Below are 70,398 nucleotides of genomic sequence, written 5' to 3'. Positions count from 1 at the left end.
GAGGGCCAGAGAGAGGGAGACACAGAATCTGAAACAGGCTCCAGGCTCTGAGCTGTCAGCACAGAGCCCGATGTGGGGCTTGAACTCACAGACCGCAAGATCATGACCTGAGCCGAAGTCGGACGCTTAACCGACTGAGCCACCCAGGCACCCCTTTAAAGTTTATTTTTGAGAGAGAGAGAGACGGAGACAGAGGGAGAGGGAGAGAGAGAGAGAGAGAAAGAACACGTGCACGTGGGGGTGGGGCAGAGAGCAAGGGAGAGAGAGAATCTCAAGCAGGGTCCGTGCTGCCAGCACAGAGCCCCACTTGGGGCTCCCTCTCATGCACTGTGACGTCATGACCTGAGCTGAAATCAAGAGTTGGACGCTTAACCAAGTGAGTCACCCAGGGGCCCCGCCTTTGCTGTTTTTGTTTTTTTTTTTTTAATTTTTAAGTAATCTCTACACCCAATGTGGGGCTCAAACTTACAACCTGGAGGTCCAGAGTCACATACTCGAGCACCTAGATGGCTCAGTCGGTTGAGTACCCGACTTTGGCTCAGGTGATGGTCTTGTGGCCCATGAGTTTGAGCCCTACATCGGGCTTGTTGTCCTCAGCCTGTCAATGCAGAGCCCAGTTCAAATCCTCTGTTCCTCTTCCCCTGCCCCTTCCCTGCTGTACTCTCACTCCAAAAAAAAAAAAAAAAAAAAGAAAGAAAAGAAAAAGAAAAAAAAGAGTCACCTCCTCTGCTGATTGAGCCAGCCAGGCGTCCCTCATTTGTGTGTGTGTGTTGTTTTTAATAATTAAATGAGTTAAAGCCTTTAAAGCCTCTAGTAAAGTGCTTAGCGTGTGGTAAATGGGAGGAAGGAACAGAGATTGCCTTTTAAGAAATACCAAACTAAAGTCATATTTTTTTCCTCCAAAAAATTCGCTGTTGTGTAGGTGCCCATTTGTTGACTGACAAATGAGCAGATGCCAACATCACTGTAATGTACAGCATAATAAATTTCATTTTTCGTTTTTTTAAATTTCATTTTTCTAAAACACGTTGCTTTTTAGGCAATCAGAACACTTGCCTGTCCCTAGTCAGGCTTTCTAGCTTCTTAGTGGGGGATCGGTAAATCATTTTCTTTTTGCCATAGTGTCCCTACAAAGGCTGTAGGGATTAGTCAAGACTCTCCTTTGAGATCCTGAAAGAAGGAAAGTGGCTCTATGACTGTGGTCATAGGAACAGTCAGCTACTTCTGAGTCTCCCTACCTCTTCAATTCTTAGGACACGTACTTAGGGCACACACAATTTTTTTTACTTAGGAGTTTGTGGCTTTTTTTTTTTCTAGATTCGTAGCTTCATTTTAGAAAGTTTGTCAAATAGTTAAAAAATACAAAGAATCACTGTTAATATTTTGTTGTCTATCATTTGGGGTTTTTTTCCCTATATGTATAAAATTGTAAAAATAAATTAATCTTATACTGTATTACACTTGCTTAAGACATTATATCATAAATATTTCCCCATGTTCTTAATAGTTTTCCCAAACAAAATTTTGTGTCTGTATAATATATCATCATACAGCTAGCTATACCATAATGCATTAACATTTTTTTTAATGTTTTATTTTATTTTTGAGAGAGAGAGAGGGAGAGAGAGAGAGAGAGAGAGAGAGAGAACACAAGTGGGGGATGGGCAGAGAGGGAGACAGAGAATCTGAAGGAGGCTCCAGGCTCTGAGCTGTCAGCACAGAGCCTGACGTGGGGCTGGAACCCAGGAACCTCGAGATCATGACCTGAGCCGAAGTCTGATGCATAACTGACTGGGCTACCCAGGCGCCCCCATATTGCATTTTTTGCATCACCGGTGTATATTTAAGTTTGACCAATTTCCCACCAATAAAATAATGCTGTGGGGTATAGTTGTACATAATTTCTTATTCTTATTCCTAATTTTCTCTTTAACATAAGTTCAGTGGTATTCTGGAGCCTATTTGTACTGGCTCCTGAGAGCCAGCTGTGGGCATTGCTTCACAACTACACATTTATGCTAGTAGCTTCAAATTGGCCATTGTGGGAACATTTATATCACAAAATCAGTAAAGGCTACAAATCAAGGGCTGCTCTCCCTGCCCTTGTCAGTTGTTATTTTCCAGTATCCTAGTGTATAAATTCCTCAAAGTAGTATTTCAGAAGCAAAGAATGTGCGCATTTCATACACATTTTAAACATTTTGTTATTACCTTATTGCCCTCCAGAAAGGTGAGGCATTTCTACTGGCAACTTATGAGAATGAAGCAGAGTTGGTGTTTTAGTCAGCTTCCAGTGGAAGTGCAGATTTTAAGAGCAGAAATCAATGAAACAGACAATAGAAAAACAATATAAATCGTTGATTAAGCCAAAACCTACTTCGAGAGTATCGGCAAAATTGATAAATCTCTAGCCAGACTGATCAGGAAAAAAAAAAAAAGAGAGAAAAGACATAAACTACTAATATCTGGACTGAGACATTTCAGGGACTTGACTCTAGATACCACAGGCATTAAAGTAACAATAAGGGAGGGGCGCCTGGGTGGCTCAGTCAAGCGGTTAAGTGGTTAAGCGTCAGACTCTTAGGTCATGATCTCGCGGTTCCTGAGTTTGAACCCTGCATTGGGCTCTGCACTGACAGTGTGAAGCCTGCTTGGGGTTTTCTCTCCCTCACTCTGCTCTTTCCCCGCTCGTTCTCTCTCTCAAAATACATAAATAAACTTAAAAAAATAATAAGGGTATAGTATGAACAACTTTATGCCAGTAAATTAGATGCCAACAACCTAGATGAAACGGACAAATTCCTTGAAAGACACAAACGACCAAAGTTCATTCAAGAAGAAATAGATAACCGGAATAGCTGTGTATCTCAGTAATGCAATGTTGGTTTAACATCAATCACTACATCAAAAGACCAAAACAACAAAAACAACAAAAAACATATGATCATCTCAATAGCTACAGAAAAGGCATTTGACAAAATCCAAAATACATTCATGATCAAAACTCTCAGCAAACTAGGAAGAGAAGGGACTTTAGCCTGATAAAGGACATCTAGGAAAATCCCACAGATAACATCATATATAATGAGGAAAAATTGAATGCTTCCCCCTAAGATTGAGAATAAGGCAAAAATGTTTTAAAATTTAATATTGTTCCAGAGATTCTAGCCAATGCAATAAGCAAGAAAAACAAATGAGACACATACAGATCAGAAAGGAATAGATAAACCTATCTTTATTTGCAGAGGACAAGATTGTCTATGTGGAAAATTCTAAGGAATCTACAAAAACAGCTATTAGAACTAGTAAGTAAATTAAGCAAAATAGCAGAGTACATGGTCAATATATAAAAATCAATTGTATTCTTAAAAAAAAGCAACACACAATTGGTCATTGAAATTTAAGAAACAATGCCATTGACAACATTATTCAAAATATTAAATTCTTAAGGATGAAGTCAACAAAAGATATGCAACACTGACGTCTACAGAATTAAATAAAACCGCAACAGATGAAGATACACTGTGTTCATGAATTGGAAATATCAATATTGTTAAAATATTAATGCTCCTCAAATTAAGTTATAGATCTAATGCAATCTCAATAAAAACCTGACAGATCTTTAAAATTTCCAGAATAACCATCACCTGGGTTTGAAATTATGGAAGTCATAAAGTAGTAAATGTTAGGAGCAGAGAATTCCAAGATAGATGGACCTGAATTGAATCCTAACTCTGTCTCTTCCTAACTGTGGGCCCTTGAGTAAATTATTTAATTTCTCACTGTTTAGGTTTTCTCATGTTGTTAGGTACAATTTTCATTAAAATTATGGGTTTCCCTGGGGCATCTGGGTGGCTCAGGCGGTTAAGCGTCCGACTTCGGCTTAGGTCATGATCTCATGGTTCATGGGTTCAAGCCCCACATCGGGCTCTGTGCTGACAGCTCAGAGTCTGGAGCCTGTTTCAGATTCTGTGTGTGTGTCTCTCTCTCTCTGTCCCTGCCCTGCTCGCACCCTGTCTCTCTCTCTCAAAAATAAATAAAACATTAAAAAAAAACTTAAAAAAAATTATGGGTCTCCCTTAAAAGACAACTTTGTGACCACTAGACAGGTAAAACAACAACAACAAAACTTTTTGGATAGGAAAACATGAAACAAAATTAAAATTTGAGAAATGAATTGTAATTTCACCAAAATTAAAAACTTCTGCTCTTCAAATAAAATGTCAAGTCTCAGATTGGAATAGTCCCAATACGTGTATCTGACAAAGGTCTTGTACCAGAATATACAACAAATCCTTTACAATCGACAACTTAATTTTTAAAATAGGGCAGAAGATTTGAACAGATGAAAGAAAATATCAGAATAACTGCGAAGCCCGTGAAAAGATATTCAGCATCACTAGTCATTAGAGAAATGCAAATTAAAACCACAAAAGGAAACCTCTTCCCACTCACTAGAATGACTAAAGCCAAAAAGACTAATAATACCTAAGATACCTGGAACTTTCATACATTGCTGGTCATAGTGTAAAATGTATTTTGAGAAGCAGTAATTTTTTGTTTTAATTAAAGGTTCTGTTTTGTTTTGTTCTTTGAGAGAGGGAGAGAAAACACAAGCAGGCTCTCGTCTAGAGCCTGCTGCAGGGCTTGAACCCACAAACCGTGCGATCATGACCTGAGCCTAAGTCAAGAGTCAGATGGTTAACCGACTGAGCCACCTGGGCACCCCTGGAAAAAAAATTTTTTTTTATGCAGTTAAATGTACACCCACTCTGTGACACAGCAATGCCACTTCTATATATTAACCCAAGACAAAAATTTTTCCACACAAAGATCCTACATGAATATTCCTCTTAGCCCAAGACTGGGTGGAAGAGTGCCCATCAACACATGAATGGATTAAATCAATTGTGATATATTCACTCAATGGAGTACTTACTCTGCAGCAAGAGGGAATGAACCACTGATAACACGCAACAGCATGGGTGGATCTGCACAGACATGATGCTGCACAAAAAGAAGTCAGACACAAAAGAGCACTGGCCGTTCCGATTCCATGTGTACAAGTTCTAGTACAGGCAACACTACTTCGCGGTGACAAAAATCAGAATAGTGGCTGTCTCTGACATTGAGGGAGATTGAGAAAAGGAACACGAGGGAATTCTCTGGGTTATGCAAATGTTCTAGATCTCGAGAGTGTTATGGACTTCACCAGTGTGTTTGTCAAAAGTCATTCAACTGTCCAAAGTGTGTGCCTTTTACTGTAAATCAAACCTCAGTATGGTTGATATAAATACACGTGGAATTTCCTCTTGGTCTGTCAGCCTGCGGTGGAGTTTAGGAAGGGAACCCCCCCCCCAGACAGCTCACAATAGGGCTGTTTACAGTCAATGACCTGCCAGCCACAGGCAGCTCCTGAGCAACCCCCCACCCCCACCCCCACCCAGGTGTGCCCCTAGCCTCAATCTGGCTCCTTCCTGGTGTCTCCAGGGCTTTTCCTGCTGGTCTCAGGACCAGAGGGAACTCTGGCACGCAACAGACATGGAGGGCCCTCTACGGAGACACACAGGGGCTGGCTTTGCAGTCAGAGATTTGGGGTTCCAATCCTAACAGCGGGGTCCAATCCTGACAGTGGGCTTCCTTCAGAAGTGGGTGACCTTGGCTAACCGACTTAACCTCTTTGACGCGCAGTGCTCCAGAAAGGCAAGTGGATTTATCTTTGTATCGTCAGTGCCCAGAACATTCATGTCTTTTGCATGAACTCATGCCCAGTGCTGGGACAGAAAGTCTGTCCTGAGTACTTGTAAAGTAAAAGTGCTAGTTATGTGCTCTCCTGGAGGCAATAGTTGTTAACATTTTAGGGGGTCACAAACACCTTTCAAAATCTGCTGAAAACCCTGTACCCTCTCCTTCCAGAAAAATACCAATATATATGCTGTTTTACATATGCATATAATTTCCATATTCCTGGGAAGCTTTATGGACCCCGAGTTAAGATCCTCTGGTTCTGGAGGGTCTCACCTAGCTCTGCAGGTTCTATCAAGCATTCTTGCAAGTTGGCTACCCTTTGCTCTACACCTAATCTCTGTCAGAGCCTCGATTCATATAACCCTTTGAGGATGGTTTGCAGATGAGGAAAATGAGACTCAGTGGCCAAATGACTTGCCCAAGACCACAGAGCTAGTCATGGCTGGTGTTAGGTTTTTACTTCAGTCTCGTGCCTTCTGATTCCAACCCTCTACTCATGCCTCCAGGTGAGAATTTAATCCCCTTCGAGGGCTCTCTGAAGCCCATGGAAATAGTCTGATTACTGTAAAGCTGGTCATGATGGTAGGAATGAGTGACTCCAGGCCCATCACAAGTACAGCCCTCAGGCCCAGTTCAAGTATGTGTCATCTGCCCCTCAATTTCTCAATTTGGCCCACAGCCTGGGCAGTGGGTGTGGAGCAGAAGAAGGAAAGAGAAACAGGAAATTATTTAGAATAAGAAGTTTCAGACTGAGTCACACACATGAAGTATAACTCAGAGAGAGGCGCTGGGGTGGGAGGGGAAAAAAGAGAGGGCTCTATCCTCTCCCTGGGGGGCAAAGATGCTTGGATGGATGGACCTCTCTCCAGGCTTTGGGCGTGGCTCCCTCTACTTAAAAGGGTGGTGGGGACAGGGAGAAAGAGAGACAACTGAGGGGCTCTGGGAGGAGGGAATGGACAGTAGTCAATAAGCGTTAAGTACTTTAAGTAATTCGTATGTGTCAGGCCCTGGGCTATATGCTTCCGATGCATTACCTCATTTTACCTTCACCAAGGAGAAGACACCACTGTCGATCCCCACTTTAAAGATGAGAAAAATCAAAGCAGAGAAGTTAAAGGACTTGCCCAAAGTCACACAGATAAGCGGTCAAAATTGGATTCTAACCCAGTACTGCCTGTATGTCAAGCAAACAGTTAAACAACAAAAACCAGGATAGCCTAACCCCAGAGTCTGCACTTAACCAGAACTCTAGACGTTTTGGTTGCTGTTTGCTTGTAACTGAGAAGCTTGTAACTGGGAAGACACTTTACACACCATCTTTTAATGCTCACAATAGCCCTTGGACAGTTGACAGTTGAGGGAACCTCAGAGCAGTGCAGTGACTTGCCCAAGGTCACACGGCAGGTCGGTGTTGGGGCTAGAGTATGATTACAGGTCTGGCTCCACAACCAGTGCTGTTCCCGCTACTAACTCGCTGTTGCTTTCACAGATGAGTTGGGCAGGAGTCAAGGCAGGAGGGAACAGGTGGGGACCCACTGCATGGGCCTGGGGGCTGGGGGTGGAGGGATGGCCCACGAGGCCCTCTTGCTCACCTCACAGGGTCTTTCTCTCATGGAGACACAGCCTTAGCGCCAACCTTTTGCCTGCTTCTGTAGCTACCTGCCCTGGGGGTGAGCAGGGGTGCTCATTTAGACTTCTCTCCTATTACTGTTGAGTCATTTCTCCCCTGAGTCCCTTGGAGGTAGTGGGAACCCCCTCAAGACATAGAAGCTACTCAGAAGACCTCAGTCAAAGTGGAAGAACTTTCCAACTGTGCGGGGACTGCCTTGTGATGTGGTGGGGTCTCCGTCACTGGGGGTATTTGAGCAGAACAGGATAACCATCTATGGGAGATTCCTGTAGTGGGCAGAGCTTGGGTCTAGGTCTTCGAGAGCCCTTTTGACTGTGAGATTCTGTGAGTCACTGTGGGATGAAGTTCAGCCTGTGCATCAGGGTGGTATACTATGAGATCTGGGGCCAAATAGACCTGGGTTCAAAACCTGACTCAGTCATCTCCTTGCTGGGGGACTGTGGGCAAGTTTTCTCTCTTAGCCTCATAAGACGGAAATTTCAATACCTACCTCATGAGATTGCTTTGAGTACAGGTTTCCTCCACTATCCGAAAGTACGAATGTTTCTATGAAAGCTTCTGTAAGCCAAAGTGACATGTAAAGTGAAGAAACAATTAACGTTAATGTATATGGAATTTTTTTTTTTTTAGCTTTCCCAGACCCCAAAAATAACCTCTTAGGCTTCTCTGATACTGTAGGACCCATCTTGCTAACGGATACACAGAACAAACCGAAATCAAGCATAGATATTCACAGACCCAGTTCAAAGCTATGGTAGCTTGTGGGAGCCTGGCTAGCTCAGTTGGTAGAGCACGCAATCTTGATCTTGGAGTCCTGAGTTCAAGGCCCAGCTGGGTGTAGAGCTTATGTAAAAAAAAAAGAAAAAACAAACCTATTGTGGGTTGATGTTGAGTGTAGCTCCCCTGGGAGGAGTTTGGTGGGGCTGCTTTGGGGTGAGCACTGCCTCTATAAGAGCTCACTGCAAACAAACACTCAGTACTATTTATTTTCACTTTCCGCCTTTTTCGAATCGGTGAAAATCCTCTTTTGAAAAATGGGGGTAGCTGCCTGTGTATGTCGTGCTCCGTGTAAAGAAGGAACTCAATAAATCGTTCCTACTATTACGGCCATTAAATGAACGGCCAAATCACAGATTGGCAGGTCCTTTGGCAATCTTTTATGAGGGCTGGGTCAGAGAAATCCAAGCGTTAACCAAAGTACCAAATGTTTGGATACCTAACATATGTAGGAAACCACCCTTTTTTCTGAGGCTGCCTGTCTTAGAAACAATCATGGAGAACATGGTACATAAAGGGGGTAAAATGCAAGAAACGCCCAGGGACTTTGATGTCTGTGCCAACAGTTGAGAATGTGGGTCCCTGACTCAAGAGGAGACACATAGGCTATCTAAACAGTCCCCGGCTGGGAACAAAAATCTCCTGTAAGACCCTGACAAATCTCATTAGTTCTCTGTGTGAAGCCCAGGCAATGGGGAACTCACTACCTTCTGAGACCATCTGTAGGAAACTCCCCACATTTCCCAGCGTGTTCTCCGTTGTTTTGCCAGCTGGGAACTGGAACTAACAACTACATCCTCTAATTGAGAGCCGACCCCATATCATAGGAACGTTTATGATCACATGGCTGGCTGAGGGGAAGAGTGATGACCCGGCAGATCTGTGGAACATTTAGACTTTGAACATTCTCAGAAGCACAGAGGTGGGACAGCACACTCTGTTGAGAGAGTTTCAGAATCACACAGACTCCGATTTGAGTTCTGCTCTGCCACTCACCCATGTCCTTGGGCAAACTACTTAACCTCCAAGCCCCGATTTTCCCGTGTATGAATCAGAACTGATCATATCTCTTTCACATGAGGAGGGAAGAGTGACTTTGGAATTTAGGGACATATGGATTCACAGTTTGTTCCCCCCAAGCCAGGTTATTTCTATCAGTGGGCTTTGCCCAGGGAGTCAGCACCTCAGAGAAGGAAATTCCTGGCTGAGATGCTGCTGGTGGGGAACTGTGTTTCTGGAATCCACTGAGGTCCTGGGGAGCTGTCTTGACTTTGGGAACATTAGAACAAGCTTAATGGTACAAGCTACACTTTTAATTTCCTAAACGTATGCATATTCATTTGCTCATTGATCTTCAGGTGACACGGTGAGATGGACATGAATTATATCCCATTTAGCAAGTGGGGAAACTGAGGCTCAGAGAGGCGAGTTATTTTGTGCTTTAGAGTTTAGCTGCTAAGTAAACACCTATGGGCTCCCATCCCACCCATCACCAATTCCTGGTTCTTGATTCTTCCCTTTGGTGCCTGGGGCCAATATGGACTGTTTTGGGCCTCAGAGCACCAGCTTCTCTTCCTCCTCCCCAGATGCAGTTCCAGTCTCCTGCAACTCTGAGGGCATAGTTTCTTTCTTTCTTTTTTTTTTTAAGTTTGTTTATTTATTTGGAGAGAGAGAGCGAGCAGGGGAGGGGCAAAGAGGGAGAGAGAGAGAGAGAGAAAATCCCAAGCAGGCTCTGCACCAACAGCACGGAGCCCGACATGGGGCTCTAACCCATGAAGTGTGAGAGCATGACCTGAGCTGAAACCAAGAGTCAGGCATTTAACCAACCGGCCACGCCACTCAGGTGCCCCAAGGACATAGGTTCTATGCTACCCCCAGTCCCACCATCAAGTCCCTATTCCTGTTTTGTCTTGTGCTCACCCATTCAACAAATGCTAGCTAAGGACCAAAATATTGTGGGCCAGCCCTGATGCTTGGTGCTTGGGGTACAGAAATGAACAAAACACGTCCACATCCTCAAGTTCACAGTCTGATGTGTGTGTCTGGCGGGGGGAAGACATCATCAGCTTTTTCCAAACAGTGTGATGTACAAAGAAATGGAGCATGATGAGCGTGTCTGGGGATCCCAAAGGAGGATTACCGGAGTCTGTGGGGTTCTTGGAAGTGTCATTCAAATTTTCCTAAAGAATGAGTAGGAGTCAACCAGAACATGTCGCAGCGGAATCCAGGGGAGGCAGGAGCATGGCAAGTTCAGGTTCTGTGAGCAGCCGAAGGGCAGGTTCTGAGAGCTGATGCTCAGCAGGGGCCAGATCCCACAGGACACTGTCAGCCTGAGCTCCATCTTGTGGACGATGAGGAGCCAATCCAGGCAGTTGCTGGGTCAGATTTGTCATTCTAATTGTTATTTTTTAAATGTTTGTTTATTTTTGAGAGAGAGAGAGAGAATGAGCAAGGGAGGGGCAGAGAGAGAGAGGGAGACAGAGGATCTGAAGCAGGCTCTGTGCCGCGGTGCTCAAACCCACAAACCAGGAGATCACGACTTGAGCCAAAGTTGGATGGTTAACCGACTGAGCCACCCAGGTGCCCCCAGATTTGTAATTCTAAATGGAGGGTGTTGGGGACACAAAAGACTGGAGGGAATTAGCAGGTTGTGGCAAAGAACAAAAATATGAGGACGGGGAGGATGGAGAGGGGGAGATAAATCCCCCCCAATATTTAGGAGACAGAATTGATGGGGTCAGGATGCAGATTGGATGGGAAGTGGGGGAAGGAGTCAGGGATGATGCCCAGGATTCCAGGTGGGGCGAGGGGGTCCAGGGTGAACAACCCTGGGTGGTGGGCAGGACAGGGAATGTTGGTTTCACTGCACAGTTGGGGAAACTGAGTCTTAGGGGAGTGGAACGTACCCAGGTCAGGGGCTCAGCACTGTGTGCGTCAGTGGGTGCTCAGGAGGGTTCCTCAGCCCCTGGGACTCCACTACTGCCTTCCCTGCTCCTATGGGGAGGTGGCTAGCTCAGAATCCGCATGCTTAGGCCAATTCTGAAGCTGGGCTGCTAGGGTCAGAAACTCCTTCTATCCTAACAGGATTTATTCACTTCTATGGCCCTGGTTTTCTAACCTGCAGAGTGGGAAGGCTGAGACATAACAGGAGCAAAAGCCCTGGTTCATAAGGCTTCGAATCTTGCCAGACTGGCAGGTCTCACTCGCTGGCTGTCTCCTCTGCTGGCTCTCCCTTCTCTGTGCCGCCCCGAAGTGCTAGCATGCTCCAGGGCTCAGTGGCGGTCCCTTTTCTTCTCTGCTCTCAGTCCCCAGAACAGCACTTCTCAAACTTCGGTGTGCACACAAACCATATGCGGATCTTGTTAAAATGTACAATCTGACTCAGTAGGTGTGGGGATGGGCCTGGGATCCTGCCTTTCTAACAAGTTCCCAGACGCCGCCACTGCTGGTCCGTGAGCCACTCTTGGAAAAGCCCGGCCTCTTGGCTCTACAAATTTCTTCCACGCTAATGACTCCCAGATTTATAATTCCAATCCAGACCTCTCTCCAGAACTCCGACTTCTGGTTACGACTCTTAGGTGACATTTCTATTTGGAGATTTTAAAGATATCTCCCACAGGCGTCTCAAGCCTATTCCTCCACAACTTTCCCCTCAGTATTCAACTGCTCCAGTCAGAAATCTGGAAGATCTCACGAATCTCCGTTTTCTTTTAGCCTCTCTACCCAAACTGCCAGCAAATGCTGTCTACTTTACCTACAAAGCATATTCTACCTGCCCACCTCCTCCCCATCGCCTCTCTCACTGTCCTAGTCCAGGCCACCTCATCTCTTATCGGAGCCACTGTAGTAGCCTATAACCTGCTTCCTCTTGGAACTAAACCCTAACTCCTTACCCTGGGCCACAAAGCCCAGCATGACCAGCCCCACCTTCCTTTCCAGCCTCAACTCATGCAAACCTCCGGCCCTGATAGCACAGCCATATCGCCTTTTCTTTGGTCCTTCCCTGAACATGCTCGGGCTGTTTTCCCCTTGGGGTGTTTGTCCCGACTACCCTGTCTCCCGGTCTTGGACAGCCCCTTATCATTCAATCTCAGCTTCTGGGTCACCTCAGAAGACCCCAGGGAGGTCTTCCTGATCATGCCATCTCGCATCCCAATTTAATTCTGCATACGTCTTATCCATAGCTGACCTCAGTTTGCCCATTTCCCCTGTTAGGAGAGAAGACCCATGAAAACAACGAATGACCTTATTTTCTACCTGGTTCACCAGTGTCTGGAGCAGGGCCAGGGCAGGTGCTCAGAAAATACTTATTGTGGAGAAAATGTCATTCTCCTCTCTCGGCCCGTCTCCCCATCTATAAATGGAGATAATGAAAGAAGAGAATTTACCTCACAACATTAAGATCAAATGAAATATACACGTGAGACCCAGGCACAGTGCCTGACACTTGGTCACTGGTGGCTAATAACACCGTCACTATCGCCAATACCATAATGGGAACCCCCGGTGGGAGTCCCACCTGCTCCCCAAGTGACCTGGGCTCTGAGCAGCTGGGCTCGCTGGCCCTGGCCCATTGTGGCTGCAAAGTCCTCAACACCCAACAGCAGAGAGGGCAAATTCAGGGATGAGAAGAGAGGCCAGTGTGCTTCAACTCAACTGAAAGTTTATTAGAAAGGCCATGGACAGGTGAACCCTGAGATACCAGCTGAGGAAGAAATGAAAAAGAGCCCCTGCCTCTCTTGGCCAGCCCCACAGGCCTCCTGCGAACTCTGTCTTGTAGCAGACTCCAACACAAGTCAGCCAAAAAGTGCTTTCTCGATCCTCCTCCTGGGGCTGCCCAATCTCACTGCAGGGAACCCACTGGCAGGGCCGGTGTAGATGCTGGTGCCTGGAGCTGGGAGCCACGGAGTCTTGGTCCTCTCTTCTAGCAGGAAGAGGTTTAGACCCTTCCCCTGCCCCAGCAGAACAGAACGGAAAAGGAGCTGACTGCGGATAGAGCAAATTCTGCTAAACAGCCAAGGGCTTTGGAAGGTGGTGCTGGACTGCCTTGGAGGTATGTGCAGATGGCTACAGATGGCCAATCGTGGGGTTCCCCGGGGGAGGATGCCAAAGCTGTAAGGAGTCTCAGCCACAGAGAGCCCTAGTATGACTCAGTGCCCCTCCTGGGGCCTCACTGGCTATTTCTGCTCCCAGAAAGGCAAATGGATCTTGTAAAAATCCATGGCAGTTTGATGCCATTTTTCCCTTAAAAAAAAGGTAAGAGTCTGTACAGTGAATTGATTTCAACCAGCAGAGCATGAGCCGAGAAGAGTCCATCCCGGGGAAGGAGAAGGCACTTCTCACACCCTCATTGGGGGTGATCCGGGCTGGCTGCTTCCTGGGTCCCTCGGGGGCTCCGCTTCCTCTGGCCCCGTGACTCAGGCCTGCTCCCTCTGGGAAGTATGCTGCCTCCAACGAGCTAGCACCGCCCTGCGGCCTGGACGCCCTGGCCTCTCACAGGGTGGTGGACGGAAGCTTCCTCACCCGCCGCTGGGCCAGAATAGAGGACTCGATGGGCTTCAGCTGGGGGGTGGGCTTGTTGCTGTTGAGAGCAGAGTACGTAGCTGCCATGGCTCCCTGGGAGAGAGGGTGGGAGGTCAGATCACAACGGTGGGAGGTATAGGCGGGAGGGGGGACGTGTGTTCCCCAGCCTCTCTGTGTTCCCCACCCGCCCAGCCATCTCTTAATTCAGCCTTGGCGTCCCTTCATGGTCATTAGTCCTGTCTCCTCCACCATACTGGAGGCTTCAGAGTCAGAGCCTATGTCCCCCAGAGGACAGTTGACACTCTTGCATGTTAGACTGGGGCTCCCTGAGGACAGACAGATATGACACCTCCTGGCTGTGCCACCCAAGTTCTTACCCATGGAACCCTGGCCTGGACCACCAGATGCCCAGCAGCCCGGAGTGGCCATACCTTCACGAGCTGCAGGTCTTGGTGGGACAGCTGGCTCTGGGGGAGCTTGTCTTTCTGGGTGATCCATGGGTGCTGCAGCACCTGCTTAGCTGTGAGGCGCTGGTGGGGGTCCACATGCAGCATCTTGGACACCAGGTCCTGGGGGGTCACAGCAAACAAGAGGGCTGGAGGGAGGAGCTGGCAGGGGAGCCCAGGCTGTGTCCCACTGGTGAGAAATGGACAAGGCGGCCATCTCCCACCATCTCCTGCCTGAACCCTTGCAGGAGCCCCTGCGATCCATGTTCCAGATCATTCCAAGGCCTCCCCAAGCACATGCCCTTCTTTGGGACTTCCTGGAACATCCTTTCCTTTCTCTTTCACCTTCTAGAAGCCACGCAGGAAGGTGGGGAGAACCTAAGACTGGGATCAGGTAGGCTCAGGTTCAAAACTTGATTCTTCTGCTGATCAACTGAGTATCCTGGGCAAATTACTTCAACCCTCCGAGCCTCAGTTTCCCCTCTGAGAAAGAGGGATAACAAATATCTGCCTCATAAGTTTGATGTGAGGTACCATTGAGTAAGGGCTTAACCCATTGCCTGGCACAGAGGCTCCCTTAACTGGAAACTTGCTAATACTGAGAGCTCAAATGTTCCCTCCTCTGAGAAGGCCTCTGTGCTTCACATGGTCAGTAACTCTGCTCCATGCCTTTAATGCCTGCACCCCTGGAGGAGGGCCTGCCTTTCTCTGCTGCCAGACATCTCTGCTCCTTGTGTGCAAGCCCGTATCTCTCCGTACACCAGGGTCCCACAAGGCAGGGGCTGCGATTATGCAGCCTTCTGTCCCCCACAGGGCTCAGAACATGGGAAGGGCCAGTGATGATCACCGAGGTGTCCAAACAAGGCAGGAGGGCAGTCCTCCTGGGAGTCTTCCACTTGGAGAAATATAGCAACAGGGATTTATGGAACATTCCACTTGGAAAAACCAGGCTGCAGGCCATCTGTTCATGAACTGCTAAAACACCCTAGGATGGGACCCTGCCTCCCCATCCCAGATGAGCTGGGCCTCACAGACTTACCTTGGCTGTCTCTGAAACTGTGTTCCAGTTTCCCCCACTCAGGGTGAACCTCCCACTGCCGATCCGGGACAGGATTTCCTCTGGTGTGTCACTGGGTCCATTGGCAAATGGAGTGTATCTGGAGAAAGGTCCACCCAGTTTGGGTCTAGCCTCTGGCCCCCATCCTGGGGCTAAGGGTGGATGGGGGGGCTGTGTCTCCCCCCCAGGCTGAGTATTCCCCAGGGCGGTATCTTCCCCCTCCAGGTGAGGCTCCCGAAGGCAGGGCTACATCTGTATCTTCAGACCTTCCTGAGCAGAGCTGAGTCTCTCCCATCAGACCACCCCAGCCTGTGCACTAGGGCTGGAGGAATGGGCTGGGGGGAAGGGGACACTCACCCCGCCAGCATGGTGTACAGCAGAATGCCCAGGCTCCAGATGTCACAGCCTTCATCGTAGCCCTGGCGTTTCAGCACCTGGCAGGAAGGTAGGGGAGGGTGGTTAGTCAGACGTGCAGCACCACGTGGCCCCGAACACTTGCATGGTCCCCACAGAGGGTAAGACAAGGATCCCAACCATGGGCTGGATCCTCTCTCTCTCTCTCTCTCTCTCTTATTTTTTTAAAGTTTTATTTATTTATTTTTGAGAGACAGAGAGAGTGAATGGGGGAGGGGCAGAGAGAGAGAGGGAGAGAGAGAGAATCCCTAGCAAGCTCTGCGCTGTCAGCACGGAGCCCGATGCGGGGCTCGAACTCACACGCCTCGATATCATGACCTGAGCCGAAACCAAGAGTCGGACTCTTAACCAACTAAGCCACCCAGGCGCCCCAAGGCTGGATCCTCTCTTGGTACCTAAGCCAAGACCATACAGACTAGAATCCTGGATAGCGTGGGGCCTCTGTAAAGGGCACGAGGCTTCCTGTGCCAGGGCCCCTCACTCTCGCAGGTGAGGAGGCTGGAGCGCTCACCTCGGGTGCCACAAAGTTGGCAGTGTAGCAAGGTGTCATGAGGAGTCCGTTCTCAGCCCGCAGCTGCTTGGCAAAGCCAAAGTCACAGATGCGCAGGCACTCGGGGTTCCCAGACTCGTCCACGTACAGGATGTTGCTGGGCTTGAGGTCCCTATGAACAACCTAGGGGCAGAGGGTCCGGTCAGTTCTCCATGTGGGCAGGCTGCCAGGGGCCCAGGTCAACTGCCAGAGGTGAGAGAGTTGAGAGTTACGAAGACGGGCCCAGAAAGGGATAGAAGGACCCAGAATCTGGAAGGAAGGGGCTGGAATGGGGCCCTTAGTGCTGCTGGTACTGCCGACTTGAATTTCACGTCAGTGTCCGCGAGGCAGTCCTCATTTCACCTGTCCACCCCCGGAACTCTCCTTATTTCTCCCTTCAGATCCGCTCATCACAGTTTATCCTAGAGACAGCTCCATTGATACTTCCCATTGCTTGGGTCGAAATCCTAAGAGTCATTCCCAATTCCTCTTTTTTTCTTATATTCCTCAATCAAGGCATCAGCAAATTCTGCTGTCTCTACCATTAAAATATATCCAGAGCTGAACCACTTCTCAACCCCTCTACTGGCAGCAGTGATCCCAACCAGGGACCCTATCGTCCCTCCCTTGTATGACAGCAAACACCTCCTCACTGGTCTCCCTGCTTCTGTCCTGCCTCCTACAGTCTGTTCTAAATACAGCAGCCACAGTGAGCCTGTTGAATATAAGTCATATCACGTCACTCTGGCTGCAACCCCTCCAAGGTTTATCGTCTTAAGAGGCAAAGTCCTTACAATGGCCTAAGTGGCCCCACCTGATCTCCCGTGCCCCTCACCCACGTCTCTTGCACTCTGTTGTCCCCTAAGCACCCTCCTCCTTGCTCAATCAGCTTCAGCCACACCAGCCTCTTTGCACATCCTTCAACATGCCAAGCACACTCCTGTCTCAGGGCCCTTGCACGTACCGTTCCAGCTTTTAGGAACATTCTTTCCTCAGGCATCTGTCTCGCTTATTCTCTTGTTTCTTTCAGGTCTCAGCTCAAATGTCACCTTATCAGTGAGGCCTTCCTTGGACCATTCCATATAAAATAGGAATCACCAACCAGTACTCCTTAGTCTCCTCACCCTACTTTCTTTTTATAAATAGCATTTACCACCATTTGACATATTTATTTAATTGTTTTTCTGAATCTACCCTCTGGAATATAAATTCCATAAGTGTTTTTGCTCACTGCTATATCTCAACATTTAGAATAGTTCCTAGCACACAGTTGGTATTCAATGAGTATCTGTTGAGTGGATGAATGACACTTTTTTTTTTTTACTTTTTTTAAAATGTTTATTTATTTTTGAGAGAGAGAGAGAGAGAGAGAGAGAGCATTAGCAGGGGAGGAGTAGAGAGAGGGAGACACAGAACCTGAAGCAGGGTCCAGGCTCTGAGCTGTCAGCACAGAGCCCGACATGGGGCTTGAACCCACAAACCACGAGATCATGACCTGAGCTGAAGTCAGACGCTCAACCGACTGAGCCACCCAGGCGCCCTGAATGACACTTACTTCTGAGACCTGAAGCAAATGAGTCCTCCGGCTCCCACCTGCTCTTCTGTAATCTGAGGGGGCTGAACCACACTCCACTTTTCATCCTCCCCCCTCCCTTGGTATGGTTCTATGTATAGCCACTCTCTCAGATCGCTGACCCTAGCCCAGAACTTTCCTGAGTCCAGGCTCATATAACTGCTTATCAGATAGAAACCACTGAATGTTCCACAGACCTTCAAACCCAACACATCCCAGACTAAACTTGGTCTTACTCTCGCGCTCCTCCTCCCATAAGCTAACAGGGCATTGTCAAAAACCTTCAATGGCTCCCTACGACCTGCAAGATAAACCCCAAAGTCCCCTTCCTGGTGTGGGAGGCTCAGCTATCCCTTTCAGCCTCATCGTCCACGACATCTCCTCAAGTGTTCTGAGCTCAGGCCAGCAGAGGATCCTTCAACCACAAATAACTGCATCTATCTATGGAACCCCTGCTCACCTCCAGCACCCAGCACGGAGCGAGTGTTAAGTGAACTTTGTGCAATGAATAAACAAATCACACCTCTGAAACACACAGAGATCTCGCAGGTTACATTAGTTGACTCTCACAGATTAGTTGGCTTTATGAGACGATGCTTCCGTAGTCCCACTTGAGTCCCAAGCCCTCTAGCAGGTGCCTGTGGGGCGGGTAGGTTGGAGGGTAGACATGGCCCCGGATAGTCTACTTCCCCAGAGGGAACAGCACCAGATGAGGAGGAGAGCGCTGTGCTGGTAGGGTGGTCCCAGCTACGTGCTGCAAAGTGTATCCAAACCCATGGGAAGCCCCTTCCTGGGCAGTGCCTGACTAGCTCCTAGGGCTCTCCTTCCTAGTACAAGTCTGTGACCCCAAAGACAGGGCCCAGCCTCAAGGATGTAGACTCTCTTCCCTGTGGAGGGCCCAGCCAAGCTTCCCAGAGGTCAGGGAGGCTCAGCTTGGCTGAGGACACGGACTATCCTGTACAAGTGATCTTCCTGGTTCACAAAGCACTTTCCTGACCATGATCTCACGGGGGCTGCTGGTTACACCTACGTAAGTGGGCAGGGCGGGGACTGCTGGCTTCTGTTTTACAGAGAAGGAAACCGGGGCTATGAGAAGAAACTTGACTTGCTCATGTACGTAAGAAGCAGAGGTGAGACTTGAACCCGGTTCTGACCTTCATTCCACAGCCTTTTCAGTTTAGTGTGACACAGATGACACTTTCGGGAAACAGGGATAGGGAAGTTTTCAATCTTTATCCGGCCCTAACACAACACAGAGAAACAACAAACTCCTTCAGGTGACCGTGGCTCACTATGGCAGGTAGCCCCACCGGTGACTCTGACACCTGTCCCCTAGGCGTTTGTGCAGCGGAAAGGGTAGCAGATGCTCGCGTCTCTCTGCACTGAAGAGCACAACAGGCTGGGCAGGCAATGAGCGAAGCCAGGCTGAGACGGAGCCATGCCAACCAGTCTAAAGGGGCACCTGCTCCTTACTCCAGCTGACAGTCACCCACGTAGCAACTCAGGCCCAGGTTTCAAAAGCGGCCAAACTACCCAACTCAACCAAACCCCAAACAAAAAACCACCCGACATCTTGCAGGCCAAACAAAACATGTATTCAGGTCAGATGCAGCCCCTGAGTAACAGGCTGTGGCCTGTGGCAGAGTTGTGATTTCAGTCACTCCGGAGTGTGAATCCTGGCTCTACCGGCAGTAGCTATGTGACTTTGGGCATGTCACTTAACCTCTCGAGCCTTCGGTTTTCTCACCTGGGGTTCAGAGATGGGGTTGGTGACAGTGCTGAGGCAGGAAGGAGCACATGAGTTACGTACCAGGGATATTTAGCGCAGGGCCTGGGAGATGACAGCTGCTGTCATAGTAACTCCAGCACTCGCTGGGCTGAACCCACCAGCATGCCGGACATTAAGATGCAGTGAGTGCTTGTTGAGAAGCACTTACAGGGGCGCCTGGGTGGCTCAGTCGACCGAGCATCTGACTTCGGCTCAGGTCACGATCTCCCAGTTCGCGGGTTCGAGCCCCACGCTGGGCTCTGTTTCGACAGCTGAGAGCCCGGAGCCTGCTTCGGATTCTGTGTCTCCTCTCTCTCTGCTTCTCTCCCCACTCGCATTCTCACTCTCAAAAATAATATGTAAATGGGGCGCCTGGGTGGCTCAGTCAGTTAAGCGGCCGACTTCAGCTCAGGTCACGATCTCGCGGTCCCTGAGTTCGAGCCCCGCGTCGGGCTCTGGGCTGATGGCTCAGAGCCTGGAGCCTGCTTCCCATTCTGTGTCTCCCTCTCTCTCTGTCCCTCCCCCATTCATATTCTGTCTCTCTCTGTCTCAAAAATAAATAAATGTTAAAAAAAAAATTAAAAAAAAATAATAATATGTAAACATTTTTTAAAAATTAAAAAAAAAAAAAAAAAGAAGAAGCACTTACAGATCAGAGGACATCAATAACAGGATAGGGAAGCCAGGTTAGCTGTGAGACTTTTACTTACTTCCGGAGCCTCAGTTCCCTCACTTGTAGAGTGGGCATAGCAACAATACCCACTTCCAACTGTCGGAACAGCTAAGTGAGTTGACCTATAAAGGGCTTGGACGTGTCTGGCCTGTGGGAAGTGCTGTGTGGTGCTGGCTACCAGAGCAGCAGCCCCTTTTGTTTTCATCACCATCACTGGAGGATGTGCATTTCGGTGCCTCTGACCAGCCACAAAAAAAAAAAAAAAAAAAAAAAAAAAAAAAAAAAAAAAAAAAAAAAAAGCTTTTCTGTGTAAATCATCTGGTTAAACACAGAAGCCAAAGTGTGACTCCCTACTGAGTTCTCAAAAGGGTGACAACACGAGGGAAGCTAGGCTTAAAAGGGCTCCATGTGTGAAACAACGAACGCTGGCCAAATAAGATGAAAAAGGCAGACAACCCGATTTTTAAAAATAAACATAAGACTCGAACAGGCATGTCACGGAAGAAGCTGCCCAAATGGCAAGAGCCACGCGAAGAGGTGCTCCACTTCACGGCCCTCAGGGAAAGGCAATTTAAAGCCACCGTGGGGCGCCTGGGTGGCTCAGTCGGTTAAGCGTCCGACTTCGGCCCAGGTCATGATCTCATAGCTCGTGGGTTCAAGCCTCACGTCGGGCTCTGTGCTGACAGCTCAGCGCCTGGAGCCTGCTTCGGATTCTGTGTCTTCCTCTCCCTCTCCCACTCCCCTGCTCACTCTCTGTCTCTCTCTCCTTCAAAAATAAACAAACATTAAAAAAATTTTAAAAATAAAACCATTATGAGAAAAAACGCCACATCTATCAGAATGGCTAGATTAAAACGACACAAAAGCCCATGCTCTGGAGGGGTGTAAGCTGGCAGAACAGCTTTGGAGAACTGTTTGGCATCACCCACTAAAGATGAACACACACACACACACACACACACACACACACAGCACACAGCAACCTGGTGGGTCCACTGCCAGGGGCGCACACAGTGTTAAAACCCACATGTGCAGTCACATGTCACAGCAGCATTATTTGTCAGAGTCAAAACTGGTAACAACCCAAACGTCCATTAGCAGAATAGACAATTAAAGTATTGCCTGTTCATACAGCAGAAATTACACAGCAATGAGGATGCACGGACTGTAGCCACACAATGCCGTGGATGAACCCCGGAGAGCCTGTGGCATGGCAGAGGCCACGTATAACAGAGTATATTGATATATGATTCAGAGACAGGCAAAACCAATCTAAGCTATTAGCAGTTAGCTTAGAATGGTTATGCTTGGGAGGGGGCAGGGAGTAGAAGGGATTCTTGGTCTGGGTGCTGATCACCTGGCTATATCCACTTTCTGAAAATTTACTGACTTGTACATTATGATTTGTGTTTATATAATACTTCACTAAAAAGGCAACATTAAAACAAACAGGAGTTCCCAGTGGACCCTGCTCCTGGTCACCCCCTTCCCGTCCCTCTATGAGATTCCCAGCTTCTAGACCACAGAAACTGCAATTCATAATTAGCCCAAAGAATCTCCCTCCAAATACCTCAGTGAGAGTTTCCCATTTCCTCATCATCTCCCCTGGTATTTGGAAAGGGTCAGAAACTTTATTTAAAAAAAAAAAATTTTTTTTTTTAACATTTATTCATTTTTGAGAGCTGGAGACAGAGCGTGAGAGGGGGAGGAGCAGAGAGAGAGAGGGAGACACAAAATCCAAAGCAGGCCCCAGGCTCTGAGCTGTTGGCACAGAGCCCGACGCAGGGCTGGAAGCCACAAACCGTGAGATCAGACCCGAGCTGGAGTCGGATGCTTAACCAACTGAGCCACCGAGGCACTGAGTCGCCCTTAAAAGGGTCAGAAACTTTACAGACCCATGGACTCATGGCTTTGGGGAAGAGACAACTTTCTCCCATCACAGTACCACCAAGTGGCTGTCTGTATTTGGAACTTCTTTGTCCCTAGTAGAGGGGGCAGTTCTTACTCTAGAAAGTCCTTCCTCGCTCTGAGCTTTAGGTAACCCACTGGAAACTCACTGCTTTGGCTCTGTCTTCTAAACCTTCTTGGAGGGTAACTTTAACAAGCACTCACTTGAGAACAAAGCAGGAAAAGGAAACATTTACTATCTGGCCTGACATATTTAAATATTAGTCTATTTGCACTGGCCATTTCAAAAACCAAAACCACTTCAAATATGACCATTAAAAACGGTACATGTGGTAATCAAATTGAGGCTCTGGTTCTTTTTTACAAAAGAATCCTCCCTAATAAATCCTCCCTAATGTCTGATTAGACAGAATCAGACATTGCCATTTTTGCAAACCCTAATGAAACGATTGATTCAGGCAAAGATCCTGAAAGGATGAAGTTATTCCCCATCCCTAGACTCTTACCGCCTGAGAGGACTAATGACTAAGGGGGGCACAGGGACACTGTGCCTGGGGATGTGATGTCATATGAAGTACACTGCACCTCCCATGAAGTGGTTTTTTGTTGTTTTTAAAAAATGTCTATTTATTTAATTTTGAGCACGGTGGGGGGCGCTGGGGAGGGGCAGACTGAGAGGGAGAGAGAGAATCCCATGCAGGCTCCGTGGTCTCAGTGCAGAGCCCGCCACAGGGCTTGATCTCATGAACCCTGAGATCATGACCTGAGCCGAAATCAAGAGTCAGGTGCTTAACCGACTGAATCGGGTGCCCCCGCCCCACGAAGTCTTTTCTAACTCCCTGCTCCCAAAAATAAGTTGAAGCAGAATATAATTAAGACTTTAGAAATACAGGCGCCAGAGAAACAACTGAAATGATGTCCCAAGAAAGCAGACACATTCCGAATGTGGGGCATTCCAGTGGCACAGAAAAGGGAAGCTGGGGTGCCTGGGTGGCTCAGTCGATTAAGTGTTCTGCTCTTGGTTTTGGCTCAGGTCAGGATCTCACTGTTTGTGAGTTTGAATCCCACATTGGGCTCTATGCTGACAGCACGGAACCTGCTTGGGATTCTCTCTCCTCTCTCTCTCTCTGCCCCTTCCCTGTTCTCTCTCTCAAAATACATAAATAGAACATTTAACAAAAAAAGAAAAAGAAAAAAGAAAAGGAAGGTTTTACTATGGAGGTTATGTAGATGTACACATGTAACAAAAAGATCTACTGTATGCAAATTTTTTATCAGTATTTTTTTTTTTTTTGAGAGGGTGAGAGTATGCACACGAGCGAGCTGGAGGAAAGGGGGCAGAGAGAGGGTGAGAATCTTTTTTTTTTTTAAGTTTATTTACTTATTTTGAGAGAGAGAGGGCAAGCATGAGTGGGGGAGGGGCAGAGAGAGGGGGAGAGAGAGAATCCCAAGCAAGTTCTGCACTCAGTGCAGAGCCGGGCACAGGGCTCGAATTCACGAACCATGAGACCATGACCTGAGCTCAAATCAAGATCATCTAGATGCTCAGCCAACTGAGCCACATGCCCCTGAGAGGGGGAGAGGATCTTAAGCAAGTTCCACGCTCAGTGCAGACCCGATGTGGGGCTCGATCCAACAACTCTGGGATCACGATCTGAGCCGAAATCAAGAGTTCGAAGCTCAGCCGACTGAGCCACCCAGGCACCCCTTATCTCAGTTTTTGAAAAGAGACTTGAGGGATTTAACAAGTGACTGAAAGGAGTAAATCCTGCAGAGACTGGGATTCCAATACACTGACGGCAAAAAGATTTTTTGAAAGGGCAACAGGGAAATGTGTCTGTTGATTGGGTACTATGTGAACACAAGTAATTGTTAATTCTGTTAGTTGTTACGAAAGAATGTCTTTTATAGAGTTACAGATACACAGCTAAGATTATGTGAGGTCTGAGATACGCTGTAAGATGCTTTAGGGGTTGTGAGATGGGGACCCACCTCAGGCTCTACACTGAGCGTGAAGCCTGCCTGGGATTCTCTCTCCCTCTGCCCCTCCCCCGCTCGTGCTCATTCTTGCTCTCACTCTTTCTCTCTCTCTATAAAACCCTTTAATTAGAGGCATTTATGGGTCAAGGGTCATAATGTCTGCAACGCTTCTCAGTTGCACCCATAAAAAATATGTATTTGTATGTAGATAAGGGTATAGAGATAGAGGCAAAGACAGAGAGAGAGAAAGCAAATGTGGCAAACTGCTAAGATTTGGTGAGTTTGGAAGGGAAATCATTTTCATTGTAATATTCTTTTAACTTTTCTATAGATTTGAATGTCTTCCTCAGTAAAAAGTTGGGAGAGATACTTCAGCAACAACAAAAAAAAAAAAAAAGAAAGAGAGGGAGAGAGGAGACAGAAGAAAGAAGGAAAGAAGGAAGGAAGGAAACGGGGGAAGAAAAGGAAAAGAGAAGGAAAGAAAGAAAGAAGAAGGGAGATAAAAATCTCAACAGTTCTTTAATCTGGGAGATGGGTGTCTGAAGGTTTATTATACTTTTCTCATAGCTTTGCATATGTTTAACATTTTTGATAAAAAGTTAATTTAAAAAAAAGGCACACCTGGGGCACGTGGGTGGCTCAGTTGGGTAAGCTTCCGACTTTGGCTCAGGTCATGATCTCACGGTTCGTAGGTTCGAACCCCTCGTCGGGCTCTGTGCTGACAGCTCAGAGCCTGGAGCCGGCTTTGGATTCTGTGTCTCCCTCTCTCTCCCTCTCTGTCCCTCCCCTGCTCATGCTCTCTCTCTCTCTCTCAAAAATAAATAAGCATTAAAAAAAAAAAAAAAAGGCACAGCAATGATCTGGCCCTATTTCCCTTGAAGTTTGTGCAGCATTTCCCACGGGGCTGCCCCGGCCCACAGTGCCCTCCCGGAGCGGCGCCTTGCTTCAACCCAATCCACCCTGCGAGGTAGCAGCTCCCTCGATCCTGAGTGTGCAGACGAGGAAACAGCTCAGAGGTGAGAGCCCTTCCCAACCATATACACAGAACTTGGACACAGCCAGTCTGATTTCCAGAGCCTGGATTCTTAACCCCCACAACCGTCTGACTGGAAGCGCCCCAAAACATCATCTCGTCCAGAGAGAAACTCATGCTAACTCTGTTTCCAGCTTCTATACACCATCAGGAAATTTTTCATCTCCATCCTAGGCAATGATAAAGGCCAAGTCCTCTCATTTGGACAAATACCTCTTCTGTAGCACCTGCTGTGTCTCCAGCAACATTTACTCCTGCATTCACTCCCTCTGTCCTGGCAGCTGAACCCACAACCAGATTCACCTCCCTGCTGACCCTGCTGCTTCCCAGCTCAAAAACCCACTCCCTGTCTGCAGCTCCCCAACCACATCCCTCAGTGTGACCTTGGGCAAGTGACCTCACATCTCTGAGCCTTGGTCTTCCTGCCTGTAAGGTGGGGGGGCCCATAACAGCACCTACCTCATAGGGTTGTTGTGAAAATCAATTGAGGTAACGTAAGGAAACAAGTTGGCACAGTGCAGGGCATACAGTAAGCACGGTGTAGACACTCCTTGTCACAATCCGGCCTCATCTCTCGCTGTTTCCCTTCCTCGTATCCGTCTGCTCACCCACCCACCATCCCTAGTCTCCCTAGGGATGGTCTGGCTGGTTGAAGACCACTACTGCCTGGGCCAGCCCACGGTTCGTGCACTCTACTGCTGGTATGACCCCTGGCGGCCCGCCATCCCCACCGGGCGCCCCCTACCCCAGACTTACCCCCTGGGAGTGCAGGTACTCCACGGTCTTGCTGATGGTGTGTAGGACAAAGCTGGCCTCCCGCTCTGAGAAGAATTTCTGCCGCAGGATCTTGTCCAGTAGCTCCCCGCCCCGCATCAGCTCTGTCACCAGGTACACATGTTTGCCATCATCGTACACCTGCCAGAGACCTCACCGTCAGGTCCCTCCCCTCCGTGCCAGGCTGGGGCCCCTCAGTTACCGGTTCACTGGGCCAGGAAAGAATAACATGAGCCTTGGACGTGGGTTCTGCTCTGTGCTTCCGTGGTCCCGGCAGGGCCTTCACCTATCTGGGCCTCTGTCCTCCCCCTAGACGGGAGGAGATTGGCACTGGTCCCCCGAGGGTCGGGGAAGCTGTCAGAGGATGCCTGAGTCTGAAGTGGACGGCCTTGGGGCATCACCAGACCCGAGGCACAGAGATCCTTCGCTCCCAGGAGCAGAGGAAAATCAGAAATCAAAGGAATGACAGTCCTGAGACAGATCCCGGAGTCAAGTTCCCAGCCCCCATCTCAGTCTCAAGGACCCCCACTCACATCTTTCAGAGTGATGATGTTGGGGTGCTGCCCATACCGCAGAAGAATCTCAATCTCTTCTGAGGGATCCCGCTTGCTCTTGTCGATGACCTGAGGAAAGGGGGTACATGGGAGATATCAGGGGGACAGTCTCCAGAGTCCCTCCCTGCCACGGAGCCCACACTGCAGGGCTTGGGGGTCTTAGCCACATGCCTTCCACCCACCCACAGAGCCTAGGGCACCAACCCATCCCCCGACTCCCACCGAAGGACTGAGGCTACAGTGGCCTCCCCCTGGCCCAGCAGCCTAGGCCGAGACGTGGTCGAGAGGCCCACCTTGACAGCATACTCCATGTTGGTGGCCTTATGGACACAGCGCTTGCACACGGAGTAGGACCCCACACCGATCGTCTCCTTTACCACGTAGCCATCGCTAAAAACCAGGTTCTTCCCATGGAGTTGCTGCAGAAGACCAACAGGTGGGGCTGGCCCTCTGCTCTAGAATGCAGGGCTCGTCCCCCAGTACCCAAGGCCTTGGCTTCTGGGCCTCAATTTTCTACTCTATACGGGCACACTCACTGGCTCCCGCACTGTGGTCAACAGAAACGCAACACACACACCGAGGGGTCTGTGGCTCTGAGAAAGCTGGGTAGGCCTGAGAGACACGGGAGCCCTGAGCTGGGTCCCGGCTCTGTCACATCCTGTGAACTTAGACGAGTTGCCTCCCCCCTTCTGGGGTGTCACAGCCCACGTCATGACATGTCTAAAAGTTCTGAGACATTAACAACAGCAAATGCTTCTGTGGTGCTTATGTGCGGCAGGCACTGCTCTCAGCACTTTACGGCAGGTGACCACACGCCATATGACAGCCCTGGTTTACGCCTGTTGTCCTTGTATCCGGTCTGGTTTAATATTTGTCCCAGACAAAGATGTCCCAGTTGTAGAATAAATTACACAGTCACCTTAATTTTATACATGCAACAACCTATGGAGAAAAGTTCTATCATCACCCCCATTTACAGATGAAGAAACTGAGGCACTGGGAAGGTAAGTGTCTCGCCCAAAGTCCCTTACCTTGGACAATGGGCTCCAGAGTCTACCCTCATGCCTCTGAATTCTAAATCTCCCACGGAAAGTGTACTAATGGGGGACAAGTGTGAGGACACACGAGCCCTCTGCCACCCGTCCCCGTCAGGGACCTGACAGCCACCCCACAGCACCACCACCCTGGGCACCGCCTTGCATTTATTTATCCAGGCTCCACAATGTCCCTGGCTCTGTGCTAGGAAATCTGTTATATCCATGTTGCCATCCCTGTTTTACAAACGGAAAAAGTGGGGCCCAAGGAGGTTTGGAGGTCCGATGGGCTACACGGTGGCAATCAGAGTTTGAACTCTAGAGTCTGTGTTCTCTGCCTTTGTGGCTTCTGGGTAGAAAAGACAACGGAGCAACAGTCTCCTGCCCCCTCACCTGTACCACGGAGTGCAGGGGTGCCTGCGTGGGCCGAGGCTTGCCATCATCCTCCATCAGGCCAGTGGCCACGAAGCTGAAGCCACGGAACAGCTGATGGGCGCCAGCGCTGGGAGGGATGCCTGGGGAGTCTGCAGGGGTGGGAGGAGGATGTGACCCTGAGAAGGTGCCCTTGACCCCGAGGCAGCCCAGAAAAGGGAGACCAGGGCTGTGGAGAGGGCTTGGGCAGGCCTCTCGTGCCAGACCTCAATTAGGCCATCTGTTCGTGTGCGTTTAGACCAGCCCAGCCCTGACACACAAGAAACATAAAAGACACCCCACGATGGGCATTCGGCCCAGGCCAAGACACTTCATCCCTTTCTGGAAGCCTCCCCCTTGCTTCACTGCCTCGGGTCTGCCCCTTCAGGTCCATCTTCTGCCCGGGCAGCAGGAGGGATGGTCCCAGCTGCAAATCTATCCCCTGCCAGAACCCTTCAAGTGCTCCTCTCTGCCCCAGAAGAAAGCCCAAAAGCCCAACTTCTCAGCCTGGTGACTGAGGTCCTTATGATCTTAGCCTCCTCTCTTCCCACTCTACAGCTCAGCCACGCCAGACTTCCCAGATCCTTAAAGGAGACCCTGAGCCACCGCACATGCCGTTCCCTCTGACCAGATACTCTACTGTTTGTCTGTCCTTCACGGTTCAGCTGGCACACCCTCCTCTGAGAAGCCTTGCCTGAGCCTGCTCCTCCAACTCCTAACCCCTATGATGCTGCACTTGCCACACCGCCCAGTAGAGTTTTCACACCTCTCCCCCGACCACAGTCTAGGCCATAGGAGGCGGGGAAATCCCCTCATGGCTGATCAGGGGCACACAGTAGGAAGCTGGTATGTACTGATCAGGTAAGCGAATAAAGATGAGACCAACTGCTTGCGAAGTGCTAAGCTCCCTGTCATCAGAGCTGTGCAACCCGCAGTGAGAAGAGCAGCCCCTCTGCTAAAACCCATCCGTCCGGGAAGCCTTCCAGAACTAACACTAACCCCCGATATCTGACCAGAATATTGGGATTTACCAAACTCCCTCCCAGAAGCCCCCTCCTTGGCTTCTTGCAATAACCCCAGGGACAGAGTGGGTCTGTGACCGAGCCCATGTTCTAGATGAACACACTGAGGTCCAGTGATCAGAGCAGCCAAAGGCGTTTCCCACACTTGCCCCTGACCTGTGGGCACTGTCACCTCTGCTCTGACAGACTATCTCCACCTCATGTTTTTGCTGGGTCAGATTCTTTAGCCCTGACGTGAGTGTGAGCCTGATGTGTTTGGTCTTCCCAGTGGGCTGGAAGATGCCCGGGGCAGGGGGCCTGACTTTTCTATTGTGGCCTTAACCACCCACTCCCCCCACCCCCTCACTCACATACAAAGAGGCCCATAGAGCCCTGGAGTGGGAGAGTCAGGCAGAATGAGATGGGGACAAAGAGTCAGAGACCCACCCTTCAGTCTGCCCACACACCTGGGCCTGCCAGAGTCCCTGACCACCCTACATCCCAAGGGGCCCCTGGCTCCCTGCTTCCCTCCTGTGCCAGCCCAGGACAAGCCAGACAACCGACATACCCTTGGGTGTGCGGGACGTGAATTCAGTGTCAAAGTAGAAGGTGTCATCAGGTTGTGCCACGGCTGGCTTGAAGGGTGGCTTGATCTCGCGACGGTACAGCTTCTGCAAGGTGAGGTGGCCACTCCGGTCACCACGGCCCACCTCCAACAACCCACCAGGAGCCTCAGGCAGGAGAAGGTAACTAGCCCTGCCTATGCAGGCTATACAGACGGGGGGCATAATTGCTTGCCCGGGGGGAGGCCAGCCCTTGCTTCCAAGGCCATGCTGTCACCCTCTGCTCCACATCGGAGGAAGCCCCCTCCCACCACCGGTGAAGCCCTGACTGAGGCTGTGGGGTGGACAGACACACTCACATTCCAGTCAATGGTAGAGTAGAAGACATGCCGCTTGATTTCCTCTGCCCCATCAGGGCCGGAGCCTGAAAGAGCCCAGACGAGGGGTCTGCCCCTGGATGGTCCAACCCCCAGACACCCACCCTGTCTGCCGAGTGACCTCACCGTGGTCTGGGACCAGCGGCTGCAGCTGTCTACTGGGAGCAGGGGGGACGATAGGCTCTCCCCGCCCCAAATCCACCCAGCCGTCACCCCAGAGGCCTATTGCCCACTCAGCGTTTTCCACTTTCTGGAGACCGTTATGATCAAGCTCCAAATGTACTCATGGAAGAAGAAAGGCCCAGAGAGGTCAGGCAACTTGTCCAAGGCCACAGAGAACAGAAATCAGACTTATTCTGACATCTGCAGGGGACTCCCATCTCCCTCTCAACCCAGGCCTCATCTCTATCGCTTTTATCCATCCCATTGCCCTTCTCAGCCACCAGGCAGACTCTCACTCCCTTCGACCCCAGGGACCTGAACTGGGACCTTACAAAGCTGGTCATGGTCCAGATGAACCCAGGATCCAAGGGGCCAAGACATACTGAAAAGCTACTACATGCCAGGCATGTTCATGCAACTGCATTCAGTCAAGAGGGATCTGGATCATCATCTCCCGTGGAGACGAGGACCCAGAGCTCCGGGAGGTGAAGTCAACTGCCTTGGGTCACTTAGCTCATAAATGGCACTCACTCAACAAATATTTATGGAGGAACCACTGTGTGCAGGGCGGTGAGGACCTGCCATGGGGACAGGATTGGGACCTGAGCCTTCTGACTCCTGAGCTCATGCCTTCTCTTGTGCCAGCAGCCTTGGCGGACCTGTGTGGGGGCCTCTGTCCTTGTCCCCAGGGGGAGTAGGGATGACTCAGTTCCTGCCTTCCCCCTATACACAGGTCACCTCCCCGCCCCAAACACCACACATGGAGCCAGAAAGCAGGGTGGCCGGCGGCATTGTCTGCCCACACAAAGGACAACGGCCCCTTTCAGCCCCAGATGTGACGCTGTGGCCTAGGCTGCAGCTGTACCCCGCTCCCCTCCCAAGCTGGAGCTGCTTACCGAGACGGTTGGCAGGATTCCGCTTGAACAGGGCCCGCAGGAGGCTCTGGGCTTCCGTGCTCAGAAACTGGGGCATGCCTAGCTTCGCCCTAAAACAGCCCCCAGGTCTCATCAGGGCTGAGCCCGCCCCAGAGGCCCATCTCCCCTCCCCGCTCTGTCCAGGTCTAATTTCCAGCTCAATCCAGACAAACCATCCACTAACTCACCTCCCAAAGACTTCAGGGATTCCCCACCCACAGGCCGTGATGGATGAAAAGGGGGCCCCAGAAAGCATAATGCTTAGCCCAGAGGAGGGTCTCATTGATGGGGAAATCTGAGGCAGGTACAGGATATTATTCTGGCCCCCAAACCGGGGCCAGACATCAGGGGAGACCCTGAGGTGTCAGGGCAGGGCTGGTGCTTACTTTAGAATCAGTGTCATGGTCTCTTTCCGGTCCTTCCCCTGGAAGGGCAGGGAGCCCGTCAGCATCTCAAACTGTAAAAGACAAGGGTCTGTTAGGCTCTGGTCTCCATCTCCCATGTCCCCCACCTCCTCCCACCCAAACCACTCAGCTTCACTCCCAGGATTCCTGCTGGCCTGTGGCAGGACCACCTGGATGGAGAATTGTGACTGTCTCTGGTTCCTTTGTCAATCAGAACACCGAAAGCAGCACTAGGGGCCTGAGGCTGAGGAGAGGCCCAGTCCTGGGGCGGGGGTAGCCCAGGTGGGGCCAAGCCTGGAATCTTCCTAAGGAAGGAAACTGCAGCTGGGTGGACATTGAGGCAGCTTGGCTGGGAGAAGACAGGAGGAAGTCTTAGAGACTATCAACCCCCTCACTGTTCAGATGAGAAAACTGAGGCCTGAGGCATGGGCTGAATGCTTTTCCCCTGTCTGGCCACTCACCATCAACACCCCATAGGACCACCAGTCTGCACTGTGGGTGTGGCCCTGGCGGTTGACGACCTCGGGGGCCATGTACTCCACCGTCCCGCAGAAGGAATAGGCTTTCTTCTCATGGTCAATGGCCTCCTTGCTCAGGCCAAAGTCTGTGGCAAGGAGGGCAAGAGGACACTTCTTTAGGAACCCCCTCCCCCCCACCTTGCCTTCCTCGCTGCCAACCCCTGCACACCCAAAGCCCCCTGCCCACAGGCCTGAGGGCATCACTCCCATGGGGCTGGGGTTCACACCCAGGCCATCCCAAGTCTAGGGTCTGGGCTTTTGACCACTTCCGAGTGCCTGGCACAGCCTCTCGGGAAGAATGGATCCCCTAGCGCTCAGCCCAGGCCCGTCAAGAGCCCATCCTGACCTCCCCTGGGAATTGAGGGGGCAGGTGCCTTCTACTCACCGGTGAGTTTGATGTGGCCCTCCTCATCCAGAAGGATGCTGTAATGGAGAGATGGGAGTTGGGGCCCCTCAGCTGTGGCCCCTTGGGTTCTGGTGACACCAAGGGGGCCGTGGGGGTTGGGCCCAGCCCAGAGAAGGCGATCCACCCAGATCCATCCGGTGAATGGCAGGTGGAGCAGGGTGGTGGTGGTGCCATGCAGATGTGTGGCCTGTGTTCTTTGCTAATCCTCGGAACAACTGGATGAGGTAGGTGCTATTATGGCCCTATTTTAACAACGAGGAAACTAAAGCTCAGGGAAGTCAAGCAACACCCCACGGTCACAGAGCTAAAAGGTGACGGAGACAAGATTTGAATTCAGGTCTGCCTAACTCTAAAGTCAGATCTCATTTCAGCCCAGCACCTGCCCCTGGCTGTCAAGTTACCATTTGAGGATGTTTAGATATTCAGGAAAATTCTAGAGAGGACCGTATCAAACAAAGAATGACCTTTAGTGGTGGCATCTCAGATATCGCACTGGATAAGCAAAAAAAAAAAAAAAAAAAATGTAGGCAACGTACCTGCAAGGAGGTGCCCAGCCCTTTTAACGGACACTGGTAATTAAGCAGACCCCTAAGAGGGCCCTGCTGCCACCACCACCCGTCCCACCCACCTATCCACGGGGCGGCCACACACAGGGAGACTTTGTTGGGGAGAGTTACACTCACCCCTGTCAGGAGAGACCCCAAGGCCTGCCTCTGCCCTGGCTAGGGAGGCTGGGGCGGAGCTGGGGCTTCACTCACTTTTCAGGTTTGAGGTCTCTGTAAATGATGCCCAAGCTGTGCAGGTGGTCCAGGCCCAAAGCTAGCTCAGCCAGGTAAAACTTCACATCCTCCTCTGTGAACATAACCTACGACAGGCGGGAGGGGACGACAGCTGCGACTGCCTCTTCCTCAGGAGCTCAGGTACTGCAGTCAGCAGCTTCCTGGTCTCGAGGGTCCACCTCGGGGAGGACCCTTAGACACCCCAGGGCCACACACCATGCTCTGTATAAAGGGGTACGAGGGGCACCTGGGTGGCTCAGTCGGTTAAGTGCCCGACTTCAGTTCAGGTCATGGTCTCGCGGTTCATGGGTTCAAGCCCTGCATCAGGCTCTGTGCTGACAGCTCAGAGCCTGGAGCCTGCTTCAGATTCTGGGTCTCCCTCTCTCTCTCTGTCCCTCCCTGTCTCTCTTTAAAAATAAACGTTAAAACAATGAAAAAATAAATAAAAATTAAAACAATATGTAAAGGGGTTTGAGGTATGACATGATTAACATATGAGTCATTCATTGTGGCGTTGTTTGGAAATAGCAAAAGGGTTGGGCAGAAGACTGGGATAAACCATCTCTCCCATGTGTAATGGAGTGCTATGCAGCCATAAACTTGAACAAGGAAACTTCCATGTTCTGATATGGATCCATCTCCATGATCTGCTATCTTGAATAAGGCAAGATATAGAACAAATACATAGATTAGTACTTTTTATGTAAGGAAATGGGGGTTGGAATTCAGAACATGTATCAGAATGGGTTGTATTACCAAAGAAACATGGGGCGCTTAAACAAGAAATCAGTAAAAGTGTTTACCTATGGCGGGTAGAGGGACTGGGGTGGGAGGAAGATTTCTCAATGACATTTTTCTTTTCTTTTTTTTTTTTTTTAATTTTTTTTTTTTTAACAGTTTATTTATTTTTGAGACAGAGAGAGAGAGAGCATGAACAGGGGAGGGTCAGAGAAAGAGGGAGACACAGAATCCGAAACAGGCTCCAGGCTCTGAGCTGTCAGCACAGAGCCCGATGAGGGGCTCGAACTCACGGACCACGAGATCATGACCTGAGCTGAAGTCGGACGCTCAACCGACTGAGCCAGCCAGGCGCCCGACATTTTACTTTTCAATCATGTGAGTGTATTGCCTATTCAAACATTAAAATAACATTTAAAAAATTTTTAGGGGTGCCTAGGTTGCTCAGTGGGTTGAGCGTCTGACTTTGGCTCAGGTCATGATCTCACAGTTTGTGAGTTCGAGCCCCACGTCAGGCTCTCTGTGCTGACAGCTCAGAGCCTGGAGCCTGCTTCAGAGTCTGTGTCTCCATCTCTCTCTGTCCCTTCCCGCTTGCACTCTGTCTCTCTGTCTCTCTCTCTCAAAAATAAATAAACATTAAAAAAAATTTGAAAAATTTTTTTTCTTTTAAAGTTTGTTTCTTTTCTAAAATTTGTCTTGTATTAATGGTCCCATTTTTATATCTGGCTCGAATTCTTTTATGTCAGTTAAAATCCTTTTGGTTAACACATGGGACATAATGTTAAAATATTTAGCTTTCTGGGTGGATTTAAGCTTCTGCCCATCTTCACAGCCCTGCCCAGGGCAGCCTTGGAAGAATGGAGGCAGAGAGATGAAAGATCCCTTAGCTCCTGGGAATCAAGGAGACCCAGGGCCTGATCCTCCTCACCCATCTTGGGAGGAACGAAGGCTTTGCCAAGCTGTACGCTCTGTCCCAGGGTGACACTGGGTATCAGTTCCTGGGCCAGGGACTGCTAGGCAGGCCTGGGTGGTCCCAGGTCCAAGCCACACCAGACAGGTTGTTCACAGGGCTCTGGGATGGGATGCCTCGTTGTCCCTCCAGCTCCATCTCGGGGCCCTGGGGCAGTGGGGTGTTAGCTCACCTCTTTAGAGAGCCGTGTGAAGAGGTCCCCGCCTCGCAGGAAGTCCAGAATAAGATAGAGCTTTCCCTCAGTCTGGAAGGCTGGGGAGAGGGGAAAAGGCGATGGTGGAGCCAGCTGGGTCCTGGGCCCTGCCCCTTTACTCTAAGCTCCCTTGGCCTCCTGGGGGTGGGGGCAACATACGGGGAAGGCAGTGGCCCACAGGCAAAGGCAAAGGCTGGCAGGCAGGGTGCGAACTCAAGTAGGCTGCGAACTCAAGTGGACTGCGGTCTCACCATAGTGGAGCTTCACCACAAACGGGTGGTTTACATCAGCTAGGATGTCTCTCTCCATCTTGGTCCGAACACGGTCACGCACTGGCCAGAAGAGAAAGACAGTCACTAAGAGTCTAGCCCCTCCCCCTAAAGAGTCAGCCCCAAGCCCTGTCTAAGAAGGGCTCTTCTTTTCCACGAGTTCCTCACATCACATGGCAGTACTCAGGGCTGGACCCTTAGCCCCCTGCCCATCCCTCTCGCCCTCTCTCTCCCCCCAGCCCCCATCAAAGGCCATCTAATCCAGCCAATCTCAGCAACCTGTTTTGTCCTGTGTGCCCTTAGCCTCTGCCCCTGAGGCTCCCCCTGGGATGCCTGTACCAGAACTTTCCTCACCTGGCACAAAAATCCCTAGTTCCAGTCTGGGGGGATGGAGAGAACAGTCACTTGGGAGCTAGTTAGGCAGAGTCATTGGGCCTAAAATTCAGACTCCTGTGTCTGAGCAGACACCCCCACATACTTTTTTTTTTTTTTTTAATGAATGAAAGTCCCTAGGCATTCTGATCACCAGCAGGTTCTTCTTTGACTCAGCTTAGGCCTCGTCTCCTCCAGGAAGTCTTCCTTAAACTGCCAAGCTAAATTAGGGCCCTCTCTCCTGCAGGGCTTGTGCTTGCCCCTTCAGGGCACTTTTTGCCTTCTATTTTAATTTTTTCGTTTCCCTTGCCAGGTGTGGCATGGACCATGCTGGAGTTAACTATTCCTGCCTCTGTTGGCCAAATATACCTTACATTTTTTACACTTTTGCTCGGGCCAACAGCTCCTCCTTCCTGGGGAACCCTCCCTCTACTATTTTCATTCTGGAGAACTCCTCACTGATCCTTCAAGGCACAGCTCAAATGGCTACTCCTTCGGTGAGGCTGCAACCCACTCTCCCCTGGGCTTCTCACTCACAGCACCAAGTGCACCACGCTGCAGGGTCAACACAGCCACTCCCGCCCCAGCCTGGGGACCTTCACAGCAGCGACCAAGTCCTTCATCCTTTTCCCTCATGGCTCCCATCACCCCTGCTGGGGAATGACTTCTACTCCTACCAGCCTGGCCTTAGGGCACCAAAACCACAGTACCCCACAGACAGCACTTTATGGGCCACATGACCCCTAAAGTCCCTAAGGCCAACACTTCTGATCCTCCCTCCCTCCCCTCAGCCAGGGCCTACTCCACCTGGTCAGGGTCACTGCCAGCCCAGAGTCCACTACCAACCAGAGCAATAGACTTTGTGAGCCGTGGAATTCTAGACCTGGCCTTGGGCTCCCTTCTGAACCTCCCTGCTGTCCATCTCTGTGGCCCTGCCTCAATTCATTCTCTCCTGCCTGCCCTAGCTGCTTGCCTGGACTCCCTGCCTCTTCCCCAACACCTTTCTCCACCCTGAGAGGTCTCCCTCATGAAGCAACTCTGCCCAAGTAACCTGAGTACCAGAGGTGTGAAGGCCCCTGCCACAAACATACTGCACTCACCCCCTGCCTCCTTCCAGACATTCACCTTCAGCTATGGTAATTGGTGGCTGGCTTGGGGGTGGGGGAGGGGAAGGATGCGGTTATTCCCCAGAAGTCTTTTCTTCGAAAGGGACCCTGTCTTTGCAATGGGGTGGGATAGGGAGTAAGGGGTGGCTGAGGACAGGCCTGTTTCTCTACCTTCAGACCAGGTACTCCTGGAGATAGAACTGCCTTCTCCGTCAGACCCAACACCTTGAGAGCTGGGCTGTCTCCCACAATCTTGGGCCCAGGCTGGGCTCTGCATGGGGAGGGGACCTCCACTCACCTTTCAGCGTTGCCTTCTTTAGTACCTTCATGGCATACAGGTGCCCACTGTCAGGTCGGGTGATCTTCCGCACCAGGAAGACCTGAGAAAGCAGTGGGGAAAAAGCAGAGGAGAAGCTGGGGAGGGGGGCCGAGCCCATCAGCTTACATCCTCCAGGGCACAGGCTGACCTCTGACGTCCCCGAGTCCCAGGTTGACCTTTTGCCCTCCCTGGGTACCAAGGTGACCTCCTGTCCTCCCCTCAGACCCACCAACCCTTGCCCTCAGATCCTGAGCCCCGGGGTGACCCCTCATCCCCACCTCTGACATGACCAGTGCTGCCCTCCCAGTTGTGGGCTCAGAACTCACTTTGCCAAAGGATCCCTGGCCCAGAACCTTGAGCAGCTCAAAATGGGATGGGTCGGCCTTCTCAGAGCCAGCCTTGACGTGGTGCGTGATGGAGATCTCCTTGAGGATGCCCTCATCCTGATAGAGGGATAGAGCTGGTGGGCATGGTGGGTTTCATCCGGGCCGGCCGGGGGAATGGTCCCCATCCAAGCCCGCTCCCACTAGACCTCAGCAGACAGGGCCCTGCCAGCAGCACCAGACAGCTATGCTGAAGGGGCCAGCCTCCTGGCTCATCAATACCAAAAGGGCCTCAAGGGCCGGGGAGGGTCAAACTACCAAGGTGCTGAGTCAGGTGAGGCACTGCTCCTCTTGCTCCAGCTGTGCTGGCCTGGAGAGGCCCAAAGGGATGCCCAGGCACAGCCAGGTGGAGCCAACCCCAGGCTCTGGCTGAGGCCCAAAGCTCTGCGCAGGCCCTCCCTGTGGGGCTCCCCTCCCCTGCTGCAAAGGTTTTGGTTCTGCCACAATAGGAAGTAGAGTTTGTGCTCAGACTGGGGAGGTAGAGCTGGGCTTTTGTTCCTGGTCAGAATGGATGACAGGACCCTTCTGGCCAGAGGGACAGGGCTGAGATGCACAGGGACCCAAAAGTCACCAGAGGCTCCCCCGGCCAACCCAAGTGCCAGTCTGGGGTAGAAAGAAGCAGAGCCCAGAGACTCCACGATCCACCCATAGAAACTTCCTTCATAGAAGTCTACTGAAAACCCCTTGCCCGGTCTTAGCTGTTCTAGGACCCTTCTGCCCTCCCTCCAATCTGCTGGTATTGCCCTAGAGCCCCGAAGTGCCTCCTCACTTCCCTAGGAAGCAAACCTGGGCAGGGTCCAGTCATCCAGCAGGGCCAGGCCTGGGCTTGGAGAGTCCACAGCCAACTGGGGCCAAACTGGCTGCCCAGGCACCTGCTCCAAGGGCCAGAGCCAGGCCAAGACCAGACATCTGGGCACACTCACCGAGTCCTGCCTGGGGCCAGAGCCAGGGCCAGGGGCAGGCAGAGAGGTTTGGCTGATCCTGGGCCGCTGCTTCCTGGGCAGCCAGGGGAGCAGGGCCCAGAGCCGCAAGCGGGGCGGCTTGGGATCCTGCTCCATTCGCCCGGCAGGGCCGAGGCACCATGGCAGGAGCAGGCAGCGTCAGGGGCTGCCTCGGAGGTGGCCAGGCCCAAGGCGGATGTGCAGGGTGAGGGCGGGGGCTGGGCCCTGCTCAGGGCCGCCAATCACTCAGGGCCTGTGGTTTCCCAGCTCCAGGCCTACAATCTCACCACGTTCCCTTCCTCTCTTTCCCCCCCTCCCCACTGCCTGAGGGCTGCCCTCGGGCCCTTCCCCCCAACCCTCCTTGTGGGTCCCAAAGGGAAAGCCCCAGGCCAACCCAGCTGCTGAGGGGTAGACAGGTACCCAACAGGCAAAGACAGACACCCAACATGTAGAGGCAGATAAAGAGGGTCACCCAACAGGCAGAGGCAGGCATCAATAGGTAAAGACAGATGAAGGTGGGCATCTAACAGGCAGAGACGCATGCCCACAAAGCAGGGATGGATAGGGACACATGCCCAGCAAGGGGAGGTAGGAAGAATACATATCCAACAAGTACCCAACAAGCAGAGGCAGGAGGGAACTCATATTTAACAAGCAGAGGTGCATGGGGACACATATCCAACAGGCAGAGACAGAAGGGGATACAAACTCAACAGGCAGAGACAGATGGGGACCCAACAGGCAGAGGCAGATGGGGGCTTGCATCCAACAGGTGGAGACAGATGGGACACGTACTCAACAGGCAGAGACAGAAGGGGACACAACCCAACAGGCACCCGACATGTGAGATGTACCCAACAGGTGAAGATAGGCACTCATCAAATGGAGACAGAAACAGGAACAGAAGCAGGTGGGTGGCAGAAAGAGACAGTGAGGCCCAAGTAGACTGACAGACACCCAAGCCATACACACAGGCAGGAAAGACATGCAGAAAGTCAGACCCTGGACTCAATGGCAGAGCTCTGGGTTCTTGCTGGTCTGCCAGGGGGTGGGAAAAGAGGTGCAGAGACATCACCTGCAAACACCCAGAGCTGGGGGGGACAGTCCAACATTTGTGGCAGACACACCTCTGAGGTCTCTTCCTATGCCAGGGCCCTGGACTAAGACAGTGGACTGAGAGGAACATCTCCTGAATGCAATCCGATGGCTTTGACTCTGATCCCAATTTCCCAAAAGCTGTTATCCCCATTTCAGAAACAGGAAACCGAGGCCCAGAGGACAGTGACTCACCCAGGCCGAAAGTGAACCAGTGGCAGAGCAGGCTTAAACTCAAATCCTTCCTCCAGTTACTGCCTGGCCTGGGGTCAGCGGGCCTCAAGTGCCAGGAAAGGGTGGGCAGGTAAGTCAGTCAGAGCCATGCCCTGCCCATCCAAGCCCACCCCCTCCCTCAGTACTGGGGTCGGTCCAGGGACTTCCCATTCTAGGTCTAGACCCTGACAGACACAGCCCCATCTTCAGGGGACCTTGAACAGTCACAAAAGCTGCAGCTCTAAGAAGCTGCATGCTAATCAGGCCCCTGTGTGGGACAGGCAGAAAGCCTGGCTCAGAGAGGGGCTGAGGTGAGCCAAAGCCACACAGTAACCCTTGCCCACCCCGCCCTGAGGTTTGAGCCTCCACTTGCCTGTCTGCCTCTGAGAACACTCCCTCGGGACAGAAGCAGTCACCCGGAAACCCCAGGGGACAAAGCCACTCCCAAACCCATTCCTTGCCCAGGGTCATGGTGACAGACGCTGCTGGAGGCAGGCCAACCCTCTGCTCACCTTTCTGGGACAGGGGAGTGAGTCTCTCTCAACCCTGGGGAAATCTGCCGGGGTCTGCATGGTGGGGCTCAAGCCGGTGGCCAGAGGGCCCTGTTACTCGTCTACTTCTGCTTTTTCAGCCTTCCCGGCCCAGAAGGCAGGGTCCCTGACCCCCTCCTTCTCACTTCCCCCTCTGCAGGGAGGAGGGACAGAAGATGGGTCAGGCTCCCCTGCTGAGGAGGGGACATTGTAGACCCCAAGCCCATGACTCCGGGGGGCCCCAGGGATAAATCCTTCCTCGACTCCTCTGATCCTAAGGAGGGGAGACTAGGACACAGATAAAAGTCACAAAGCAATGAGGCAGCGACACATTGGGCATCCCAGCACCTGCAAACATCCCCTTGAGAGAATGTGGAGCAGAAGTCAGCAAGGCCAGACTCTGAATGCCCCAGCCCAGAGTGCAGGAGCTTCTTCCCCCCATAGTGACCTTCCTATGGCTGGGCCCACCCAAAATGGCAGCCCACAGCACAGGCAGCACCGCCCCCCGCCCTGCCTTGCAGAAGCCCGCCAGTCCAGGGTCCTGGGATGGGTGGGGGGGGTGGGGAGGGTAGGGGGGGTGCAAAAGGGCCTAGCAAGGACCTCACAGAAGTCTGAGAGAAGGAGCAGGTAGCAGTAGGGCAGGGGTTGACCAGGCCCAGCCCCCTTCCACGTGGCCTGGCCGCACCAGTCCCACCAGTACACCCACAGGAACTGGCACGCCCACAAATATAAACAGGCTGATGATCGGAAACCATTTCCACAGACATGTGGAAACACACGCTCCCACGTACACACGGACTTCCCCTTCCAGTCCTCAAAGGGGCTCCAACGACAGCCTGATGACGGTCTGCCGCGGGTTGTGAAAGACGTCTCCTTAGACAGACAGCTCGCTGCACCCAGCTTCTGCAGGCAGGGGTCTGGAGGATGGGACGGCCCTGGGAGCCCCAAAGTGCTCTGGGCCAGAGCCAGCTGGGCCCCCCACCAACCCTCAAATCCCTCAGAAGCAAAGGAAGACTCTGTGGCCAGCAGGGTACAGGAAGGGGCAACAGGAAGGAAACAGTCTCAGAGCTGCCTTCGCTGAAGGGTATGTGCTGGGGCTGTGAGGCCTCTGGTGGCAGGAGTGGGGGAGGACAGGCACCAGACCACATCCCTTGGTCCCTGCCCCATTCCCCCCTATAGATACTTCCTCTTATCTACTTCCTCCCACAGGGCAGCTGGGAGAGAAGCCCAGAGCCCCCTGGCCTGATCCCTGGTCCCTAGGGTCCCCACCCCAGGCCTCCCTCCACCAGCTGGAGCCCAGCTGCCAACTCTGGCTGTAACGGACACCCACAGCCCCTTCCCCGGCTGGCAGTATAGGCAGGGCCTCCCAGGCCCGCCCCCTCTGAGAGGACAGATAGCTCTGTCTATGTCTCCTAGCAGGCCTCTGGGGAGGTGAGGAGGGGGCCACAGTTCCCAGGTGGCCTTGCTGCACTGGGCCAGGCCTGGCATGAGTGACGACGAGAACTGTGCTCCTTACAAACTGAGCAAATACTGCACCAGGGTCATCCTTTCCTTCAGCCTCTACCGGTATGGGTTCTGCCAGGCCCTGTGCCTTAGCTCCGAGGGAGATACTGTCACCCCATTCCAGAGATGCGAAAACTGGACTCAGAAAGTGACTTGCCCAAGGCCACATAGCTAGAAAGGGGGACTGAAGCCTACACTCAAGCGTTTCATTATCACCCTCCCTGCGAGCCTATTTCCCCTTTGGGCATCGCTCACAGATACTGGGCTCCTGCTCGGTCCCCAAGCCAGGAAGCCAATCAGAGGAGGGGCACAGACTCAAGCCTTGTTCTCAGGCAGCTCCTGAAAATATATAACAAAACACAACTCTCAGGCTGCAGTGGAGGTGCTGTAGGTGCCCAGAGGCAGTAACTATCTGCCTAGGGTGAGGTCCCAAAGTACCTTCCACAGAGAGGGAGGGCGGTCCAGCTAAACCCTGAGAATGAATAGGAGTTGGCCAGGCAGAAAAGAGGAAAAAAAGACACTCCATGTAGAGAGGGACCAGCATGAAGAGGCTGAGGCCAGGAGCACAGGGTAGGAAGTTAAGAACTGTCCACTCATTAGCTGAGTGCTACCAGGCAAATTCACTTCCCTGTCTGAGCCTCAGTCTCCCCCCTCTGTAAAGCAGAGGTTAAAACTAAATGTTCAACCCTCGGAAGGCTGTTGCAAATACAGCGGGCCACAGAGACAAAGGGATGTTGTAAACAGGACTTCTCCCTTGATAAGATGGGCAGTCTTCCTGCTGCAGAGTTCCCTTGGGCAGTCTGAAGGGACACAGCCCGGCCACGTGGTTCCAGGACCTGGGAGGGTGGGCTAGCCTACCCTGGCCAGTCCAAGGGAAGTTCCCCCCCAACACCTGAGGCTTCCAAGGCTCCCCGAAGTCCACAGTCACATCCTGCTTGTGCTCCGGCCAGGGTAGCATGAGGGATCCGGGATGGATCAGGGTTTCATAAACAGGAAGAGAGGAGGGGAGGGGGGAAATGCTCAGCTCTCAAAATAGACCTGCAGGCGCTTCAAAGGGGTCCAGCTCCGGAGATAGCCGGGGGAGGGGGCCTGGGATGCCTGGTCCACTGTCATGGAGGGAGGGAGGGTGAGTGGAGCCCCAGTGTGCCTGAGGGCACCAGGTGCGCAAGGGCGCGGAAGGGATCCGGGGGCTCTTGCCCTAGACTGCTGTCTATACTATGGCTGCTAAAACCCCAATCCCCCTTTCTGCCTAAAATAAATAAAATAAACACGCATTACACCAAACTTGGGGGGCCTGGCTGGCTCAGTTGGTGCAGCGGGCAACTCTTGATCTCGGGGTTGTGAGTGAGAGCCCCACATTGGGTGTAGAGATTACTTAAAAATAAAATCTTTAAGGAAAAAAACAATCACACCAAACTTTGTGGGATTAATTTATGCCATGTCACATTCCCTCCTCCAGGTGGCCCTGAGGGGTGGACCCTATTCTTCTTTTACAGGAAAAGCACCTGACCCTCAGAAGGGCAAATCACTTGCCCAAGTTCTGCAGCAAACAAGAAAGAGGGGCAGGATTCTGACTTCAGAACACCTGACTCCCAAGTGCCTCTTCTCGTCTCCTCTCTGCCTGGAAGGCCCGATTCTCTCTGGCGCTGCCGAATCCTGCTTTTCGAGGCCCAGCCAAGTGCCAGTTCTGCAGGGACGGTGGCCTGGTGCCCTACAGCCCACCACAACTCTCCTTCCTCTGCCACACACAGCAGTGACCATCCATGTGGTCCATGCTCAGCCCTGAGCGCAGATGCCCCTGGCTGGGCTCCCCAGGACGTGCTCATCTTACCATGTCACCGGGAGAAATGTGGGTACCTGGAAAGTGCCCAAAATGGGGCCTGGCACAGAATGGAGATTCTCTGTGCCTACGATCATGTTCTTCCCCATCACAGTGCCCACCATACAGCTTTCCTGTCTCCATCCTCTCCCTAAGTCTGCAAGCTCCCTGGGGCTGGGGGTATTAACCTCATTTTAGGGTCCCCTAGTGCCGCTGCAAGGTGCACCAAAAGTCTGATGAAGCAAAGGATAAACTGGCCTGCTGCCCCTTCATTCCACTGCACAAAGCGATGAGGTCCTGACCACGGGCTGAGCGCCCCCTGGTGTGTGGAGCCCAGAAGTGGGCAATGGGGATACTGTGAGGTTCTAGGGGCAATAGAAAAGATAGATGAAGCAGATGCCTGGAAATGGTGGAACCTGGGATCACAGGGATCCAATATGCCCCCTCTTCAGCACGCAGCGTTCTCTGGGCTGGGAGAAGTGTGAGCTCTGTGGTCAAGCAAGACCTGATTCCATTGCTCACCAGCTATGTGACCTTGGGCCTCAATTTTCTCATCTGTAAAATGGGGACGGTAACAATTTCTGTATCAGGGGTGTTGTGAAAACTAAACGCAAAGCTCCTGGTATGGGTTAAGCTCTTTCTATCCCTTAAAGTGGCATTCAAAGCTCTCCTTGCCTATCCATCTCCAGCCTTGTCTCTCTTCCCATCCCGGGGTCTTCTGCCAGAGAGCAAGGGTCATAGGCTTGGGATCAAATGTAGGTTACCTGGCAGGGTAAGCTCCCACTCTTTCCCAACAAGTCCCTCTAGCTCCTGAGGTGAGAAGCTATACTTACCCCCTGCTCCCCCAAAGCTGCAAGCTCTTCTGTAACCCCCAGAACTTAAGCCCCAAGATCTGAACATCCTGGTTCTTCTTTGTTACTAAGCAACTAGCAAGCGCTACTTTGTGGGAGGAGATTCTCCAGACGTGGGGCCAAGGCAAACCAAGGGACCCAGTCCCCTACCACTTGGTCTGACCTCTGGTGGCCAAGGTGGCCACAGTAACCATCAGAGGAGGGGGAAGGAGCCTACTGATCTTACCTTGCCCTATCCTGGGAAGCTCAGCTCCCTTATCTTAGGAGGATGAGATAAGACAAACATCAGGACCAGCCCTGAGTCTATTTCAAAGGTCAAGCTTACGGCAGGTGTAGTGCCCAGGCCAACCCAGATGGAGAGGGTGTGGCCACTGGAGGGAACTGAAGCTGAGTGCTCACACTGCTGGTGCTGAAATCAGTGTGCCAGGCAGTTACTACCTCATCTGTCCTTCCCATCACTCTTGTGAGGTAGATACCATTATCCCCAATTTACAGATGAGGAAACAGAGACTCAGAAGGGAGAAGACCTCTGGCCAAATGGTGAGGGTGGAACCAGGACTTGAACGGTCTGCTCTACTGCCAGAACCCATCCTCTGTCCTGCCCAAGCAACTTCCAAAGCACCCCTACCCCAGCCAGTAGTTCTGGAACCTCACAGCTCCTGAAAACTGGGCACAGAGATGAGAAAGCCCAGTCCAGAAAGCACAAAGGACCCACCCAAGGTCACACAACTGTCACCCAGCCCCTGGTGCTTTTGTCAACACACAAAACCAGGAACAGGGGTTGAAGGGCTAAAGGGAGGTGCCCAGGGAAGCAAAGATAGTAGGAGTGAGGGAACCAGCCTAGGGCTGGGAGATGGGAACCCAGAGAAATGGCCGATGGGCCACAGGCCAGGCACTGGGCCCTGGTTAGACATGAGAGGCCACCAGATTCCCTTCCTTCATGTACCAGCACCATATACCCAGATGATTCCAGGCCTTCATGAAAGCCCAGCTGATCTGAGCCTCTCCCATCACCCCTTCAGCCCTTTCCTTACTTCTGTGAGTGAATAAACCAAGGAAGTGGCCTGAGTAATGAGAAGCCAGAGTTCTAGCCTGGGTTCTGCTCCTGACCTTGTCTGGGCCGCAGTCCCCTCACCTAAGAAATAGGAAGGTTGAGGGGCACCTGGCTGGCTCAGTCGGTAGAGCATGTGACTCTTAATCTTGAAATTGTAAGTTCAAGCCCCACGGTGGGTATGAGATTACTTAAAAAAATAAAGTCTTAAAAAAAAAGAAAGACAGAAATAGGAAGGTTGGAACAAGTGATCTCTGTGCACAGGGTCACCTCGAGGATTCCGTGGGACCAGAGAGGAAGGCTGAGCTGGGCAGGCCTCCCTCCTCCTCCAAAGCCATGCAAATGGTCCCTTGCTCAGGGTGCCTGCCTTGGTCCTCACCTTGGACGGCTGCAGTCCAGCTTCTTCCCCCGAGGCCTGTCCATTCTGGAAAAGAAAAGGCAGACAGGGAAACATTACCAGGACTTACCAGTGTGGGACAGAGCGAAAACAGACCCTGCCAGAACCCATGCTCATGGCTGCCCCCAGTAGCTAGGGAGGCCATGTAGGCAGGGGCCCTCTACCTCCATTTTCACTGTAAGGGCACAGGTGTCAAGTGCCCTTCTGGGACAGTCCCTCACCAGCATTTCCCAATCCTCCCTCCCTTGTGCTCTCTGCCTAGCAAACCCTTCATCTCTGAAGACTGAGCTTAAATGTCACCTCCCCCCAGTGAGAAGGAAAGGACGTGTGTGGCTCCCAGCTCTGCCGGAGACAAACTGCGTGATTCTGTACCAAATAATCAACAGCAAGAGGCCTCAGTCCCCTGACCTGTAACATGGGGATAGTCACACCCACCTCCCAGAATTGCTGCAGGGATGTAAGGGGACAAAGTCTGGGAAAGTCCAGCCTGGAGATGGTGGCTACCCTGTCCTTGCCCCACTCTGGGACCCCTTCCCTGTCCTTGCCAGGCAGAATTGCTGCTGCCCCACTGTGCCCCTGCATTCCTTCACTGTACCATGTGCCACGCTGCAGGGACTATTTACACATAGGCTCGCCCTTTCTAATAAACGGGGAGTCCTGGGAGGACAGAGATTAGGACTTGGTGCTAACAGCTGCTCTCTTCTAAGCCCCTGCCACATGCCAGGCCCTGGGCTCGCTGCCTCACACCTGTGGTACCGTTAAATCCTCATGACCTGGGAGGTAGGCCCTGGCCCCATTTGGCAGAAGAAGAAACTGAGGTTCAGAGGGGCGTATGATGGCACCTAAGGTCACATAACTGGTAAGTGGGGATTCAAAATCTGGTCTCTGACACCCAGGAGGTGCTCAAAAAAAAAAAAGGTCTGCTGAAAAGGAGCCCACACCCCAGAGGGGGAACTACCTGTAGAGAGGCAGGCAATGGACCACTTTCTAGGTAGTCCTGCTTTTTCCATCCCCTAGACTTCGCCCTCAGGGGTACACCAAACCCAGCCCATCCCTTTCCTGTGTGATATGAGGTGAGTAACCAGGCCTTGGGAAGCAGAAAGGAGCTGTCCCCACCCCTCTTGGCAAGCAAAAGTGTGGTGAGGCAGACAGAGGCTCCTACCGGTAGCAAGACCCAGCCTAGGGCAGGTCAGGACTTTGGAGCCAGGGGCTGGGTCCACAGGGCAGCTGTGGCTTTGCTTGGCAGAAGCAGGCACAGCTGTGCTCTGCCCATTACATAATCTCCCTGCTCCTGGAGCAGCTCCTCCCTGCCGCTCCCAGGACATCCTGCCCCCGTGAGCCTCTTTAATGCCCCCAGTCCTCCCCAGGGACCACTGTTCTGCAGGCCCCTCCACACACACATACATATACATGCTGTCCTCTCTCAGCGACCTGGGGAGAGGGCTGGGTTGATCAGGGCCAGGGAGGAGGGGTGGGGTGCACGGTGCATTTATATATTGAGTTCCATTTCACCCAGCATTCTAGACTCTTGACATAATTCTACAATTATGGAAATGTGGAATCCACAGATGGTCACAACAGCCTACATGCACACCAGCCCCCTGCCTTCCCCATTCCAAACCCCTATCCTTCCTAAAACTCAACTGTGACCCTTGCACTTGAGCAATCAACTCTCTTGGTGATTCACTCCTTATTGAGAACCTTCTATGTACCAGGCCCCAAACCCTTCCATGACTTCTCACTGTCTATAGAATAAAGACCCAGCTTCTTGGCATGACATCCAAGGCCATCATCCCAACTGCCCAACACAGGTGATTAGTATGTGGGTTCTAGAACCTGACCTTCTGAGTTCAAATTCTGGCTTCTACTGCTGCATGACCCTGAGGTTATTTCATTTCTCAGGGCTTCAGTTTCCTCATCTGTGGAATGGGGATAAAAGTAATGTATCTCACTGGGTGGCTATAAGAAGCAAACAAAATAATGCCTATAAATATCTACACCTGACACATAACTGGTTCACAAACAATAGCCATTATTATTACTGGGCCCTCTTCTTGAGCTTAACTGAATGACCTGGGACCTTGAGAAGACCAGCTTGTTTCATAGCCCCAAGCCATCTTCATGGTGGCTCCTAATACCAAGAAAACCCTTCCTGCTTTGTCCCTTTGGCAAATTCCTGCTCTTCTTTCAGGACTCATTTCCAATGTCCTCTTCTCTGTTCACAAAGCCTCAAGTCCTTTCCTCCCTCCTCTGGGCCCCACAGCACCGAGCAAGCCATAGGTTAACCCAGGAAGAAGCATAGCTTATCCATCATTACCTCCCTAGCACCCAGCTCAGGGTCCAGAGCACTGTTTGTCAAATGAAAGCTCGCCTCAGTAAAGAGAGCAAGAAGGCCAGAGCAGGGTCTATTACTCCTATTTTTCAGATGAAGCTCAGAGAGTTAAGGGACTTACATGAGGTCCCTCGGCTAGCATGTGACAGACATGGGGCCATAACCCAAAGTCACATGGCTGCAAGCCTAAATCCCCAATGAGGGGTGTGATGAGGTCATGGATGTACCCAGAAGTGTGGGCTTACTGAGCAGTATCCTACATGATTCAAGGAACCCCACAGGCCCTGTTTGGCTGCCTCCAGCCCCAGGGTCTCTGGTCTGGGTGTCATCCTTATGGAACCCCATGTCTGTAACAGCTGATGCACAAGTCTTCTAGAAGGGGATAGGCAGCCCTGGAGAAAGGACTGGGAGTGCAAAGAGGCCACAGGTGAGTATCCCCCCCAGAGCCAGGGTCCTGAGAAGGCAGGGTCCAAGTGTCTCTCTGGCCTTACTACTGCACAGACAGTGGAGAGAACACAGTTCTGCAGCAACGAAGACATACTGCTAATCCCAGCTCTGCCAGCCACACACTCTGACCTTGGGTCTGTCATATCACTTCTCTGACCCTCAGTTTTCTCATCTGTATTACGAAGCCAGGTCTGTCTTGTTCACAGCCGCACTGTTGCTTAGCATAGAACTTGTCACGTGACAGTACTCAATAAATATTTGCTGAATGAATGAGTAAATGAATGAAAGGGGACAATGATCTTGACCTTGCAGAATACTAATGAAAGACCTTGTCTAAAACATCTGGTATAGGAAGGGTTCTCTGACCTCTCCCACTCTCCCTGCTCTTCCTCAGAGAGCACTGCTCATAGGAGTGCTCTAAGGCCCCCAGACCACTGTGCCCCCTCCCCAGAACTCAGAGATGGATTCCAAAAGGCATCCTTCCTTCCCACGCAAGCAGCTCTGCCTTGAGAAGAGGGGCCCAGGGCAGCGTCTGGAGAGGCCGGGCAGCAGATGGACAAAGACAGCACGTGCCCCACAGGCAGGAAGCAGCCCCAGGAGCTGGGTTCAGAGCCCAGCACTGGCAGCCTTGCACGCTGCTGGAGGCTGGGGGCCAGGTGCCAGGGCTGGCTGGCACCACCAGCCCTCCGAAAAGGCTGGACAGAGGCCCTGCGGGACATGGAGAGTCTGCCAACATCCGGAGCCTCTCCTGGAGTACCTTCCACCTGGGCCAGTGTGATCCCAGCCCTTCCCCAACTTTGCCACCCCCACCCCCACCCCCACCCAAAAAAACTTGGTGGAAGACAGTGAGAGATCTGGGTTCCCAGTCTGTCTCTGCATTAATTCACAGGCAAGTTCTTCTCCGAGTTCAGCTGTTCCATATGAAAACGGGGGTAATAATCCCCTTTTTTTTTTTTTTTTTTTAAGAGGCTCTTCACCTAACACGAGGCTTGAACTCACAACCCTGAGATCAAGAGTCGCATGCTCTACTGACTGAGCCAGCCAGGCCCGGCAATAATCCCTACTTTGAGAAGTTGTTTCAAGAATTATTTTATTTTAATGAGGTGACATAAGTGAAGCAGGGTAGGTGGCACACACGGAAGCTCTGTGCACAGCAGGGCTGGGCCTAAACACAAGGTTACTGCTTTCAGCAGGGCCAGGGAAGGCCCAGGCAGAATCCTCACCCACACTTCCACCTGGGCCAGGCCCTGCCTCCCAGCAGCCCATTTTCGGCAGCGTCATGGGGAGGACAGGGCAGTCTAGATCCCAAGCCTCTGCCAAATGCCCCCACCGGCCCCTTGCCTGCCTCATTCCTGGCCGGGAGCTGGTGGCAGCGTCTGTACCTGTAGGTCAGGCTACTATATCGCTTACATGTCACCTGGCTAAGAACAGCGAGGCCCTGTTCTCCAGTGAGAACAGTCCAACCGGTGCCCTGGCTGCCCCATGGCTCCTATTACCCAAACAATAACACCCAGTCGCCTGGCACTTCCATGGAGTGGGGGAGGGGGAGAAGAGGCAGCAGCGCCCAGGGCTCTGCACCTCTCAGGCCCAGGAAGCATGAAGCTAGAACCCAGCCCTGGCCACTGGAGGAACAGAGGTGCAGAGAAGCTAAGGACCGACTGAGGGTCACACAGTCTTCCCAAGGTGAAACTCTGAGAAATCATGACCCCCTCCCCCCCCCCCAATCCTAGGAAGCAAACCAGGCTTCGCCTCTCACAGAGCTCAGGTGCAGTAGTACTCAAAACTGAGTTGAGTTTCCTGTTTAATCCTGGTTAAGCTGGCCCCTGCCCCAGGATTCCCCAAAGGGAAGCAGGAAGTAGTGCCCTGCGCTGGGAATCAAGCTCCTGGGTGTCTGCCTTCCTACTAGTATAACCCAAGGTAAGTCCTTGGGTTAAGTCCTTCCCGGCCTACCTTCCTCTAGGGAGGCCTAAGTCTCAGGGGCATGCCAGGGCAAAGGAATCCACCTCGGAGCGCCCCCCCCCAACCTGGCCCTTATACCCCAGGGCTGCAGGGGGGGGGGGTACTGCAGAGGGCAGTGTTCCTCACCTCAGAGGGTGAGTCAGCGAGAGAACCTCCGAGAGTCGTGCAGGGCCTGTAAAAACCCCATGGCAGGGATCCCAGAGCAATTTACTCCAAATTGCACCTTCAGGTTGGTTACCTAATCCTGCCGCGCCCACCCTCCAATAGCCAGTGTCAGCCATGACCGTCCCTTTAAAGGGGTAGCACACCTGGGGTGCTGGGGACCTGGGGTCCTCAGTCTGATCACAACCTGTGGCCCTGAGAGGCAGGGTACTTGGTGGTTGCCCCAGGTAAGAGAAGGCAGAGGAGTGGAGCTAGGCAGGGGCTAGGGACCAAAGCCAGGAGAAAATCACCTTGGCTCCTGGGCTCACTGAGGTCTTCACACCCTCTCAGTATACCCCCCACATCCCCTCTGGAAAAGGAGTGTCGCCTGCCTCCTTCCCAGCATGAGGCTGAGGGGAAAGTTTTCTCAATCTGCTGGTTCAGGGTCTTGACCTTGACCCTGAGGGTCAATGGGCACAGGAAGCACTGGCCTTCTGCATCCCAGGGCCTGGCACCACAGAATCCTCAGAGGAGGGCAGGAGCTGCTTCTGGTAGAGGTTAGGTGACAGAGGCCAAATGCCCCAGGGGCCCAGCCCTTCCTAAGCGAGGGCTCCCAAGAAAGGAGGCAGGCACCGAGGTCCTCCCTGACTCCAGGAATAATCTTCACAAGGTCTAAGGGCTTTTCCCCACTCTCTTCACAGCCTGGGGTAGGGGATACAGGTGTCCTCTGGCCCTAGCCTCGGGGCAAAGAAAACCAAGTTTCAGCCCTGGACGGGTGGTGTCACCCCACATTCCACAACTGCCAAGGGTCAAGAGGGGTAATCCTGCTAGCGTCAGCAGCGGAGACGCGGGAGCTATTGGGGTAGGGCACTGGGAGACGTCAAGGAGAAGTGGGGTTCCCATGACCCTCTTCTCTTGGAGAATCCCAGACATCTGGCACCTCAGCCCTGCCCAACTGCTCTGATAGTGGAAGCTCCGACAGTTCCCGGTACGGGTCCTAGGTGTGTGGGGTGAGGTGGGCAGATCTCACGGCCCCGCGGGATCTTCTCTCCAGGCTAAAGGGGTCCTGGGCGCTTGGAGGAACTGTCCCTCGCGCACACACACACATACACACACACACACACACACACACACACACACACACACACACGCAGACACGCGCGCGATATGGAGGGGGCGGGTGGAGCCGAAGAGAAGGCAAGTGATCGGAGTGCACTCGCGCCCTCGCGGGCGCCCGCCAGGCTGCAGCGGCTCCGCAAGCCGCCCCGCCCCTGTGGGGACCCAGGCTCGCCGGCCGCCCGCCGGCGCCCATCCTCCGCCCCGCTCACTCACCTCCGGGTCCAGCGGCACCAGCTCCATGAGCGGCCAGGGCTCCTTGAGCTGGGCGAGCGGCATCGCGCCGCCGCCGGGCCGCCCGCGCTCCTCCCGCGGCCCGGGCCGCACCGCCTCCCGGGTCCCAGGGTCCCTGGCTCTGCGCCCTCGCGCCCCCCGCCCCCCGGCGAGACCCTCACGCTCGGGCAGGGCCGCCCGCCGCCGCTGCCGCCGCGGCACTCGCACTTCGGCTCCCTCCGTCACCCGGCACCGCCGCGCCCATTGGCTACCTGCGCGAGGGGCGGGGCCGCCTAAGCCCCGCCCCAGTCCCCGCGGCGCGGCTTTCCCGGAGCGGACCCCCGCCCCCGGCGCGCGGGAGCGTTGGCCACGCCTCTACCGCGAGCCCCTGGCCGGTGCTCTGCTACGCCTTAGAAGAGGCCTTCCTGACTCCTCCCTCCCAAACCTTGTCCTTCCTTACGGACCACGCCAGGGTCATCTGTTTCCCCTCATCTGTTAGTTTGGGATCATGCCCCAGATATTCCTTCTCCCTCCTGAGGGAGAGAAACCCCCTGTTCCCCTAGCTCCCATCCACCCCCCCGCCCCCACCACCACCACGCACTCATTCACACACAATGTCCCCGGGCCTGACCCAGGCAGAGGCTTGAAAAGAGCCCGGGCCCCACTCTCCTCAGGCCCTCACCTCATGAGGCCCTAGAGATCCCCCTACACGGAAGCCAACACTGGATGCCCTGGGGATCTTAGCGCCCCAGCTCCAGGTAGGTTCCTATTCTTCTGTTGCCACCATCAGTACCCACAGCCTCCCCGGGGTGATTTCTTAATACGCATTTTTTGTAATCTGTGCTTGAGGGGGCCTCTTTCAAGCCATGTCTCCCCAGAATCTCTCCAGCTTCAGGCCCAGCTCCGCGTTGATTTGTGTTTGTGCCACCCTGAGGAGGGCAGGGACCAGACTCCCAGCGTTGACAGACACTTGGGCTGCACCTGGAGGAAAAGGCCAGGGAGAAGGATTCCTCTTGGAGAGATTCAGCCTCCACCTAACGAGCTGTTAGGGGTCCAGGTGTGGTGAGATTTATTCAGAGGTGGGGCCGTGGAGGGATGGGCTTGCAGGTTTCATGGGTGGGGAAGAATGGCCAGTTATTTGCAAAGCTCTTCTAAGGCAGGGGGATGGAAATGATTGTTTATCCAAAACCTGTGAACCAGCTCTATCGACCTGTGATTTCTTTGAATTGTCACCACCACCTAGTTTACAAACCATAAAACAGCCTCCCAAAGATGAGGTGATTTACCCAAGGTCACACCACTGGTCAAGAACAGATTAGGCAGACTAGGAATTTTTTTCTTTTTTTGAAAGAGAGAGAGAGAGGGAGAGAGAATACCAAGCCGGCTCCGAGCTCTGTGCTGAGTCCGAGATGGGGCTCGATCCCATGACCAGAGATCATGACCTGAGCCCAAATCAAGAGTTTGACGCTTAACCAACTGAGCCACCCAGGCACCTCTACACTCTGATATTTTTAAAGTCCTGATCTGTTTTTGGGGTGCGTGGGTGGCTCAGTTGGTTAAGCGTCCAACTCGATTTCGGCTCAGATCCTGATCTCTGGGTTGGTGAGATGGAGCCCCAAGTCAGGCTCTCGCTGGCAGTGAGGGGTGTCTCCCCCTCTGTCTGCCCCTCCCCCGTGCTCACTCTCTCTCGCTCTCTCTCTCTCTCTCTCTCTCAAATAAATAAACTTAAAAAAAAATCAAAGTGTATGAGGATTTCTCCTAAATCCAGATGTTCCCCTTATTCCATGAATTTCCCAGGGTAGCAAGTTAATTGAGTTTTCAGTGGAAAAGACTATGGAACCCAACAAATTTGTTTTGAAGTAGCCCCACACCCAACATGGGGCTCGCACTCATGACCCGGAGATCAAGGCTCACATGCTCTACAGACTGAGCCAGCCAGTTGCTCCAGAACCCAACAGATCTTGATTTGAATCCTAGCCCTATCACCTGCTTAACATTGGGAAACCAACTCACTTTGTGTCTCTAAACCACAGTTTCCTTATCTGTGAAAGAATTATAATGCAAATCTTTCAGGTATATGCTGAGGACTACATTCATTTTAATTCAATAAATACGTATGGCCATACATTACATGCCAGGCCCTCTTCCTGAGCATATATTGTATACCAGGACTGCTTCTAGATGCTGAGGATATAGCAATGAACAAAACAAAGTCCCTGTTCTCGTGGATTTTACATTCAGTCTGGTGTGATTAAATAGATTATCACAGCTAACATGAACCTCTTACTATGGACCAGGCACTGTTCTAAGCACTTTACCTGTCTAAACTCATTTATTTAAAAAAAATTTTTTTAACATTTTATTTATTTTTGAGACAGGGAGAGACAGAGCATGAACAGGGGAGGGTCAGAGAGAGGGAGACACAGAATCTGAAACAGGTTCTAGGCTCTGAGCTGGCAGCACAGAGCCCGACACGGGGCTCAAACTCACGGACCGTGAGATCATGACCTGAGCCAAAGTCGGCCGCTTAACCGACTGAGCCACCCAGGCGCCCCTGGTCTAAACCCATTTAATCCTCACAACAACATTATGAGGTAGGTGCTGTTACTGTCTCCAGGGTACAGATGAGGAAACTGAGGACAGAAGTTAAGCATCTCAGACCCGGAGAAGGGATCTCTCTCTGAGGTTGCATAGCTAGAAAATGGCAGAGCTGAGAGACAACTCTGGCAGCATGGGCCCAGACTTTGTTCTCTTGTTCACTCACTCTCCACCTCCCCGATGAGAAAAGGCTGGGGCTAAACCAGAGGCAGCTTGGCCCAGGGGATGGCAGCCATTATTAACATCGGTGTAGGTGTCAGTTCAGTTGCCTGGAACCAGTTTGCAATGCCCTAGGACCTGCTGCTCTGGGCTAACATTGTAAAATGTGGACTTACCTAGACTAAAAAATTGTTGCTGTTTATCTGAAATTCAAATTTAACTGAGCGTCCTGTATTTTGATTTGCTACAGCTAGTAGTCCTACTCAGGGTACAGAACAGATGACACACAGGTGCCAAATATCTGACCGCAAGCCAGGAAGAGACATTGAGACCCAGAGCATTAGGGCAAAAGACTGGGTGAGGGAGATGGAGTAGATGGGCAGGGGTAGAGGAGGTGAGGGGAAAGCAGGAGTCATTTTGTCTTCTGTCTGCCCCTTTCCCAGGACCCCTGGCCCTCTTCCTTTCCCTTCTTATAGGAAAGGATTCCCTATCAAGTGCATCATCTCCACTTGAGGACTGAGTAGTGATCGTGCTTTTCTGTGAATAAGTTTCACTTCCTGTGTCCCTCTCCCAAGGGTATTGGAAAGGCAGTGGTGGGTCATTCTGGAAAAGGGAAGCCCGGAAGACACCCGGGCCCTGCCTGGGCAGCTTGGGCAGGTCGGCTTGCCTATCTACGTCCTAGTGAAGCAGTCACTCAGCACAGAGCTATGGAGACCTAACCAGCACCTACAAGGCGGTGATCCTGCCACAGCCTCAGCTCACAGTTGTCACTATTTCCCTCTAGACTCCAACCACACTGACTTTCCTTCGATTCTCTTGCCACAGGGCCTTGGAACATGCTGCTCCTTGCTCTTCTTCAGACCAGCTTGTCTCCACAATCGCTTCCTCCAGGACATCTTCCTTTAGCTTCCTGTTACACACACTCATAGCAATGGATACTTCTCAAGGTTGTACCTTTACATGTGTTTTTGTGATTATTTGCTTAACACGTGGCTCTTTGGTTAGTAAGCTCTGAGAGGGCAGGAGTCACGTTTCCTTGGTTCTTCATGGTCTTCCTGGCACCTGGCACACTATGTGGCACATAGTAGGTACTCTGAGAGGCTAAGTGATACTCTGGAATCATCTAGGTATGAAACGGTAAATGCAGGACTCAGACCCAGGCAATGCAACCCCATGCTCTGAAATGCTGCACTCTGAGTAGTGGATAAATGCTAGCTATTATTATTATTATTATTATTAATAATAATGGGGTTAGAACAGGCTGTTCTGGGCGGTCACTTGAGGTGTTTGTTAAATGAATGACTCATGAAAGGGCTTTGCTGGACACAAGTGAGGTTATTATTTTGTATCCTGTTGAAGAGATTTTTCTGGCATGGAGCAGGGGGGTGAACTACAGGGGCTGAGGACTGGGTTTTGGGTCTTTCAAATGCATCCTTGCACATATAGCATGTGTTTGCTACAATGTTCAAGAGCAGAGCACAGGGCAATGCCGCAGGAGGACAGTCTGTCCATATTCTTTCAGTAGAGGAGGGTCTTGGCATCCGTGTCTCCCGGCAGCAGGTGGAACACAATGAGAGGGGTAATCATAATGGTAGTTGTCTTTAACAAGTGATTACAAAAGGCCAGAGCTTGGCTAAGAATTTAAATAATAATCACCAGCCATGAGGGCTTATTGAGAGAGTAAAACAGCCTGCCTGGAGCTGTTTTATGGACGAGAGCTCACGCAGTCATCCCAACACCACCGAGAGATAGAAATTATTATCCCTATTTTCCAGATGAGAAAACTGAGACTCACAGAGGGACAGGATTGCCGGTGGTCAGATAGCTGGTAAGTATTGCAGCTGGTCTGGGAACCCAGTGCTCAGACTCAAAGCCAGTGCTCTTGATCACTTCACTACACTGTAAGCCCAGAAAGGGGCCCAAGGGTGGACGGGGCACAGGCAGTGAGTAGTGGTGAACAGGTGAGGGGGTGGAGTCTCTAGTCTCCCTCATCCAGGTCTGGGGGACGGGGGTGGCATCACTCCCCTGCTTGAAACGCTCCTGTGGCTCCCCAGTCACATTTTGAACAAAACCCAAAGATTGCTGGGCCCCCCGGGACCCAGCCCCCTGCTCCCTCGGGCATCTCCTCTCCTACCGTTTGCTCACTGCCTTCCTGCCACCAGGCATCCTGACTGCTCACTGACATGCCAGGTAGCTCCCATCTCAGGCTTTTGTTCCTGCCCTCCCCTCCACATGGAATGTTCTTTTTCCAGCTCTCAGAGTTCGCTCCCTCACTACAATCACACCTCCGCTCAAATGTCACCTCTCCAGAGAGAACTGGCCCTATCTAAACTAGCTCCCCATCAGTGGCATCACCTATGCTATCCTTGCTTAATGGCATGCCTCTACCAACAATCATATTGCCTATTACCTGTGTTATTGTTTCTCCCAGTAGAATAAAGCTCCATGAGGCAGGACTTGTCTGCGTTGTCTACTGCTGTATCCCTGGATACATCTGGCATATTGCAAGCCCTCAAAATATACTTTTGAATGGAGCCACACCAACCTGGGCTCTAATCCCAGCTCTCCCACCTCCTAGCTATGTAACTCTGAGCATTTAGTTAACCCCTATAGCCTCAGTTTCCGCATCTGTAAAAGGGGTGGCTGTGAGTATTAAGTTATATCGGGCAGTAAAGATCTGTGTGGTGCTTGGCACATGAAGGTGCTCAACAGAAATTAGCCCATCTCTCTTGCCCCCTAATTCTTGCCCTGGGCAAAGGAGGGGAGGGCAGGAGACTCGGACTTGGAGGATTCACTGGGTGGGTTCTCTGTTGGTGTGAGAAGAGACTTCAGTTTAAAGGAAGTCGCATGACTGTGATCACAAGGCTGGTAAAGAATGAGGCTAAAGATGTAGTGGTCAGAAAGGAAGAGGAGGGACAAGCGCCTGCAGATGGGACAGCCCCAAGGCTGCTGGAGAATTGGCCACTAGTCTCCTCCACTGACCTGGAGTCTAGGGGGGATGCAGAAGCTTGCTCCTGTCTGTTAGAGAGTGTGGAAAAGGACTCGGAGGTCGAGGGACAGAAGAGGAAGCATAGGTCATCAGTAGGTACTTATCGGGCACCAGCTATGTGGCAGGCACTGGGGATACAGCAAAGGAATAGACAGAGAGGGTGTCTGCCCTCTAGGATAGGGGTGGGTGAATTAGGGCCCATGGGCCAAGTCTGACCGACTTTTATTTGACGTGTTATTATTATTACTTTATTTTGAGAGAGAGAGCGCGAGCATGCATGCAGGAAGGGCAGAGAGAGAGGAAGAGAGAAAGAATCCCAAGCAGGCTCCGCACTGTCAGCACAGAGCCCGATGCGGGGCTAGAACTCACACACCTTGAGATCACGACCTGAGCCGAAACCAAGAGTCGGGTGCTCAACCAACTCAGCCACGCAGGCGCCCCTGATCTAGTACTTTTGCATGCCTGCGAGCTAAGAATGGTTTTTACATCTTTAAATGATTGAAAAAATTCAAGAGAAGAATATTTCATGACATGTGAGAATTCTATGAAATTCAGATTTCAGGATCCACAAATAAAGTTTTATTGGCACACAGCCATGCTCCATTTACGCCATCTAGGCCTGCTTTGCACTACAACAACAGAGTCGAGTAGTTGCAACACAGACCATATGGCTTGGAAAGCCTAAAATGTTTACTAGCTGGCTCTTTAGGAAAAAAGTTTGTCAAGCCCTGCTCTAGGAACTTGCATTCTCTTGGGGGAGACAGTTAAACAAGCAGGTAAGCTAATTTGGGGATGCTTCTGAAGAGAAGAGCCAGCTGGCATAAACATTTCCTCCCACTCTGCTTTTACCTCCGCCACCTACCCCCTGAAGGGAAATGCTCCATCCAGCTGGGTTACATTACAGGCACAGAGGAGCTGGGGTCATTGTGATCAGCCCTCTGCTGCTGGGCCAAGAGGAGCGAGCCTTTTCCTAAAAGGAAAAAGTCACGCTCAATGATTTGCGAAGTTCAGCACCCACTGGATCCCCTTCCCCTCGCTCAGATCCTCAATGTAAGAACGACTTCTGCATAACTTCAGAGGAACGTCATCGCCTTTGTCATCAAGGCCTGCCACGGGTCCACCTGCCACCTATGTGCAGTGCCTCCCTTTTTATAAAAAGGCTGCTTCCACCCTCCCTCATGGAGCTCTTACAGGGATAAGTCACAGGTTGGGGTTATTCCCATGTCACAGAGGAGGAAACGGAGACTTCGAGAAATTACCTGAATTACCCAGGGTCACACAGCTTGAAATAGCTTGCAGATCCAGAATTAGAAAGTAGTGGAGTGTCAGCTTTGCAAGGGCCTTTGGGACTGTCTTAGCGAGACATGGAAAACTGGTGGCCTGGGGCTGAGGTGAATCAGGTTAGGGTGGTGGCGAATCTTCCATGTGCAAGAAATAAGGTGTGCATTGTCTGTGAAGAATTTAAAAACATTAATGAAACCGGGTAGGTCTGCTTTTTATTGCTATCACCATGCCTTGGCAACTCTACACAACGGTGGTGATAAAATCCTCCCTCCTGAAGAGATCTTTCTGTCAGTCTAAGTTCTAAATAATTGCTGTGCTTATTACGAGTTTTAAGAGTATAATATATATGTAGGCTTCAGATTAGTACATTTACGTTACCTCACCTTTGAGAAATAATCTATATTACGTGAAGGCTAAGTTGGAGAGCTCCCAACTACACAACTGGGCCCCAACATATGCCTTCAATTGGCAAGTTCATAGCAGGTCAGAGTCATTGGGGCTCACCTCAGGAGCCCCCCATCCCTGTGTGCAAACAGCAGATGTGAAGCCAACAGTGGTGGTATAGTGATTGTAAAAACAAAGGAACGAAACTCGAGTGACCGCAATTCTCTCACTCTGTGCAAATCCTCCTCTGAACCCTGCCCGGCTGCCTCCTTTGGAGGCACTTCATGGGCAATGTGTGTGCATGTTCCTTTTTGTAAAAAAACAAAAAAACTTTCTGTACCTAAAAACTATTGGTCCGTTACTTTTTTTCTCTTTTGTGTTGTAATTTTTATTTATTTTTTTTTAAGTCTTCATCAGTCTGAGTGTGTAATACGAAGTCCATAAAAGGAAATTTTTACTGTGTTTCTTTTCTGGTCATTATTGTTTGTTTTGTTTTAATTTTTCTTCATGTTTTATTTATTTTTGAGAGAGAGAGAGAGAGAGAGACAGCGCTCGAGTGGGGAAGGGGCAGAGAGGGAGAAGGAGACACAAAAGTAGAAGCAGACTCCAGGCTCTGAACTGTCAGCACAGAGCCTGAAGCAGGGCTCAAACCCATGAACTGGGAGATCATATCCTGAGCTGAAGTCGGATGCTCAACTGACTGAGCCACCCAGGCGCCCCTATTATTTGTTTTATTTCATGATTATTATTGAAGATAATTCTGTCATGTTGGGGTTAAAAAATGATCCATTCTGGCTGTCAGATACATGAGCTTTACCACTGACCTGAAGACAGGACAAGGCCCACAGACAATGACATCATCTTCTCAACCATAATCATCATTATTATTTTACTGAGCACCTACTTGGTGCCAGGCCCTGTTCTAAGGTTTGACATGTATCATCCCCTTCTTTGTGTGTGTGTGTGTGTGTCATTCAACAAACATGTATTAATATCCTACCACATGTGAGGCACCATTGTAGGTGCTGGTAATATGTCAGTGAACAAAGTCAAATGCTTGCTGTCTCTTACCCTTGAACCACTGGGCCTGGCGGTGGGATAGGTTTTCTCCTTGTGTGCCATCTCACTTTAAAAATGAAGACAGGATGGGGCGCCTGGGTGGCTTAGTTGGTTGAGTGTCCGACATTGGCTCAGGTCATGACCTCATGGTTCGTGAGTTCGAGCCCCACATCAGGCTCTGGGCTGACAGCTCAGAGCCTGGAGCCTGCTTCCAATTCTGTGTCTCCCTCTCTCTCTGCCCCTTCCCCGCTTGAGCTCTGTCTCTCTGTCTCTCAAAAATAAACATTAAAAACAATTTTTTTTAAATATTGGGTCTCTTAATTGTTGAGTTTTTTTTGGTGTCCCCCTTAAAGTTTGTACCCAAGGTGATTCCTCATTAACTTTACCCTATTCCCATCTTTGCTCATCTCACCCTCACAGCAATTGAGTGAAGACGGTGCAATAACCCTCCCCATCTTACGGATAAGAAAAGTGAGGCACAGAGAGGCTAAATGATTTGTTCAAGGACACACAGATATTAAATGGTGGGACTGGCACACGAACATCTCTTACCGTAGAGCCCATGTTCTTAACCCTGCTTTACATCTCTGTTTGGTCCACCCAGGTTGCTGAATAACTCCAATAACTTGCCATAGCTTTAATTTAAAGTTAAAAATATAGCTGTCCAGCCTTTTTAAAGTCTGGCAACCTGGGCTCACATTCGTGTTTTGTAACCATCAGCAGGGGGAGTGGCAGCCCTTCTGAAATAAGGCAAGCTCATTAGATAGCCACAGCCCCCACCAAACCCTATTGTCTCAGCTTCTCGCCCACTTCACTCTCTGTTTACCAGCCTGCTCCTGGGGACATCTGGAGTGGGACCCCTGATCTAGCCATTTCACAAGTAGAGGAATCCATGCTCCAGCGAGGAAGAGGCTTACCCAACTCAACATTGCACTTTTAGGACAAAGCTGGGCTCCAAGCCACACCTCACACAGCCCCTCAGTGACAGGAGACAATTCGTGAGTGACTTTACATTTAAGGGAAGTTCGGAAAGGGAGCTCCTAGACTCAGATCCGGCTACCACTCCTTCCCTGAGCACTTCCCAATGGCTGGCACTGAGGTGGGCGTGCCCATGTCCACACACATGACTCCCAGCAACTCTGGCAGTTTGACCTTGATAATGTCCATCTTGCAGAAGAGAAACTGTGGCTTGGGAGGTCAAGTGACTTTCTCAGGATCTCACTGCAAGTTTGTGGCAGACCTGCCTAACTTCAGTTCACTAGCTCTTGACATAAGACCAGAGGAACTTCCTTCCTGCTCCCTCCCTGCAGCCCCCTCTCTCACTCTTGCTGAGATTTTCTTGGGCTGAGGCTGTAATCACCCTGACTAAATTTACTCTCTTCCAAGCGGATGTTACCACGGAGCCCCTGAGAAGCAAGCCTGAGTTGTCAAAAACACCTGCTATATGGGGGCACCTGATTGGCTCAGTTGGTAGAGCATGCAACTCTTGATCTTGGGGTCATGGGTTCGAGCCTCACATTGGACATAGAGTTTACTTTAAAATTTTCTTTTAATTAAACCTTTTTTTTTTAAAGACCTGCTAGGGGCGCTTGGGTGGCTCAGTCGGTTGAGCGTCCAACTTCAGTTCAGGTCATGATCTCACAGTTTGTGGATTCCAGCCTTGTGTCAGGCTCTGTGCTGACAGCTCAGGGCCTGGAGCCTGCTTTGGATTCTGTAGCTCCCTCTTTCTCTCTCTGCCCCTCCCCTGTTCACGTTCTGTCTCTCCTTCAAAAATAAATATTTTTTTAAAAGTTAAAAAAAAAACACAAAAAGACCTGCTATATGCCAGGCATGTGTTAGATGCTTTTCACAAGGCTTATATTCCCTTCTTTGTGTTTATCTGCATCCTCCAAGCCTCCTACAATGAATACATTTTACTTCCGGTACAAGGAGTTGCTTGATCTAGGCCTGGAAATGATTCTACTAAAGATTTGGAGAAGTTAGAGATCAGAATCCCCAGTTTGCAATTAAGGAAACCGAGACTCAGAGGGATTACCCAAGGTCACACAGGTTAACAAGTGATGGAATCATGATGCTGTCGGAGTCCAAGGCCTGGGCTCTTTCCACGCCACTGTTCTGCCTGCCTTTTTTCCCACACTTTGTTCCACAAAGGAGTTCAGGCAAATTATAAACATACATAAGAGAAACCAAGCATTTATCCTGTCTTGTATAAACTGTATTTCAGGAATATCAAATAACGAATGAAGAAAATTTCTTTAGGGAAGAATTCCAAGTAATGAATGCAAAAAGGAATGACAGACTTAGAAAATTACCTTTTGGGGGCACCTGGCTGGCTCGGGTGGTGGGGCAGAGCATGCAACTCTTAATCTTGGGGTGGTGAGTTTAAGCCCCACATTGGGTCTAGTAGAGATTACTTAAAAATAAACAAAAGCTTTAAAAATATATTTTAAAAATAAAATTACCTCTTTGTACCATTTAATGAAATGCTGGATCATAAGTGGATGCTCAAACTAATAGATTAAACGTTGATGGGGAATTTTGTAATGAAGAGAGCAGGCCAAGAGCCCTGATTGACAGATCAGTCAGTAACAACGTTTTAACTAAATATTATGTGCCTCCAGATGTGCCTTAATAATAAGTACACAGCACAAGGGTGCCTGGGTGCTCAATCAGTTAAGCATCCGACTTCAGCTCAGGTCATTATATCCCTGTCCATGGGTTTGAGCCCTGCGTCGGGCTCTGTGCTGACAGCTCAGAGCCTGGAGCCTGCTTGGATTCTGTGTCTCCCTCTCTTTTTACCCTGCCCCCACTCATGCTCTGTCTCTCTCCATCTCTCAAAAATGAATAAACGTTAAAAAACTTTTAAATGTAATAAGTACACAGCACCATTGCCAATAAGTTATTCCTGCCAAAACCATTAAACCTAATATAATCAAGCCACTAGAGCTAACTGTTAGTTTACTGGAATACAAGTGACAGAAGAACAAGTTAAACTACACCATCAGGAAGCAATCCGCCAAATCTTCTGTGACTTGGGAAACATTATGGGACAAATGCGCTGGGGTTTGTTTGTTTGTTTGTTTGTTTGTTTTTACAAATAAATAGCATTTTTTTAAAAAAGGGAAAGAAAGGTGGAACTGTTGCAGATTAAAAGTTACTTCAGAGATATATATCAACAAATGAAGTGTGAGGGGCACCTGGGTGGCTCAGTTGGTTGAGTGTCCAACTTCAGCTCTGGTCATGATCTCACAGTTCATGAATTCCAGCCCTGCATCGGGCTCTGTGCTGACAGCTCAGAGCCTGGAGCCTGCTTTGGATTCTGTGTCTCCCTCTCTCTGCCCCCCCCCCCCACCATGTTCTGTCTCTCTCTCTCAAAAAATAAACATTAAAAAAAATTTTTTTTAAACACAAAAAACAAACAAGCAAAAAATGGAATGTGTGAACCTTATTTGAATCCTGATTGGAACAAATCAACTATTAAAGTTTGAATATGAACTAGGCATTAAGTGACTTTAGGGAATTCATATTAGCTTTGTTAGCTATGATAGTTATGTTTGCAAAAGCCCTATCTGTTAAAGATATATGCTGAAATAATTTGGGTGAAGTGATACGATGTTTGGGATTTGCTTTATAATACTCCAGAGAGAGGGAAAAGTGAGGAGGTAATTGAAATAAAACTGGCAAGATATTGATAATTACTGAAGATGGGTGGTAGGTACATAACAATTCATTTTATTCTATTTTTATGTATGTTTGAAGTGTTCCATAATAGAGAGGTTTTTTAAAGGCTAAAAGCAAATAATTAAGAAAATTGGGACAAAGAGAAAAGACAGATGAAGAAATAGAGAAGTTCTGAGCTTTTTAGCAGCCAAAGCAGAGAGAGAAACAACAGTCATGCTAGCCAAGTATTGAGAAAGGCAACCTCTTGCCTGCAGTCTTTCGATCCCCACTCAGGCTCCATAAGAACGGGCCATAGGACTGGAACACTTCCTAACTAAGAGATAAAGAGCCCACACAGCTTGTTCTGGGTTTATCACCTTGTGTGGGATTATCTTTCCTTGTCTTAAGTGCAGTGAATATTCTTTTGTCTCTTCTTAGAGTGTGCACATCATATGGCGACTGGCCAACTGCACTGCTCTGTCTGTTCTCTGGAAGGGGACAAGCCCCTTCCACCACTGCACGAGAAGATTGAGCATAGGCAAATTGCCCTGTGTCCACTGCTGGGAGAGATCCGTTGGCCATATGGGACTAATGCCCCAGATTGAAGGTGATCTCACTCTATCTCTTCGCTATGTGAGTGAAGCATTGTTCCATCCAATGCTTGACTGCATGTGTTTACTTTGGTGACTCAAATACCAAGACTCAATGGGTTAGAGGGTTTAGAGTTCTCCCCTGGGATTCATAACAGGTGCACAGTACTCTGCTCTCTTGGGGTTGAGAACTGGTGCACCGTACTTTGGTCGACACCAAGAGATTTAGAAAACCACCAATCCAGCACAGTTTCTTACAATAAAAAAGATTCCAGTGGTGGCAAAATTACCACTTAACATGGCCTACCAACCAGGTCATCAGTAGGGGGGCCGGTCACCTGTCCAGACTTTGGCTATAATGAGGGACTTGCAAAGGGGTGGGCCTTAGAGAATGAGGGAAATGGAGAAAGACAGGGGAGAGGCGGGGTATTCCAAGTGGAGGGCACACAGAGAGCAAGGGCAGACATGCTATTCCATTTTTGTAAAAGAAAAAAATATCATACAAAATGCACGTGAACCCAAATAAAGCTGGACTTGATTGTTCCCTCCTCACCCAAAAGAAATTGATCCAACTCCAAAAAGCAGTCAGAAAACAAAAGTCTTCACCAAAGGTCTGCAGAGGACATTGCAAAGGAATTACACATCACATACCTCACAGCAAGACAGCCTTTCAGAATCTCCAAAATCTCTCTTCCTCAACATTCCACGCTATCAGAGTAGCTCCCCAAACCTCTTCTTTCTTCCTTTTTCTTTTTTCCACATTCCTGACCACCCAAATTCTGCCAGCTCACTCCCTTCCCATCTCCCAGGAGCAGCTTTTCCTCAGTGGGATGGGAGGAAATTTCACGAGGTTGCTCCACTCTTTTGCTTAGGTCTGTTCCTCTCTCTGCCCTCCTTACAAAGACTCCTTAGAACTAAGTCTGGGAAGGAGGAAAAGCCATGAATATTTACATGCAACTATTTTTGTCCTGTTGCATAGAAAAAAGGTTGGAAGGAAATTCACCCAAATGTGAACAGAGACCAGCAGAGCCTTGGAACCAGATAAAGTTGGGCCCAGGTCCTGGCTCTGCTGCTTCGTAGCTGTGTGACCTTGGGAAAGCCTCACTGGAGATATTTCTGCAACCCTCAGATTGCTGTTCTGTGAATTACTCACATGGTATCTGGCATATAGTAATTTCTCTGTAAAGTGTAGCTTACAAAGTAAAGGCGTTATTTCTACCTGGTAGGAATATGGGGAACTTCATTTTATCTTTATCACTATTTTTTTTGCCTTTATCGCTACTTTTTAAAAATTTAACTTTTACTTATTTTAATATTTATTTATTTTCAAGAGGGGAGACAGAGCGTGAGCTGGGCAGGGGCAGAGAGAGGAAGACACAGGATCGGAAGCAGGCTCCAGGTTCTGAGCTGTCAGCACAGAGCCCTATGCGGGGCTTGAACTCAAAGACCGCGAGATCATGACTTGAACCCAAGTCGGATGCTTAACCGACTGAGCCACTCAGGCACCCCATATTTTTAAAAAATTTTAAATGAGCACATATTTGTAACTTATAAAACACCATCAAGATTATTATTAACATAGGGCGCCTGGTTGGCTCATTCGGTTAAGGGTCAGACTTTGGCTCGGGTCATGATTTCCCGGATTTCCAGACCGTCGTCTGGACATGACTCCAAGACTCTCCGCACCGCAGTCCTCTCTCTGTGCGGTGAGCTCCAGCCACTACTCGGTTGGCAAGAAGGGGTTAACGGCAGCACCCTGTCTTCAGCCCTCAAAGTCCACCCTAGCCAAAGTCCTCTTTTGCAAGGGCTGCAACCGAAAGGAGCCAGGTTGCTCCTTCCTTCCTCCCGATGGGGACTGCTCAATACCTCCGCTATGGGGGGTAAGATTTGCGGGAGCCGTGAAGAAGTCTGGGAGAAGAGAAGGCCCTGGGGCTTGTGGCCCCGGAGACTTCCGTCCTCCCGGAATCTTGTTGAAATTGAAGAAGGGGGAGGGCTCTGAAGGTACAGCTGGGCGTCGCTGGGTTCTCAGGGTAGGGCCCGCCCCTCAGCGTGTGAAGGGAGGGAGCCGCTAAGTCCTCAAACACTTGGGGGACATGCCTGAGCAGTTCCTGGAATGCAGGGGAAATGAGTGCGATGACACACCGGGGGGCCCTTATCAGCGGGCTCTATAAAACCCTCGCCTCCAGATCTAGCCCCCAGATTGAGTCCCAGGACATCCTGGCTGTTTCCAAGAACCCGGCCCGGAAAGTGGGTGGGGTTCCTGCCTCCTCCACTCCCCCTTCTGGCCCTTCTTGCATTTGGGCCCCAAATCCAGTCCAACCCCACCGCCAGCCCATTCACCTCCCAGTTCTAGTCGACCGCGCGCTCCCTCAAATCACCACGGGTGCCCGCCCCGCCCGGGGCAGACCTCTGCCCCGCCCCCCAGTCCTGCACCTCCCCCCACAACCCCGCGCCTCATTTCCGCATAGTTCCCGCTCCCGGCACTCCGCGCGCGCGCCTCGCGGACTCCGAGGTCCGCTGGCACCTAAGCCCGCGGATCCCGCCCCGAGACCCCGCCCCCTACCAAGGCCCCGCCCCTCCACGTGCCCGCGCGTGCTCCGTCAGGTTCTCTGGCCTGCAAGGCGACCCCTTTGGAAGTCAGTCCTTGGGTCTGTCAGTCCTCAGAGCCCCCGTTCGGCTGGTTGAGAAGGAGGGCGTTCTGAGAAGCTCGGAGAATATGCATGCCCGAGGCGGAAGCAGAGGGTGGAGTTGACCGAGGTCAGGGCGGTGAGGGCCGCAGAGCTCGAGCCCACGCCCACCTCCTTTCCTCCGGCCGGCTCAGTTGGGCCCGGCAGGCACGGGGCCCGGGTCTGAGCATGGATTGGCTTGGTCCCCGCCAGGTGCGCTGAGGAAGTTGGCAGCGAGGCGGGGCGGACCCCGGAACGCGGGTCAGGGTGGAGGGCGAGTCACGTGAGCTGGGAATGTCCGATCAAGGATATGGAACCCAGAGCCCTAAGGGAGGTATAGACGTGAGCTCAGGCCCAGCGGCTCTCTCATCGTGAATGCGGTGACCTGCCCTGGCGGGGATGGGGAACCGGGCCCAGGAGGCCCAACTGATGGGGCGCTGCCTCTCCAGCGCCTCCCAGGTATGGAGGAGCTCGGCTCTGCGCTGCCACCGTGTGGCCGCAGGGAGCAGCGCCCGCCTAGCACGCGGAGAGGACTCCAGGCTGAGAAAACAGACCCTGCTGACCAAGGAGCAGGCCGCCGTCGGGGGAGACCGGCTTTCGACACCCCGCCCGTCTCGAACCGGTTTCTGGGAATGGGGTTGAGGTTGCCTTGGCCGTCCTTCTTTCGGCCACTGTGAATCCGGATCAGGACCTCGTGGGACTTGGGTGTGGATACCCCGAGCCCGCCCCCATCCTGCTCACCGAGTATTTGTGAGGAAGAGCAGGATCCCTCCCAAAGGCAGCAATGCCACCAACAACCAACCAGCTTTTCCTAAGCGCCTGCTATTGAAAGACACACAAAAATATATAATTAAAATAAGTAGAGGGGCGCCTCCGTGGCTCGTTCGGTTAAGCCTCCGACCCTTGATCTTGGGTCAGCTTTTTTTTTAAAAGCTTCTGCTTTTTTTTTTTTTTTAATTTTTTTTTTTCAACGTTTATTTATTTTTGGGACAGAGAGACACAGAGCATGAACGGGGGAGGGGCAGAGAGAGAGGGAGACACAGAATCCGAAACAGGCTCCAGGCTCCGAGCCATCAGCCCAGAGCCCGACGCGGGGCTCGAACTCACGGACCGCGAGATCGTGACCTGGCTGAAGTCGGACGCTTAACCGACTGCGCCACCCAGGCGCCCCTTTTTTTGGGGGCGCCTCAGGGTTTGTGAAACAGCCCAGCGTGGGGCTCTCTGTGCTGCCGGTAGAAGCCTGCTTGGGATTCGCTCTCTTACTCTTCTCTGCTCCTCCCCTGCTCTTGTGTGCTCTCTCTCTCTCCTTCACAAAATAAATAAACATTAAAAAAATAATTAGAGAAAGCCCTCTCAAATTCGTGGCTCTCCATTCTCACGAAAATGAACAGGTAACATTTAAGGAGGGCTTGCTGTGTGCTATGCACTTACTGAGTACTTGTATATGTATGAGGACATTAAAATCTCACCACAGCCCTCTAAGGCTAAGCTATTTAACAGACGTGCCTACTTAACAGATGAGGAGTTTGGGGTTCAGAGAGGTCAAGTAATTTGTCCAAAGTCACACAGCTAGCTAACGTTTAAATTTCTGAGTCTTGGCTTTTTAAAAACAATTTTTTAATGTTTATTTCTGAGAGAGAGACAGCACAAGTGGGGGAGGGACAGAGAGGGAGACACAGAATCCAAAGCAAGCTCTAGGCTCTGAGCTGTCAGCACAGAGCCCAACATGGGACTCGAAGTCATGGATTGTGAGATCACGACCTGAGCCGAGATCAAGTCAGACGCTTAAGTAACTGAGCCACCCAGGGGCCCGCCCCCCATATTGTTTTTTAAGCAAAAATTAGACATACACATGGTTTAAAGAGGTTAACAAGTATTAATAAGGTTTTCTATGAAAACAGAAGGCAGCCCATCACACTCTTCCCCCATTTCTACTTTCCCTGAGGCACCTATTTTCAATTCTTTCAGCTGACTGTATTTTACATTTATCTCCATTATCTCTTAAGTAGCATGCTTGTTTTGCCTTTTTTTGATGTTTCAGTTTTAAAGCACTATCTCTTGATTTTCTACCAAGGAAGATAAAGTTTTAACTCTTTCGCCATCACGTGCCTCACCATACACATAATCCCACCTCCCCGAACGGCCAACATTTTGGTTGGTTCAGTAATCCCTGTGTACGTTAGTATATGTAAGCTATGATTACTTTCCCTTTTTGCACAACTTGCTGTTCTCCCCAGTTAATAATTGTCCTGTTTTGTCACTTGCTTAAGTTTTTATGTATCCCACTCTCCACCAGTTATCTAAATCTCTTCCCAAAATGTTCACACACATCAGGTGCCTCAGGTTGGTATCTCTGGGGGCGGACGAGGAGATAGAGATGTTTATTTGGGATTAACAGCTGGGAAAGGAAGTGGGCGGAAGCAGGATTGGGCAGAGGGATATGTGGGACTTTGGTGAGGCCTGGTAAAGCCTCCCCCAAACTGGCAAGGAGCTTTGGAGCAAGTGTTGCCCATCAGAGTGTCCCAAGCCCGGCTGAAATGGTCAGGCCCTTAGACCCTGCGTGGCTCAGTCACATCGTGGGGGCTGCCCCAGGGAAGAATGCTGTCTTGGGCAAGGCTGCTCTGCATCTGGGGCTGACCCTGAAGGAGTTGACAGTTGGGAGTAGTCTGCTGTCCAGACCTCCTGCTGCTGGGCAGCAAGCCCTTCCTTGAAGTGGCCTCTGGGGACACATCTCTATCTCTATCTACCACTTCATGTATTCTGTTAAGGCCATCTCCTTGAGGAAACTTCTCTTGAAGTCTTCCTGGAACTTTCTGTTCCAATCTGGAGTGTTTTCTCTTTACACCTGGCGAACAGTTAGCACTCTGGGCAGGGAAAGATCTGGAATTTGTAGGGTTTCAAGTTGTAAAGCTTCTGCAAGCTGGGGACTCTTCGAAAACAAGAATACAAAATTAGGTATAATTTATTTAGATTGATAAGATAAACCAATAAATCCCCGGAGCTTTGAATCCCTTAGACACTCGGGACCTTTTCATCTGAGATCTCATCAGGCAATCTAGCAGAAATGCTTTCTGATTACAGCTTGGCTTCTGACC

The 70,398-nt window shown here is 51.0% G+C and overlaps 1 protein-coding gene and 1 long non-coding RNA gene across 6 annotated transcripts; one reads left to right on the top strand and one right to left on the bottom strand.

Moving 5' to 3' along the window:
• Positions 1–12,796: 12,796 nt before the first annotated feature.
• RPS6KA1 (ribosomal protein S6 kinase A1) lies at positions 12,797–51,995 on the bottom strand. 5 transcript variants are annotated; one of them, XM_030328153.1, is made up of 22 exons: positions 51,918–51,995; positions 45,689–45,733; positions 37,250–37,366; positions 36,903–36,984; positions 35,109–35,189; positions 34,837–34,916; positions 32,936–33,042; positions 32,157–32,194; positions 31,715–31,857; positions 31,236–31,306; positions 30,832–30,920; positions 29,756–29,820; positions 29,402–29,504; positions 27,815–27,945; positions 26,681–26,806; positions 26,367–26,456; positions 25,816–25,974; positions 16,107–16,268; positions 15,539–15,615; positions 15,164–15,281; positions 14,110–14,247; positions 12,797–13,771 (listed from the first exon to the last, which is right to left on the bottom strand). In XM_030328153.1, the coding sequence occupies exons 1-22, from the start codon at positions 51,978–51,980 to the stop codon at positions 13,649–13,651; spliced, it is 2,208 nt and encodes a 735-aa protein (XP_030184013.1). In that variant the 5' UTR covers positions 51,981–51,995; the 3' UTR covers positions 12,797–13,648. The 5 variants fall into 5 exon arrangements, with proteins under 5 accessions (XP_030184013.1, XP_030184015.1, XP_030184014.1 ...); XM_030328155.1 differs by lacking the exons at positions 45,689–45,733; positions 51,918–51,995 and adding exons at positions 39,538–39,620; positions 40,068–40,256; XM_030328154.1 differs by lacking the exons at positions 45,689–45,733; positions 51,918–51,995 and adding an exon at positions 40,068–40,263.
• On the top strand, positions 40,784–44,032 carry LOC115522352. Its single transcript, XR_003971354.1, has 2 exons — positions 40,784–41,169; positions 43,048–44,032. It is a non-coding gene; the product is annotated as an uncharacterized LOC115522352 (long non-coding RNA).
• Positions 51,996–70,398: the final 18,403 nt, after the last annotated feature.

This window comes from Lynx canadensis, chromosome C1 (assembly GCF_007474595.2).
Source record: "Lynx canadensis isolate LIC74 chromosome C1, mLynCan4.pri.v2, whole genome shotgun sequence".
Taxonomy (NCBI): domain Eukaryota; kingdom Metazoa; phylum Chordata; class Mammalia; order Carnivora; family Felidae; genus Lynx; species Lynx canadensis.
This window is presented reverse-complemented; position numbering and strand designations above follow the sequence as displayed.

Bases quoted from the DNA above. Each gene is read 5' to 3' on its own strand.
- RPS6KA1 (XM_030328151.1), bottom strand. From the start codon at position 38,389: ATGGTGCCTCGGCCCTGCCGGGCGAATGGAGCAGGATCCCAAGCCGCC. The intron at 26,457-26,680 runs GTGGGCCTCTCG...CCCTTTCCTCAG, and splicing joins ACATGGAGTATGCTGTCAAG to GTCATCGACAAGAGCAAGCG. The intron at 16,269-25,815 runs GTAAGTCTGGGG...CTCTGCCCCTAG, and splicing joins AGTACCTGCACTCCCAGGGG to GTTGTTCATAGGGACCTCAA.